The 67,130-nt window shown below is 32.2% G+C and overlaps 1 protein-coding gene across 1 annotated transcript; it reads left to right on the top strand.

Annotated features, from left to right (window-relative positions):
- The first annotated feature begins 27,236 nt into the window (after positions 1-27,236).
- Positions 27,237-58,448, top strand: LOC127706647 (gamma-aminobutyric acid type B receptor subunit 2-like). Its single transcript, XM_052211302.1, has 18 exons — positions 27,237-27,335; positions 28,270-28,452; positions 33,767-33,868; positions 37,342-37,554; positions 39,944-40,004; positions 41,681-41,758; positions 42,932-43,082; positions 43,469-43,601; positions 44,173-44,280; positions 45,040-45,162; positions 46,496-46,597; positions 47,532-47,756; positions 49,595-49,753; positions 51,101-51,248; positions 51,681-51,846; positions 56,014-56,145; positions 57,040-57,152; positions 58,225-58,448. Exons 1-18 carry the CDS (start codon positions 27,237-27,239, stop codon positions 58,245-58,247), a joined length of 2,319 nt encoding a protein of 772 aa, XP_052067262.1. The 3' UTR covers positions 58,248-58,448.
- Positions 58,449-67,130: the final 8,682 nt, after the last annotated feature.

Raw genomic sequence — 67,130 nt, forward strand, 5'->3', positions numbered from 1 at the left:
AAGATAAAAGAAGACAAACAAATTTCATCATTCTGAGAGTTGTAATTTCTTCCCTCTTTTGCTCAACGAGTGGTTAACTACTGGGACGCATGGGTTTTTATTAAGCTTATTTTGAATGATATTTCCTTAAAATAAATACACACAAATAAAAGTAAAAACGAATTGACAATGAGGGTCGGTTGAGAACGAAACTTTACGACAAAAGAGAGATCTCAGCTTCCCAATTGTGAACTTTCCATTTCTATGTAACAACATTCCAGTAGCGCCTACATATAGGGTATATTAATACGATATTCCAGGGCTTGCAATTTTCTACATAAGGAAAGGCCTGTACCAAGTCGGGAATATGACAGTTGGTTTCCATTCGTTTGATGTGTTTTAGCTTTTGATTTTGTCATTTGATAAGAGACTATCTGTTTTGAATTTTCCTTGGTGTTCGGTATTTTTGTAATTTTACTTTTTCATACCATAATTTCCTTGATAAAGGGTTGCTGCTCTCAAGAAAGCTATTAAACCAAGAGTTCCAAGAGATGAAGTTGAAATCATCCTTTCGAACATTTTACGGACGCTATCACGTGTTGGTTGGCCGTTATGAAATATCTGTTTCACAGATGACGAAGGATATGTTCCTATTGTCGTTACCACAATCCCTTCCTCTTTTCCTCGATTTTGACCTACTGAATTAGACTTATCACCGGGTTTGTACTTACATGAGCAACACAACGGGTGCTACATGTGAAGCAGGATCTGCTTACGGTTTTTGCTGGTGTTTGTGTTGCTCAGCCTTTAGTTTTCTTTGTTGTGTTTTGTAAACTGTTGCTTGTCTTTGCTATTTATCGTTTTTTCCATGGCTTTGTCAGTTTATTTTCGACTAATGAGTTTGAGTGTCCTTTTTGGTATCTTTTGACTTTCTTTTACCAGATGCAAACGAAATATAATTCTCTCCTTCAAAAAGGATATTCTAAGCTATTTCATTCTAATGGTATACTTTATCATAGCACATTTTTGTCTCGTTTTAGAAAGTGTGATTTAATTGTAAAAGACAGCTTCCTTTACATCTCTGAAACATTAATTTCAATATAGCTGCATTTCATCTTTGCTCAACAGAAAATGCTCTTTTAATATTGAAAAATCTCTTAGAAAATTGTTTTTACAGATGTTTTTCTTCAATATTAGTATGATGGATACAGTCTCATGGAATAATTATATTTTGAAATTATTGTTAAGACTATGGTTTAATAAATACGCTGGAAGAATGCATTTGATTTGTACAAATAAATATTAATCAGATATGCAGAAAACAAAAAATCTATTTTTCTATTCCAAACGAAAAGTCTTTGAATTAAACTTAAACATGATATAATATAGCACTAGCGGCTTTGAGCAGCATGTATCCCTTTGATTCCATCTATATGCATAGTATGGACTCATTATGAATACCTGTAATGTAAAAAAATGTTTTAGTACAATTTGAATTGGTTTAGTTAATAGAAAAGAAATGATATAAAAATTCCATCCATGACACGAAATCAGTACATGCACAGCAAAACACACAAAAAGCAAACGAATAGTGCTTTTATTGATGTTCTTCATCTGAAAGTTGGGCCTTCAACCCAGAGGAAAAATTCTCACCTCGCAGCAAGTATAAGACGGCCCATAGCACCGGTTTGAGCGGAATTCTTTGCAAACTGACGACACAACTTTGAATTGAAGAACAAAGCTATGGAGTAATATCAATAAAATAAATCTGGCAAAGAAATCAAACATTTACTGTCGACGTCATAATTAAGCTAGACAATCACACTGAAGTGTGCAAAAACAATCCAAACACTTAGACAACCAGGGGGCACAAAGAGATATATGTTGAATAGTTACATGTTTCCCACTGGAAATTATTTAAGGGAACGGGTACTTTCTTATAAAGTTTCAGACACAGACGTTCTACAGCAGATGCTACATTATAATTTGAGGATGGAATGGTCATTGACGATCAACAATATAAACAACATTGTTCCGTAAAATAGTTTTATTAATCTAATGATTCAAAATTTTAAAAGCTGTCATATCATTTAATACTGAGAAATTAACAAAATTTATGACTTTTACAAACAAATTTATATCCAATGGTCTGTTTGTATCAATGACGGTATTAGTTGATCGACTAGATTTTCTGATAGAATTATTCAGGTCTACTTTCAACTTGAACAATGGCTTCAAACAAAACGTTGAAGAAGAAGGCAAAGTATCATGGCCTTCAAATATTGAGGTAATATCACTAATGATATATACAAACTGAAGTCATGATGTGATACATCTATTTTTTCAGGTTTTATGGACTTCCACTTTGGAAATTACCTCGGAGTTCTTTTTTTTTTAATATCTTTTTTAAAATTGCTAGCAAATTCATATATTTATTTTTGTAATTATAATACATTTATAGGGCTAACACATTAGGGAAATTTTATGACTTAATCTTATCATTAGCTACATTTCTTAATGGTAGAATTGATTAACTATTGGCGGTTAATCATTGGCTACATGTCTTACTGGTAGAATTGATCAACTATTGGCGATTAGAGTAAAAAAGACCAAAAGACACACAGAAAGAAGCCAGTAAACGTATCTGAGAATGATGAAGTGGTTTTTCCATTGAAAATAATTATATTTACCCTTTTGTAATTTCAGATTCCAGGAGCTAATAACAGAAAATCAGTTCACGATTTGGTTGTCTTCTATAGAATTCTCAGTTCACTTATACTAGATAACTTTGGTCATATGTCTCAATTAAACCATCGATCCTGAAAATTAGCTTACAGAAAACGGACATTTATATGTTATCAATTAAGCGGAAGGTTTAGGTGAAGATCATTATTTGCTCTTATCAAGTAGAGTCTGTCAAATAGAACAACGACCACGTGATGCATACATTCATAATCATATCAAAAATTAATTTAAACTTGTACGATTGTCATCGAAAAATATAAAAGAGAAATTTCAATGTTATACACACACTTTTTAATATCTAAATCATACCATCATCCTAGCATTAAATTTACATGATGATGTATATTCGAGAAACACTAGTTATGCTATAGTCTAGCATGTATCGGTCGATGATAGTGATAATCAAAACAATATATGACGAACTTCCACACAGTTAACATTGGGTCTGAACAAAATGATTTGCTTGTGGACCGATATCCTGAATATTTTGTAAGACGAGGTGCACTGTGTCCGATCATTAAGAAACAGAAGGAGAACATGCAGAGTTATTTTCAGTGCATAAACATACAATGTTATACAAGAAAAGGATATACTAATAATACTTATAAAATTGTGGGATACAATCTTTTATTTTATATTTAAGTGGGCCAGAAACCGCCGTTTGTTCAATCAAAAACGAAATAATCAAATGCCTTCACTTTGTTGGAAAGCTAGAGAAGTAAAATGGTAGCACCGGAAAAAAAATTCTTCTTAAAAATACTAAATATTAGATATAAGATAACAAGTAAGTACCTAATCGAAATAGATTACAATAGCATCAATAACGGACAAAAAGCTAAATACAAATTGTGGAAAATCAAAAGCCAGGACAATGAGTTATTTTTCTTCAAAATATTTTACATAATTTATTGGTGAATACGAAACTCAGTGCACTTGAAGCAGCCATAAACTACACATTCGTAGTTACAAGGATCCAGTAGGTTACCTGTCGGAGAGCTTATTTTTGTTTATATATCTTGTCAAAATAGTTTGAATACTTGTATTTTGATTTTCGTGTTCTCTGTTGCCAACAATACCCAAGGAGAAGGTTCACAAAGGGCTAAAATTGGCCCAAATATTTGTTTATGTTTTTTTTTCAATCGGGCCAAAATACGACAATTTTCAAACAGGATTACTTGTGATATAAATATATATACAAAACAAGTTCTTTTATGCCCCTCACATGTGGTCGCTTTCTTTCATCTTAGGTTTTCGTTTTTTGATCTGTACATAAAATAGGTCGCTTTTTTGTGTTTTTTTTTAGTGTGTTTAAATTGATAAATAATAAAGACAGGAAAATTAAATTTATCATAATCATAAAGTTGGTTGTGTTTAACGTCCTACTGAACACCGTTTATGCTTTAGTCAGGACAGGATGTTTCATCATAAGCTTCTTTATTCCGTATCAGAAATTAACATTTAGATCATGTAGAATTCTGTAATATAGAGCACACATATTGACGTCAGGCATTTTTTTCAACCGTAACGTTATTTGAAAAAAAAAATGCATAACATAAATGCGGTTTATTGCAGTTAGATGTGCAATGGCCATTCAGCATGGATGAGTATTCCATGAAATGAAGTTGGAGGGTAACTATCCAAACTGTGTTCATAACTTTATGTACCCCCAATTAGTTGTTCGAATCCAAGCGTGCTCATCTCTCCTCATCCGATAGAAAAAAATAAGAAAGACAAAAGTAGTATACCGCTGTTCAATAGTCATAAATCGATTAAGCGAAAACAAATCCGGGTCAAAAACCAAAACTGAGGGAAACACATCAACTATAAGATGAAAACAACGGAACAACAGAAACACTGAACTGCAACAAAAACAATCGCCAATATACATAGAAACGGATTATTTGGTAACAACTGCCATATTCCTGACTTGGTACAGGACATTTTAAGAAAAAATGGTGGGTTGAACCTGGTTTTATGGCTGGCCAAACCTCCCGCTTATATGGCAGTGTTAAAAATACCGCTAAAATGACAACATTACGTAACAGGAATAGAGTACAAATAAACACAAGAACACTCAGGACAGAGAAACACATAAATAAATAATATAATAGTACATTACAAACTAGAAAACTGTCATCGAGGCAGACGTGTATGAGCCTGAATCCACCTCTCGTTCCCCGGTGGCTGTCATGACGTTTCTTCAACTACAAGCTCTGCTATAACAAAGTGTGTATTAACAGTAGATGCTGTCCATAAAAACATGTAAATTCCACCCTAGGGAGCAAATACTCCATCGTTCTTGTTTTAATGATCTCCTTCGTTGATGATTACAGTCTCAAATACAATTGTAGAATGTTTATTCAAAGTGAAATCTCTCTTTACAACTGTTGCATAGAATAAAATTGATGAGTTCTTCCCAAAAGGTGAATAGAGTAAAATGAAAAAAAATGTCAACCCTGACATTCTTAATAAAAATGTACAATTTCGCAACCAAACAAGATTTTATTCTATAATGAACTGCAATTTAATGTGTAATTTTAATGCCAATATTTCAACCATAATTATAATGATTATCTACGTGTTCATTTTATTCAATTTACAAAAAAACAATTGCATTTATATATAGCAACAACATCTCAAGTTTTAAGGAATATCTATAATGGATTGGCTTGGGGGGAAATATTTTTAATGATAGATCACCGTTCATTGCATGCAAATATTAATCTATTTCCAGTATGTTTATTTCATAATATTTCAGAAAATAACAGCGAATGGTGTATATTTTTTTCGATTCTAATCTCAGTCCTTTTCTTAAACACGCGGAAGTCGTATGGAAAATCTAACAGAATCATTTATATCATCCCTTTAATTGTAACCTACTAGTAACATTTATATAAATGTGTAACACTTTCTAGAATAAAATAAGATCTATATGGACCAAACTTTTGGAAGCCTAGTACACTAAAACATTTCATATCAAAAGCAAAAAGCGTATACAGAACGAAATCACAGAAATATAATAGAACAGTATTTATTTCCATTCCAATGAAATTTCTCTCCCATTTATTACATATGACTGTATTTGTAAGCCGTAACAAAACGATTTATAACATTAATTTTTCAGTTATGCAGATATTCACCTAAACAGGCCGACATATGAAGAATTTAAATGAATTAAGAAGTGTAAAAAGCCAATGAGAGAGCAATTACCAAACAACACAAAATAAAACAACAACAAAAAACATCAATATATATATATATGTAAGTTTGAACGTTGTTTTCAATTTAAACTTGTTTATATATGTTAGTATATATTTTCTAATATATGTATGTTAGTATATATTTTCTAATATATGTATATTAGTATATATTTTCTAATGTATACATACTATTGTCAAACAGATCAGCAAATTTGTTTTCAGTTTTGTTCTAAATGTCACTAAATTTTAAGTTCTTTTCCACAGTGCATTCAATTGAAATTTCGTTTCCTCGTGCAGTTTCTCAATTTCTATATAATTGAATTGTTTAATCAGTTAAATTGAAAATTGGTTGTTTTTGGAGAATACTGCTGCTGTGATACTGTTTTTATTTTTAAGAGCTTTGTTTAAAAAAATAGATTAAGAAGAACTACAGTAGCTTACTTTATCCTCTAGAGCTTCAATATATCTCTCCATCCTCTCAACTCGACTTTCCATAGTTTCTTCGTTGATATACGTTACATTTTAAATGTCCTTGTTAAATGCTGTATCATGTTCTAACAGCGTTTGAAGTTCCGCAAACATATATTAACCAGCCTTGTTGGTTTAAAGTTTACTATTATGTTTGCTGTGCTCTTTCTTACTGGTAACCTTTAGAAGAAAAAAAAATGAAGAATAAATGCCTTTATGACATTATACTGTTTGAATAGTCATTTGGTGTTTCTGATGCAAAAAGCTTTTTATTATTAATAAAATCCATTTTAAAGATTTGAAAATTAAGTTTGATGTTATATAATGCAAAACTTAAAAATTATGATACCGATTTCAAAGAAGATCGACATTTTCTGAGGGGAAGAAGATATTTTTTACAAAGGTACGGCTGAAAGACATTGCTTTTGTACCCAAAATACGAATAAATCAAGAAAAATGTTATTAAATATATAATGAAAGCATGTCGGGTATATACGCATAAATAACAGTGTGGGAAATACTAAATGTCCGAACTGCAAGGTTGACCATGTATTTAAACGACTAAGTTAGGTATTCTTCTTTTTCTGGAAATGTTATTTTTTTAATCCCTTAATGAATTTGAAAAAAATGAAAACATGTTATATATTTCATGCGTCTGGATTTATTTTCATCAGGAACGCTCAAAGCCGAATATTTGATAGCCAAGGAAGTATAAGAAACTAAACAGTTGAAGAGCTATACGACCAAATAGGACATAAAAATAGCCAAATCCATCTAAGGTCAACTTTGCCTGAGGGAGTTGAAACCTTAGTTTCTAATAATTTCGAAATTTATTAACGGACAAATTTTAAAAGGTTTGTTATAAATCGTGTCAGTACCGAAGTACTGACTACTGAGCTGATGATACGAAGAATTTCCAATTACAGCTCTTCTATAAAAGCATGCAAAGCAAACATTTGATCAACTTTCACTATGTTTGCTTGGATGTTTGCAAACAATAGGTAGGCGGAGTTTCAGTCTGTTTTATATATATTGGGATTTGATTGGACAATAAAAATTGACATGCAATGAAGTTAATGTTTATTGTCCAATCAAATTCCATTATATAGTAAACAGACTGAAACAGACTACCTACCTTTTGTTTACAAACATCCAAACAAACATAGCAAGCAAGTTGATCAAAGGTTTGCTTTGCATGCTTTTATAGAAGAGATGTAACGGTTGTATTTTTTGAAAATTTTATCAGGAATTAAAGAAAAGAATCAAGCTTAATTATAAGTAATATAAATGATAGAATTTTTCATTATTATTTATCATGAATAGACATCATATATGAACATTATGTAGTACTTTTCCTTGCAATAAGCTAGAAAGTGGACCACTTAGCTGCTCATTAGCAACCGCCATTTTAAACTACAAAAAGAATGTAAAGTACGCTTTGTTAAGCAAGCATATGAAATCACAAAGGTACTCGATCTAAAGTCCAAATTTATACAATTATACAGTAAACACTATTCAATACTTATTTAACACATAGTATTATGGAATGTTAAGCAAACATCAAGCAATCAATCATAGTATTAGCACATACCAATACAAGGAGATGTGGGTCACACTTCAATGACACAACAATCCAACGACACAAAAAGCCAAAAGTCATCTAGAGGTCAATATACAATGTACGATCTACGTTGTTGTTGCTGAAGCCTTTGGATGCGGAATTTTTTCGCAGCGTTGAAGACCCATTGTGGACTTGGGCCGTTTTCTTCTCTTTGGTCGGGTTGTTGTCTCTTTGACACGTTCCCCGTTTCCATTCTCAATTCTATTCAACAATAGACAGGTGCCTATACCATATTTCAAGCCTTAAATATCTCCGAATGTTAATACGTTAATTAAATAAATGTCTATCAGTCTTAAATGTAATATTATGTGATGAGAAATATACCTTATTTACAAATTATCAGTTCCCAAGTAGACAATGAACGCAATAGGATCATTACTTGATAAAGTGAACAATCCAGTCAAGTTAAATTGTCTTAAATGATATCACAGTCGGAGTTAATTATTGTTTAGCAAGTAATAATTGGTCACAGCAAATATAAAAGCTAAACTAAATTGTCTTGTCACGCAAGAAAGTAATTTAGACCTAGATTGAAACATGGAATACCCTACAATCAAGACACGCACTTTCTGTAGAACTAACATTCCTCACTGAATCTGTTCAATTACCGTTGTCCAAAAATAGTCATTGTCATTTACTTAGGAAATAACAAAATAATCAAAAATTCAAATTCACTGGCAAAAGTGAGAAATCGTATTTTGGCATTTCTTTAATTTGACATGGAATCCAATTTGTGTGATTTTAAGAAGACATATTTGATTTTGAGTGGATTTTTTTCCTTCTTTATATTTTGTGTTTCAACCATTGCACATAGAAGTACGTTCTTAATCAATATGAATTTTGCTTATTCTTTTTTTTTGTTGAATGTGTATTATGAATGAAAAGTACACACTTCCGTATACCAGCACCACAAAATAGTGTAAAATATACTTCTGAATAAAAGTATATATATAGGAAGTACAACCGATTTCGCTTGCAAAACATGATTAAGGGGCTTGGGTTAATTTACAGTCTTTATCGAAAAATTAGTTCGTTCTATTTATTGTTGCTGAAAAAATTTCTTTAAAAATCATCAAATTTAATGTGTCTTAATCAGATAAACATGGAACGGAGCTATCTTTATTTTCTACCTTAAATCTGAAAAATAAATGAAAAGTGTTTTTTCTTGAAAATTTCGTGTGATACAACTGTTATTCTGTAGAACGTGTACATTCATAATATGTGAATGATCTAGGCAGCTCTTCTTGTAATTAAGTTGATTTATTGATTGCTCAATAATTAAAAGCTAATTTGATATACTAGCAGGTTGTTTGTCTGTCTCCATAATATAATTTTACGTTTCCATAGAAATAATTTTAATTTGTTGATGTACTGAGTATGAGTATTGTGTTAAGGATTTCGTGCATGGTTCATATGACTACCGCTTTTTAAAATCTGATCATCAGATGACATTATTAAACTTGAAAGTGGCGTTCAACTTCAACAACTTATTCTTCCAGAGCACCTGCGATAACTCCTTGGTATCTTTCGCCTCTCTTTTCTAAGTAGTCTTGATCATGCTTTTACATTTTTATTTTCATCTGTTTTAATAAGACAGCTTCGTTGCGGTATACAATTATTGAATGTAAGATCTTTTTAACAGATGATCGGAATTGATACAAGGAAGATTTTTGAACCAAATATAGCACGCTTTAGCCAACCACTTTGAAGGTTACATTAATGCTATCTTTTTGTTTCCTATAGTTAGCTGTTGGTATGTCGTTTTGTGTATTTTGTTGTGGAGTTCAAATAATGGTGGTGTTTCCATATTTTCACGTATAGTTGTTATCATACATGTACATTTCATGTATTACAGGACTAATTTCGATGTACAAATTAAGTCGTATACGCATCAATAATAAATAAATAAATAATATATAAGCTTTATTTGGAGTCGGAAAGGTATACAAACAGAGACAACATAAGCTCTAATGAGCTTTTAACCGACATACAAGACATTTATAACAATACAACACGTAATATACATGCAATAAATTACACAGCACAAAATGAAGCACTAAAAAGCATGATGGTAATAAGCAGAATACAAGCATAAGCTAGGTATTAAAGCTAAAAGCATATAAGTGTAAACTAGGCATAAAAGCTGGTAAAATGCATAGCATAAAATGTTTTAAAGAAAATAAGGGGGTATGATCTAAATGGTAAATAATTTTAGCATAATATATTAACTAAAAATCTGCACAAACTGTGCACTTACAGTCATTTCCATTCCATGACTTTAAAATATTTTTGAACTGACTAAAATTAGCAATTTTTCTAAAATCATCAGGTAGATCATTCCATAAAACAGCAGCTGTGTATTTAAAAGAGTTCTAACCATAGGTTGATGTTCGGACCCTAGGAATATCTACAATATTAGAATATCTAAAATTATATTTACAATCTTTCAATACAACTAAATCATGTAAACATAGTGGTGACAATTTATATAAAATTTTAAAACATTCAATAGCCATGTTACGCATACGTCTTATTTTCAGTGAAGGAACCTTTGCTCGTAAAAGTAGTTCATCATATGAACTAGCATAGTCTTCATATATGAATCGTACAGCCCTTTCCTGAATTTTTTCTAATTTAGTGGTGTTATTTTTGTTGCAAAAATGCCATGCCAAAGGACAAAAATTAAAATTAGATAAAATAAATGTGTGGAAAAATGGTCAATTTATTTAATTTAGTAAGGTAGAAGCCAATGCGCTTTAAAACATTCAGTTGTTGAGATGCTTTACGACAAATATTTTTAATGTGGCGATTAAAATTAAGTTGATAGTCAATATCACGGATCCTCAGAATTACATAGATCAGTGTAACTGGTAGATGAAATATTGGCACATTTAATGTGCCACCAGTAGTTGCAAGCCTCGCATAATACTGCACGGTGGTTTTTCGCAACTGCTTTATAGCAGTGACCGCATAGATGTTTAGCTGGTCCTTGGTTGAGTGAAATATCACCGCTTAGGACAAGAAGTATAAGAAGTCTGTGATGTCGTTGCTTAAACTCAACTGGGATGGATGGTTGGCATCGTCTGCTGTGTTTTATGTGGTAAAAAATCATGAAGTGAAATTCAATACCTAGGTCGTTTGCTAGGGTCATGTTGTACGTGCCTGTCGAGTTTTGACAGTGTAATATGTCAGAAGTACTGTTAAAATGTGGCACTACATTAAAATTGTTACACATGTGCTGCTCTGTTTGCTGATGTAATGATACAGTTAGTATAAAAACACATACTTGGTAAAACATCATCTTGAAAAGTAAAAATGGAATAAGTTGGTCCTCAGTGTTTATGTTTATATACACCGGAAGTGTATCTCATGGCGTCAATGAAACAGCATCCCGATGATTTATAAACCAAACTACGTATAGTGGTCATCAAAGCATGTATCTAGAGGTCGACTTCAACAAAAGACAAGTGTCTATACAATGATATGTCGAGCTCTACATCAGTCCGAATTTACTAAAAGGGTGAACAAAGGATCTGTCATCAACATTAAATTCCCTTATACCACTTGACGTTAGACAAGTAAATACTTATCAATATTTTAAATGCTATGACCATAAGCAGGTAAAAAATAATCAAATTCCCTAATGCCACTGGACGTTAAAAAGATAAAAATTAATTAAATTTCATAATGCCACTGGACCTTAAGCAGGCAAAAATCAATCAAATTTCCTAATGTTACTGGACGTAAAGCAAGTAAAACTTAATCAAATTTCCTAATGCCACTGGACCTTGAGCAGTTAAAAATCAATCAAATTTACCTAATGTTATTGGACGTTAAGCAAGTAAAAATTAGTCAAAATTAAGCCATAAAGAGCAAAGCCATTAAGGTTTAGCTAAGGACCACCACGGACAAGCTTCCAGACCTTTTCCAGGCACATGAACATGTGACGGAGAATAACCATATTCAGTTTTTTTTCCCCGTTTGGGTGTATGATCTAACATGTCTGTCTATTACTCGGTTCTAGGATAGTTTTAAAGTTATTTCCCTAGTCAATTAAGTGACTGCGTTATAGTAAACTGACACTCGCAGATCAATCTATGTCGATTCGAATTCTTGTTATTTGTTGATTAATTCAATTCTTGGCTTCTAAATTACGTTTTGATACACATCCACAGAAATTAATCTCTAGCTGTAATGAAACAGATTACAGCTGACGGATTCTATTGTCAACACTACCAAAGCTCAATTTATTTCATCGCGGTAGAAATGACCGATTTGATAACACAGACGTATAGATAATTGTTTTAATTGATCAAAGTGCTGGACGATGGCAAATGACGATCAATCGATTTTGCAGATGCTATATCAAAATTTGCTCCTGTAATGTTTTACAACGAAGAAGATAGATTAATTAAAAACCACGATGTATCAATTATTTGTCTTTCTAATTAAGCAAAAAGAGATTCAATCGAATATGAAGTTAAGAATATGAAAACACGCGACACTATAATCATTGATATGTATTTTTCTATACCTTCAGTTTTCTCTAGTGAAATTTCGTTTGTTTAGAATACTACTAATATACTATACTTAATATTACTAAATTGTTGCAAAGAATTGTCGTTAAATTTGTGTTAAAACTAAAAATCACTGTAAACTACCTAGTAGAATGAAATATGTGTGTTTATCAAAATACATGCATTTTTATATGATGATAATAGTAGCTTGCTATGCAGTATGGGTTTTTGATAATTGTTGAAGGCCGTACGGTGAGATGCTAACTTCTACGTCATTTGTATCTGGTGGAAAGTTGTCTCTCTGGCATTTATACCACATTTTCTTATTTTTATATTTGTTATTACAGAGAACTCTATCAACCATATGAAAACAGTTCGGGAAAAGCAAACTAAGTTACATGCCTCAACGGCACCAATTAAATCACATTTTCCCCTTTTGAATAATCCATCGGCTATTAACTATTTAATCAATAACCACAAGTGTTTTCGTGTTGTTGGGTTGCGGTCTCATTGACACAATGCTTATCTTAGTTTATAAATAATTTCATACTTATGTAAATCTGTATTAAATTCAAAAACTATAATACGAGTACTACGTATAATTTTGATAATCAATAAAAGGAGTTGTGGTTAATGTGTCATAATGAGAGCAACCCAACAAGACAAATAATGAAAAGACATACATATAGAGGTCAAGATACCTCAACTATCTTTTCATATTTGTGATAGTGAAAAAAGCAAGAATGATATTTTGAATATTTAAATTCTTATACCTAGTATTCTAGAAGAAAAGACCTTACTGTTGTAGTTTAACAATCTACAATTTTACAAGGTCTTAAGTTGGGAGTGTATTTTCTTTTATACCAAATGACACATGATGCTGTATACCAATATACGTTTGCAGTGCCGATAGCATCCCAACAACAACAATAAAAAAACACATAATACTGAGGCAACCTTACTCGACAGATTTGATAAGTTACATACTATTGAACCAATTCACAATGTACAGCTAACAATGTATTTCCTGTTAAAAAATGATCAACACTTCACCGTCTAGCCTGGCATCCTGACCCAATCTAATACTTCGTCGATAGGGCCAGGCGTAATACAATCCACGTGACCAACTATCAGCGCTGAACAGGACTGAATTACTGCGCATGTGCGTATTTTAAAATCAAGGAATATATCGCCTGGCTCTACTGTCAAGCAGTTGGCCAGGATCCTAGGCTATTTACCGTCTACCTATATTTCATGCTAAAGCTCTATGATGGTTCAATAGTACATGAACTCAAATTATAATTTAATTAGAATTAAGAATGGAAACGAGGAATGTGTCAAAGAGACAACAATCCGACCAAAGAGCAGAAAACAGCCCAACGCAACTAATGGGTCTTCAACGCAGCGCGAAAATACCGCACCCTGAGGCGGGCTATATATTGTAATCCTACTACCACATGTATGCACCAAATGCTGATAATTAAGCCAAACAGAAAATCCCGAAAATTTTATGCTATCAGTATGCTTAATGGCGCCATCTTTTGTCTCCATCTATAGCTCTCCTTTCGTGCAGAATTTCGTTATAGACAATACAAAAATGGTCCTAAGTATTTCTTGAAAAATAAAACAAATATATTGAGGTTCTGAATAAGCTTTCAAAAATCATCCTGTTATATGCAAATAAAGATGTACGAACCTATCACCTTAAACACTATTGTGGACATTAAATTTAGTTCAAACCAGATTGAATCACTTTTAAATTGGTGTATATAAATCCTTTTTAAAACTTATTTGTAACTGTTCGCCAGTGAAAATGTCCAAAACAATCTATAAATGCACACAACAGTATGAGATTGCATGAGACATATTGAGAATTGCAATTACGAAGAAAGACGTATTATGTAAATATTTATTGCATCTAATATTATCTAATACCAAGAAATTGATAACAGATTTATTCAAACCTATTGCCACTGAAGAAACGCGATAGTTTTGTCGCCATCAAAAGTCAATTCGTCTTTTTCAAATGCGAAATACGATTAATATATTCTACCAGAATTTGCCTAAATAAGTAATCGATAATCATTAAAAATCTTCTTAACTGTGATTTCTGGTCAAAAACAAAGTGCCGGCTTCTCGGTTTGTTGTGGTCTTTTCAGTATTCTATTCGCGCGATATAATATTCTTTCCATTTGCTCATAATTTTTAGAAAGATTGTCAGGAAAAGTGATCTATCAATTTGTACATACTTCATCCTTAAATAAGGTAAAATTCAGACCTCTATTCTAAATTCTCGAAAGCTATCAATTTGTATTAACGATAATATCATGGAGTAAATAAGATATACGTATACCCCGTCGGGTTAACTCCCTCAGTGGTATATCTATATCTATACATATAAACATGCTGTGTTGCTGTAATGTACGAAAGACAGGTAGGGTATTTTCTCATTTCCCCCTCAAAATCTATCAGATAGTTAACAATGATATATTAAGGAATACTGTTTTAGATATAAAGTTCATATTTAGATTAATAATAGAAAAAATAATGTATTAATGACAATATAAACTAACGGATTTATAAATATATACTTGAAGATACCCTGGTCTTTAGGTACTAATATACAGGGATCTCCACTGAAATAGCTGTACCAGTGAAGAAATTTGTTAACAGCATGTACAATATTGTTGTTGAATAAAATAAATAAAAAAAAAAATTCTCATTTCAAACTTAACATTTTTTAGTTCCAAGTAGACTTTATCACATCCCAGGTGGGGCTTAAAAATCACAAGTTTGAAATATTTCAGTAACAATGCATTTATATACATGTAAGTATATGTATAGACGGGATATAATATTCCGTTTCGTATTTTTTCGTTTGGTCGTGATACAATTATAGTGCAATGCCTTCAGTTTCTTGATAAATACATATTTTCTAATACTGCTCATATACATGAATAAAAATTATAATGTTTTCAAAAGAATTTACATTCCCCGTTTAAATCGGAATACTATTTTGATAAGATATTCGGTATAAAAAACTTCGGCCAAATATTGATATTTTATTAAGAAAATATATAATACAAAATGTAATTTGCATCGATGGATTGTACTTTTAGAAATATTTCAGATCCTGACCGCCGGTTACTAGTTCCTTTATTGAAAATTGACAATCTGATCAGTTAGTATATTATCTAGATGACTGAGGACAGACCAGTAGCACATATTGTGTTCTGAGTATAATAATTGCCATCGTCTGTGCTCTAAGAATTAATTATCAAAATACTTTTATGTGCAGATTAATGTCAATAGTTAATAGAATCTTCTGGTGTGAGCAGACCATTGTTACGGAATTAATCTGATGTGTTGCGTCATCGGACAAATGTGCTAAAATAGTATGAAGTTTTGGATAATAAACCTTACCAGTAAGTTATCAATGTTTTTACAATGCATTCACAGAAAAATCATTTATACGATCGTACACTTGTTTTTTCTGTCAAAGCTTTATCTGTAGAGGGAATATAAGACAATGCTAATCTTCCCATTTGTAATTTTTAAGTGTATGCCAAGGCTTTCAAGTTGGTCTAATTTATTCATTTCCACGAGATCATGAGTAAACATTATATACAAAAGCAAAAATTTTTTTTTATGCTTTAGTTTTAATTTTGCAATCTAAATTTCTTACTTCTGACATTGCCTTACTCCTATTAAGTATATTTATCAATTGTATTTTGATAGTAGGTCGTTAGCATTTGCTTTATTGTACAAAACGTTTCTAATATAGATCTAAAATACATTTACAAAAATACTAGTCTTAAGCCTATAAAAATATTAGTGGGGGAAAAATGCCAGTTTAATATAAATAAGATGTAATACAACGAAACTTTATGAAAATAATACAATAATAATGATAATAAAAGATCGATTGAATAACAAAGTTTCAGAAAAAACGATCTGCATCAATAAAATAGTTTCTAACTCAATATTACTAATCAAAAGATACACATTTAACATTCAATTTGGCTGTTATTCACCGTACTTTTAAACCTGGTATTTTTTTAAATCATTTTACAACCACTGGTGCTATGTTGATGATGATGACTTTTTAAACATCCAGCGGCAAATTAAGTTATAGTTATTGACCAAGCAAGTCGTTATATGTTATTTAATCTTCAAGGCTCGGGTGACCCTACTTGACCCGAACGACGTAAGAGTGACGATCAAATAAAATCAAATAAATTTTCATATTTTATAGTTATTGCATGACCAAGCAAGTCGGTATATGTTATTTAATGTACACGGCTCGGTGACCCTACTTGACCCGAACGACGTATACGTAGGAGTGACGATCAAATAAAATCAAATAAATTTTCTTTTAAATCGGAAAGTTAAATAACAATACAACATACGCTCTGGATGAGCTTTTGAACTGACAAAAACGATTTAGAACTTGATATATTGTCTAGTGCTGAACACTAAATGTCGCCCTCTAGATGTTCTTGGGTGATTTTTGTCGTTTGATTGCCGTCTTATTTGCTAAAAACCCACATCTCTTACAGTTTTAGTTCCGTTTGATGTACTTTTAAATCGGTAAATGACAAATCATAAATGAAAAGGTTATTGAGTTTAGATTAATTGCTGTTTTCCCCTCAAGAATACGCTCAGAGGAAGATTAATCGAAGAGAGATAAACTTAAATATATAGTGCGAAGTAAACACACAAAAAAGTTTCACTTTTCAATCTTTAACTCACCGCTCCCCCATAATTTTTCAACTTTATTCACTCTGAAGACATGCATGTCCCATCTAAACAAAGTCCGATTGATCTCCAACTTACTAGTATTTTTTTTCTGTTTTGACACATACCAGAATATAAACATCATTAGATTGGATCCCAAAATAGTCACTTCAAAGGAATTAATATTTAAAAAAAGCCTTAATAAATTCCATTGAGAATAAAACTAATCCAAATCAAGTTTCAGCTATTTGGATATTTTAAGAAATTACAAAGAAGAAAATATTATCTCGTTTGACTTTGAAACGCTGATTAAAGATTTAAAGTGTACACACAATATCATTAAGTGTTCTAAGGAATGAGAAGAACTTTCTATTTCTTAATTTGAAACGACAAATTGTGTACGAAATTGTTAATTGATCAACTATGCCGTAATTGCTAGGGTCAGTGGCGGATTCAAAGGGACAGAGAGCTTACACCCCCTTTGATTGGAAAATTTATAATGTTTAATCCTAAAATCGTCAATTTTTTTTATATATAGTTACGCCCGTATGCCTTTGAAAAATCCTGGATCCGCCTCTAAAGATGAGAGTACATTTGAACTGTGCAGTATATCTGAGGTAGTTAATGCACACCTTAGCTGTGCATTATCCAGATTATAGCACAGTTAGAACAAAGAGATTTTGCATATGTCATTCGTTAAAGGTATATTCAAAACGAGAAAATACTAATGCGATATGAATACGAACCCTGCTTTTGTGCTAGACCGACACACTGAACCGAATTTTAAGCTAGTTCAGAAAGAAAATGTAGCAGTCCGCATGAAGAGCTGTCACCTAACGGGACAAATAATTCTGATTCTGGGCCAACCAGTCTTTGCTAGTACCCCTTAATGCCACGTGATACGAGAGAAACAGCAAATAACAACTTAAAAGTCGTTGGTTTGAGCTGGTCATGAATCGAACACACTACCTCTTGAACTCGATGTGAACACGCTACCACGAGACTACCGAGACGGTTACCACTTTGTCGATGCCACGGCTGGTAGACATTTCCACCCGAAGATATAACCAGCCCAGTAGTGATCTTCGTAAACACGAAACTTCATTTTTGCGGTTATTTTCTGTTCTGCACTGTTCATAAAAGGAATAAAAGGTTAAAATTATTTTAAAAAGACTAAGGAACCCGATGTTCAGTGGTTGTCGTTTGTTGATGTGGTTCATAAGTGTTTCTCGTTTCTCGTTTTTTATATAGATTAGACCGTTGGTTATCCTGTTTGAATGGTTTTACACTAGTCATTTTTGCGTCCTTTATAGCTCACTGTTCGGTGTGAGCCAAGGCTCCGTGTTGAAGGCCGTACTTTGACATATAATGGTTTACTTTTTACAAATTGTGGCTTGGATAGAGAGTTGTCTCATTGGCACTCATACCACATCTTCTTATATCTAAGTATTTTCTTCCCCCAGGCTTAGCCGGAATAAGTAAAACCTTATCTAAATTTTGGGTTTTCATTGTATTTTAACTTCGTAATTGATTATGGTTTTTCATTTCAGTGTTTTGGTGCAAGCGCCACTATTATAAGTCTTGTGAAAACATACAACACTATGAGCTGATATTTATAATGAGTTTCTAAATGTCTTGAACTTAATAACTTAATGTTATTTATTTATTACGAAGACTGGTCTAGATTAATTTGGCTAGAGATAGATGTATTACTTTGTCATGTTCAACAAAAAGAAATCTTACACTATGCAAGCAAAAAAGAATAAAAGAATTTAAAAGAATGCCTGCAATTATCAACATTTTAGTCAAAAGAGGACTACACTTTAAACATATCGAAAGTAAGGATGTCGAAGTAGTCGCGCGCTTTAAGTTACAGACGGAACCCTATTGAGGAACTTTTCGTAAGATGTTTATGTGCTTTACTATGCAACTTTTTTGTAAAGCAAACTGTTTGACATCCTTCAGTAGGCCTATTTTGGAGTGGTATTGACAATTCTTTATCAAGAAAACCAAATTTAGTTGTGTTTTTTTTTTATATTCTTGAAAATTATTATTCTAGTAAACCGAAATTCAGTTCATTTTCATGTTCTGTTAAATCTTTCAATTGAAAACAAGATTTGGGCTGTATTTAAAAACCACATTGAGTTCTTTTGTGTGGTGTATCCCGGACTTTGATTTGATGAAGTGTAAAAAAAATATTTTACATCAAAGGTCAAGGTCTATATCAATTGCAGGAAATACATATGAAGGTACATGTGTTATACACAGAAGTTTGTTCCATAATCCCTCGTCACTGTAAATAACATGATAAAAGAGAACATTCAAATTCACACAATTCAGGGGACCAGGGGAACCGACAGATGTACTTATTCTGCCATTCGGAATCACACAATTCAGGGGACCCGGGGAAACGACAGATGTACTTATCCTGCCATTCGGAATCACACAATTCAGGGGACCAGAGGAACCGACAGATGTACTTATCCTGCCATTCGGAATCACACAATTCAGGGGACCAGAGGAACCGACAGATGTACTTATCCTGCCATTCGGAATCACACAATTCAGGGGACCAGAGGAACCGACAGATGTACTTATCCTGCCATTCGGAATCACACAATTCAGGGGACCAGAGGAACCGACAGATGTACTTATCCTGCTATGCACGCATTATCCTTCACATGTAACCAGTAAGAGTGTGTCAAAAACAATATCACTACGAAACTTGTAATAATGTCAGATGACTTGCATGACCAGATGAAGAGCAATAAAAACCAAAATCAAATTCAAAATGGACGTACAAAAAGTATATGGAATAAAAAAAAAATAACAATTATAAATAAATGTAAATAGCAATTTCAAAATACTTTACTCTCGATTTCCCGTACTCGTTTTATTAAGTAAGGATATTCAATGTTGTTGTTGACATAGCTGGTAAGATTATTCATGCCGGGTTTTGACACATCAGAGTTGTAAATTATCAGAGCCAATTTGAAAGTCACCATCCGCTCTGTTAGACGTCTCAATCATCTTTTATAGCAAGTTTTTTGTCAATACCTTATAATATATTCTGATTTGTACGTGTCAGTGGTATATTGTCGAAGATTTAATCCGATCTGATAGGAAACACTGCATCATTCTATAATTGAGAATCTCTTGGAAATATGTTTCTGTCATAGCGATCTTGTATCCGATTTATTGAATAATCCATTGGGAGTTACTAGTTTTATATTGCCAACAAATGCATTCTTGAATAAAATGAAATAGGTATAATTTGAATCGATTATATCATGCTTATCAGGAAATGGTCTATATGGTATCTTTATTCGACAATGTTTCCTGTGTCTACGTGGGAATGCTTAAAACATACATTATTACTTTCAGACAGGATATAGGACCATAATTTAAGGATTTTTGTTTCTGATGTTCATTAGATGACGTCAGAGTTTTAATTCAAAGTTTTATATTTTCAGATGCTTGTATTTTAATTTTAAGTGGCGGAATGGATTGTAGATTTCCTTATTCAATATGGATTGTTATTACCTTGTATTTTGGGAGGATTTATGCTGACACCGAAAATAAGCTTACAGAAATAGTTATCGCAGGATTATTTCCAACGTCGCATGATATTGATGCAGGAAAAATTGGTCGCGGAGTTAGACCTGCCGTAAAGCTGGCACTAGACATGGTAAATAATAATACAGAAATACTTCCTGGGTATGATTTGCAGATGACTTGGAATGACACACAGGTACTTATAATAATTTACTTCAAACAGAGCTCCAGAAATCAATTTAATTCAATCAAAATTCCATATAATTTTCAGTCCAATTTTACTTGGATTTAGGTAGGCCTATATGAGTTCAAAAGAGAAGATTCGTAAACTCTACATGTATTTAGATTTCAAGAACTAAATGGCCATTGTAACAATGTTAGGTAAATTGATCTTTTTAGAAAATTAAATTTTCTAAATTTACCTACATGTAACAGGTTCTTTTAATGACATCAGAAACAGCCTACATTTCAACTTTTCCATTAAATCCATCTTCTAATGGTTTCTAGGAATGGCAACATAGAACCATTGTATCGAAAACACATTTTTAACATTGTGTTTATAACATTGCATCTATTATAACATATAAACACAGTTCATTATTCTATTGTGCTGTATTTATGTTCTGTCGTTAATTAACTTTAGGTGTTCGTTGTAATTCTGTGATTTACATGTTGAAATGGACTATTGTATTATTTATTTATGTATTTCTCTGTCCTGAATGTTCTTGCATTTATTTGTACTTTATTCCTGTCACGTAATGTTGTCATTTTAGCGGTATTTATAACATTGCTATATAAGCGGGAGGTTTGGCTAGCCATAAAACCAGGTTCAACCCACCATTTTTTCTTAAAATGTCCTGTACCAAGTCAGGAATATGGCAATTCTTATCACATAGTCCGTTTTTATGAATGTTGGCGTTTGTTTTTGTAGCAGTTCAGCGTTTTTGTTGTTCCTTTTTGTTTCCTCTTGTAGTTGATGTGTTTCCCTCAGTTTTGGTTTGTGACCCGGATTTGTTTCAGGTAAATCGATTTATGACTATTGAACAGCGGTATACTACTACTGCCTTAATATATAATCTACTGAATTGATTATTAAGTATATCGAAATTATCCTAAATGTTGTTGAAATCCAGCAGATTTTGTAGACTCAGTCTGTCACTATAGTTGGCTTATTTTAGGGCGTGGATGTCAATTATTTATTGGAAAAGCTCAGCAAAAATAGTTCATTTCCCTATCTGGCATGTTTATGCATCAGCTTGTAACAACTTTCAATCTTGAAATAACTGACTTATATGGGGGCTAATAACGGTTCGTTCTGCTCCTTTTAAAACATCAGTTTTATTCAATTTAGGTTCGATACATCTTACCAGTTCTACATGAAGGTCCTTTTCAATAATAAGGTCCTTGGAACTAACTTAAAATTATTCTATTTTCAACAATACTCTGGCCATCAGTTTTATTAAAACAGAATTTCGGACACCACACAATTAGTCAAGATGACTTTTAGCGCAAATTTGTTTGGCCATTTTTTACTATTGAATTAACTTAATAACATGTTATCAATGGAAAATAGAAAAATAAACTAAAATCGGTTTTCATTAGAGTAAAACTTATGTCCTAAGTTACTACTGCTTACTGTCAATCAAGAACAAATTGTACGAACATTACCTTATAGGCGATATGTTACATACAATGTTAAAACTTTATTGAAATATTTGGCATAACACATATTTAGTAAAATTCAAAGTACAATATCTTCATTAAAGTACAAGTTAGGCCTTCATTTCTAGAATCCCCATTTTTGAAAATCCTGAATCCGCTACTGAGATGTACAGTCATACAGAAAGACATAAAATTTACAAGTAGGCTGAAATTAAATGATTCTTCCACATTACATTTCAAATATTCCGCTCCTGTCCCGTAAACTTTCACTTAATTACCTTGGAAAATTCTATAAGTCAGTTGATTTTAGCTTGCATCATGAATATTCAGGGATTATGACATCCAAACCTTTATCAACAACCAAATATGACATCACAAACTATGATGTAGCGGTTTTAGTGTTTATTGGATCTATATTCCAAGAGTCCCCTTTACACTGTCTAGTGATATATATAAGCCGTTTAACGAAGTGTGAAGACCCTTTCACACTGTTTAGTGCTATATATATAAACCACCAAACGAAGTTGATCGCCCTTTCACACTGTCTAGTGCTATATATAAACTTCTAACGAAGTTGGAAGATTCTTTTACACTGTCTAGTGCTATACAAAAACCGCCAAACGAAGTTGGAAGACCCTTTTACACTGTCTAGTGCTATATATAGGAAGATCCTTTTACACTGTCTAGTGCTATACAAAAACCGCCAAACGAAGTTGAAAGACCCTTTTACACTGTCTAGTGCTATATCGAAGATAATATGCTGTGGCATAATCTCATATAATTTCTAAATTAGATTGGCGCAATTAAAACGACAGACAGAAATTAACAAAAGAGCCTGTCTATAAGGAAAACTTTAATATTCTATGTTCCTTTGTAATAATTTTAAAAAAAAAATCTTTTGTGTTTTATACATTACAAACCTTATAATTTGTTTGATAAATGTAATTTTTTTTCTTTTAACTATTTTAGAAAACAATGTTTCTTATATTTTTATTATTATATTTTCAAAAGAAAGAAACATAGACAAATATATTCTCATCGTTTTATAAAATGAAAGGTTACTCCCGTTGAAAGTAAAACTGACCGTTTTCACACTCTAACAGTGCACTGAATCCTAACTTAATTTACATAAACGCTGGTGACAAATTATATTTCAGTTATATTAAAGCTTTTAATGCAGTCACGCGGGTAACAGAAGCAAAGCTAATTGTGTTTGCAGTTTCTGTGTTGAAATTCGATTTGATTATTTTCACATTAGACATCAAATGTTACGACACAGAGAGTATTCAAACAGCCAATGCAATTCTCTTTCTATAAAATGATACAGTGATTTCAGTATCACGGTTAATGCAGACTCTTGCTTTGAAATTTGAACTAAGTGATTGTACTTTCTATATCGTATTAATATTCTATTCCTACTAACCACGAAGCAGCAAAGAAGTTTCTTATATAGTGTAGCGTCCCTCATTCAGGGACTAAACTTATTGATAAAAGTGTTATTCATACTGTTGTTAAGATATTGAGTCAGAAACAAAATTTAAATGATATATATATATATTTATGTTTTGAAACAGTTCTCTTTTTTCTCTCCATTGAAATTCTGTACAAGTATACTTGTGACATTCCAAAATATCTGGCCATCCTGCACCGTTTTTGACATTATAGTTCGACATTACACAGAAGTACAGCTGCCTATTTATTAGTATGAATATTGTTATTATTTTTTTTAAAGCAAGCAACACTGTATTAGCAGAGTAAGTACTTTAGCTTGCTCCAGTACTGCGAGATTTCGAAGATATGGTATCATTTATTATTGTTTTACTTACCTGTATGTACTGAAGATATGGTATCATTTATAATTGTTTTACTTACCTGTATTTTTGTTGTCTATTGTCGTCCGCGTATTATAGTTTGAAGTGCGTTTCTATGCACCTTTTGTATTACCACTGATCGAGGTTGGAACAGGGAGAGTTTTCTGTTGAAAAAAGAAGTGTTACTCACAGCATGTTCATTGTTGAAATCTGTATGGTGACCTGTGGTTGTTTACATCTTTCTCTTTTTGTCTTTGGTGGATAGTTGACTTATTGGCAATCATACCACATCTCCTGGATTTCATATGACTTGTATGGAGTGCTTTTACTATTGCAAATCACTGATTACTGGTAAAATGTAAGATCTAATTAAAGTGATTGCAAAATATTTTGTGATGGAAATTTACAACTGGAATTATAAATGTGATTTCTTATTATTGCCAACCTGATACTGTTTCAATTTTCGTATTGATAAATACATCGCAATAACAATATCTTGGTGTAAGTATTAGATACACCCATTTGGGCAAGCGACCTCATAGATGTATCTAATACTTACAGTATCTTAATACCTACCTCTAATTTCTGAATCTGTTCGAGGTCAACAACCTCGTCTGTGTCAGCTGTTGTCCTTGGTCATATCTAAGACTTAATGTTTTAATGATTTGCTAAATATCTTATCTATCATGGTAATCTCTATTAAATTAATTCACGACATTTCTAAACTCTGGGAGATTAAGACATAGATACATATATATATTGTATAACTTGTTGTTTAACACCGTTTATTTACATCTAAATGTCTGTTGGTGCTGTCTCATCACTTGTTGTTTAACACCGTTTATTTACATCTAAATGTCTGTTGGTGCTGTCTCATCACTTGTTGTTTAACACCGTTTATTCACATCTAAATGTCTGTTGGTGCTGTCTCATCATTTGTTGTTTAACACCGTTTATTCACATCTAAATGTCTGCTGGTGCTGTCTCATCACTTGTTGTTTAACACCGTTTATTCACATCTAAATGCCTGTTGGTGCTGTCTCATCATTTGTTGTTTAACACCGTTTATTTACATCTAAATGTCTGTTGGTGCTGTCTCATCATTTGTTGTTTAACACCGTTTATTCACATCTAAATGTCTGTTGGTGCTGTCTCATTGACTTTTATCAAACATCTGTTTTATTCATACTAAAAAAGCCATATGAGAAGATTGACCATGCGATTGAATAATATTCCGATATGCACGTTCCATCGTTCAATGATTCATAGAGTCGGTACAATCGTGATTGTTTCACTGTAAACCATTGGTTTATAAATTATGAAATGAACAACTAGTACTGTAAAAACTGCGTACGGAAACGGTATCGTATGTTTTTGTCAGCAAATCCCCGGACAAAATTAATCTTAAACAAGTGACTTGGTGAAGATTATTTTTAGAAACACGTTTCATAGATATAAGAAGATGTGGTATGAGTGCCAATGAGACAACTCTCCATCCAAGTCACAATTTATAAAAGTAAACCATTATAGGTCAAAGTACGGTCTTCAACACGGAGCCTTGGCTCACACCGAACAGCAAGCTATAAAGGGTCCCAAAAATGACTAGTGTAAAACCATTCAAACGAGAAAACCAACGGTCTAATCATGCACATTACTATCTTTATTATAGTAATACTCTTAAATATTTGAACAATCGGTTAACTTTGTAACTCCTAGTTCTGATATCGAAATATACATACTATTGTCGGTTATCATGGTTATGTCAATTTATTCATACGTTATATGTGTTTAATGGTGCATTATGAACTGATTTGCCAGATAGAGACAAAAAAGATAAACAAGAACGTGTTTACCCTTTTTATATCAGGTTTGGGTATTTGTCGAACTCATTTTACTGTCTGTTGTCTGTAAGTGCACATACCGTTAGTACTATTATAATTCCTCATTTATATTGTATTTCAAATAACGTAGCAGTAATTTTGTTACTCGGCAAAGTCTCTTTCTAGTTTATTGAATCAACAAGAATTGAAATTGGAATTGAAACACATTTGGCAGATGTTCATACAGTAATACATCAAAAGCGTAACAACTTATCAGAACTAAATATATAAGCTAAATGTATCTATAAAATAAGTAATATATTAACAAGATTTATAGACTACCGTCATTATTTTTGCAGTAAACATATAGTTAGAAAGTGTAAAATTAAAGCAGATTTTTGGAACCACTTACACTCACATCATTAATATTATAGGAATTGAAGATACGTAGGAAACAATCAGAAGTCATGAGTCGTGGAAGGAAAAATATACAACCACTGTGTTCCAAGTGCTAATCAATTAAATGTTCGTCTGGTAGTTCCAATCTGTGGCCACGTTAACAATCGTTCTGCATACAAAAAAAAAGGAGAAAAAAGTATAAACTGAAAAAAACATTAATCCAATATATTACATAAAAGAGTACTCTTGAAATCAAGAATATAACACACTCTACTTCACTAGTAACAACAACAAAAAAAAAACAAAAACAAACAAACCAAACAAATTAAACAACACAAACAACAACTTAAAAATTGAACAGGTCTAACAAATTCTAACAAACAACTCCCCTCTCCGTATAGATATGGCAAAATACAAATATTGGTACATAAGCTATAAATTCATTCGCACGAAAAATAAAATTGAAACTGCAAGATTCTTGGAAATCCAGTATGGAGTACTGCGGATACAACGATTACTATATCCTCGGTCAGGTGAGCAGTTGTACAAAAAGATATTTTAAGGTGCCCTGGGGAAAAAAAAACCAAAATGATTCTTTAAATTAAAACAAAATAAAACGATTAAAAAAGATAGATATTATAAAAGATGATAAATAGAATAAGTGATGCAATGTATTTTTTCAGTGTGACATGGCTAAAGCAACAAGGATATTTTTCGACATGATGCATGAAAATACAACAAAAGTGATGTTATTTGGAGACGCCTGTCCTAACGTCACTGGTCCTTTAGCCCAAATATCAAAGTGGTGGAATATGTCTCAAGTAAGTAGTCAGATTTATGTATTGACCTGTTTTTGTAACGTAAAGGCATGTATTTAACGCGCTGATATGTTTGATAACATTTGGAACTACTTAAATTAATTTGTTTAAAGGGGCACTAGCTGTCAAATTCATGTTTACCGATTTGATTTATAACAATGTAAAACATTTATCCAAATTATAAAAAGTCTAAAATAAACAACTTACAGGACATGAGCTCAATAATATTTAGCTTCGTTTCGTGTATATTTTAGTCTAGGTGCCATCTAATTAACTATCGAGTTGACCTCCGATGGCCATATAAGGGATATAAACATAAATATAGATATAAATAGATATCGAAACTCGTGCAATTGGATTTTTCTAGGTCAGTTTAATTTCATATTATAGATTAAAAATATATTTTAATCATCGTTTTTACCGGTATAAGAATGATTTTTTGTGGATCGAATCAGTCATTCCAATGATTTACCTTTGTTTCACTTTCAATGTTGACATTCTTTTCCTTTAAATAACTTAACCCGCACAAATCATGCGCTATTCATCTTTAGCTAAGGGGTTAAATTGAAGTTCACATGAATACGGTTTCAATGAGGTCGAATTATTCACTTGCATCAATGTTTCTTAGCTTATTATGACAAAATTGAACCATACCGGCTGCTAAAAGCGAATTATTATTTCACTATTTCACTTTCATTAATGATTGAACAAAAACAATCATAAATTAGATTTTTTTTATATATCTCGTAGCTAGTGCCCTTTTAATACATAAAAACAGACGAAAAACAATGCATTCTCAAAACACATAACCTATAAAATGAAGCAATATTTAGTTAAGGAGTCTCCCTTGTCAATTATATGTATTTCCCATAAAATTGCATATATATATAGAAATTAAAGAGAACAGACGTTAATATCGATATTTCATCATTTACAGTTGTCATATGCCGACACTGATCCAAAACTGTCAGACAGATCAACATATTCTAATTTCTTTCGGACAGTTCCAAGTGATAAAGATTTTAACCCGGCTAAAGTGGCATTTCTAAAGCGATATAATTGGACAAGAGTGGCAACCTTATTTCAGGATGCATCGATTGAATCTGACAGATACGGTATTGTACGTTATATTCCAATTGAGAGCTAGTTACATATGACCGTCATTATTGAATTAAAACAAACTTAGTTAATTCTTTGAACGATGGGCAGATCCATGTTAATGTAAAATGTTTACTTATATTTCAAACGCATACAAGCAGATTCTATTTTTTTTAGATAACTTCAAACTGACCATATGAATAGTTGCGCGACACAATTTACAAATAATATCGATAATCTGTAACTGTGCATTATTCAGTTTGCCATGCAATATGATTTTATCTTTTTGCGACTTTCACCATGTTATAGCTACACTGCATGTGCAGATTTTTCTATGTATTTTTTTTGTATCATGACACACGGTGTACAAATGCAAGAAAGGACAGGGGGAATTCGCAAGTAAAACTAGTGTAACACACCACGGTATGAACGATAGGTGAACTATGGGCAGTTCGTTGTTGTTCGTCTTTGTTTGAAAATCTATTATTTCAAAGAAGAAGGGTATTGATAGTCCATGATAAATAAATATCAACATTCCCTGCCTTCTTTTGGTCTTTCTCATGGTACACTTCATTTGAACCTCAAGTTTTGCAATCACATCAATGAGGTCTTTGCTAGTATTGTTTAATTATGCCACTCTTTATCAGTTTCCCTCAACGTTTCTTTAATCAAAGTACTGAAGTACTGAACATCGGATGACCGCAGGTTCTTGTGTATGGTCAAAAGCACATGTCACAGAAACAGATCACTTCTCTATACCTGAAACTGAGGTTAATTTACAGAGATCTTTTTTTCTGATACAAGTTCCTGCTTGGATGATGAATAAATGACAGGAAATTCAACCTCACCGTAATAACTATTATATTGTAGTGATACAAATCAGTATACCTTAGACTATTATACTAATATAATAATAGTTCCAGAGAATACACTGGTTTGTTGTTATATATTATATTAATATTACGGTTCCATGTATATATAATTTTCATCTATTTGTATATCATTCTATTCTACTATTATTATAGTGCAGTGCAAGTGCATGGTGGACACTCTTCTGTAAAAAAAATCAAAGCCTTAAAGGCTGTAAAAGCAATTGCTGCCATGTTAATGCTTTGTGGACTTTTATTTTTCATCCATATATATAAGAATTAAACCTGACAGGACAGGAGTGTTGACTAGTGAGAAGCAAGACGGTTTTAACTTTATATCAATAAAAGACTTTAGCAGGAAATCATTTTAAATATGTTTTATATTTCACAAGGAGACAACAAGTTTACCAGGCTAAAGTTGGGGTTAATTATACATGTGCTGAAACATATAACTAAAAAAAAAATCGATATGGATTGTCCCCTGGTAGTGTTTGTAACTGGGCAATAATTTCCTTTATTGATTTAATTTTAATAATTTTCATAATTAATTTAAATTAACCATTCAGTTAAAACATTTCAACTTTCCAGACGCAAATGTTGAAAAACGGGCAAGAAATAAAATATCTTACAAGCCATAAACATGTAAAAAATAAATATATATTTCAGCTTACTAAAAATATTTTCATAATGTTACTTTGACATCATTTCTTAAAACTAAGTCCCAAACATAATTGCTCAGTTGATATGTGTCATCCTCATGCGATACGAGATAACTATAATTCTGATGCAATCCCGAAAAGGGGGGTCATCACAAACAAACATGACATTAAATTGTCATTATACGAACTAGAACAAACAGCTCTATGTTGCTTTGATATTTATCAATTTTCAGGAAACATGTGAAATAAATTTCAGGTCCATTTCATTATAGTGCCTAACAAGATTGTGTGAGGTAGACGAAATTGACCTTAAAACGATCGTATTGTCTTTTGATGTCCAAAAATAGGCAGACCGGACATATAAGGACTTTATCTAATGACTACATAAATTTGGGATTTATTATTATTATAATATTCTAATGAAACTGAAAATTGTATTTTTTTGTTAGGATAAACAACAATTTTACCTGGTGTAGCCGTGCATAAAATGTTTTTCTGCGAAAAATGGCGTATTTAATGGAATAGAACGTTAATACAGTAAACTTTCTCTTTTTTCTCCGCAATAGGCTATCAAAAATAATTTATCTAATGTGTATGTGGAAAATTATGTGAAAAGATAAAAAGTGGCAATTGTTACCTTTCATACCTTAAGTTTCATTCATATGCCGCTATTATTGTTGTTGTTACCAATTATGTAAATCAATTGTATCTGATTTTATGCCCTTTATGGGCCCTGTAATTTGGAAAATACAAAAAAAAATCTATTCATTGATAAAACGTAATATGGACTGGTCCAGTGTCCAGTTTGCAGGTCATTTAATTTACTGTACACATTCGTGCACGCTCTGATTTAATCGATATACTCGTACGAAAAAGCATGAACAGTTTGAAGGTAATCTAATAATAACTTAATCCAATCAAATTGCATAAGATTCAATAACAATGTCCAATCCACATCATAATGAGTAATAGGGGTAAACTTGGTAGGGAGAAAATGACAGATATTTCAAGTTAATATTTATGCAATAACGAATTAAAACTTGTCAACCAAAAGTTTTGCTACAATTTCAAAAACATGTCGTTCTGTATGGGTATATTTTTCGGATCTTTCATTAGCGTATTTAAGGCTATATAAAGTTTGGGCTTCAAAAGTTCACACAATTATTGACTTTATACAGAAAATTCGTCCTTGTAAAACATTTAATAGTTCACAAATGATACGCGATTTTAAAGTAAAATTCTTTCTTAAAACACTGCAAAAAGTTTCATTCATATTGATAAAGTGGTATCGTCATAAAGTGCGTTGAAATGAACAGTGGTATAACAAACATCGAATTTCCTCACAAAATGTTATCACACACTATAGTAAGGGGAGTCAGTTAAGTTTGTTTATTTTTAGATTACAGGGAATCATTGGACATTACGTATACAACCTGTGTGACCTGTGTAGTGATTTTGATTTTACGATAAATTCATGAATGAATGAACGATAATTTTATGAATGAACATGAGCACCTGACCTCTTTCTTAAACACCAATTAAACATATAAAACCGTATTTAAAAGGAGATAATTCAGTCAAATTTTCAGTACTAAATCAACAACTGAAATGATTCCATTTTTTATGAAACATCGTACGAACGGAAAACGGAATCGCAGGTATAGAAATGCACTTTTTTCCCTTGTAATGACCGCGGATCTATAATTTTTATAGATCGGTTGAAATCCCAAAACTAATTTGCATAATGGAAATTTAGGCGATAGCAATACATCGGAATGACCTGAAGGTCATCCTCTGTAAAAAGGATGAAGTTCAGGCATTAAGAATCAAATATTGGCTAATGGCGTTTAGGAGGCTTGTTCGTGCTTTTATATTCAATTTGGTTTTATAATCCTGTTGACTTGACTGTTTATCGTCACAGCAAAAAAAAAAAAAAAAAAAAAGAAGAAGAAAACTGGAATCAAAACGAATTATTATAAATAATGTATATGTTACATTGTTTTTAATGTAAATTTTGCCGAATGATAGCAATTTATGTAAGGTATAAGCGGGATTTCTACTATACCTCAACTCTCAGTTTTTTTTGTCAATATCAGTTTAAATTTGAATAGAAAAAAAAATGGTTACATATCTTTTTTCTCAAATATATTCATAGAAAAACCTTTCCATACATTGAGTCAGAATTGTCAAGTTTTACTATGTATCAGTTTGATCCGTAATAAATTGTATTTACTTGTAGTATTTGTGCTATAATGAAATCTAGGTTTAATCAAAGGTCCATTGATTTAATTTCCCTATGCAGTTATAATGTCTCTTTGATTTGTTGACTTTTCTTTACAATATCTCGCACAACGACATGAATTCTGTTTTACTAGCTCTTTATGTCCATACATTTATAGAATTAAGGCTCTTACTGAACGATGCATAATCTTAGGTTTCTTAATCGGCAGCAACAGGAATAATACAGAGCAGTTTTAATGCAAAGCTGACATTGGAGTTTTTCTTTAGTGACTTTAGATTTAATTTGTTTAATAGTGTCCTAACCTTTTTCCCAAAACGAAATTATGATACAAAATAGGTTTTCGTATTAATTGCATCCTGTATATGCTGAAAGCAAGCTATGTCATTTGAACAACAGAACCCTGATGCATTGACACTTTTATTTGATGATATTTTGCTCAGTTGTCTCATTCACTTTAATGAATATTGAACATCGGTGATTCATACGTATTTACAAATTAAACAAAATTTGCTCTTTTGCGTCTCGAATATTCTTCCATAATGATCTGCAAGTTTTAATTTCATCTAAGTACAGTAAACATATACCACAACAACTCCTTTTATCATGATGGGACATTTTAGCGCATACAACGTGTGTTTTTGGAAGAAAAAAAAACTTCATTCGGAACGCTGCTGCATAAAAAAAAAATTGTATAAGCACCATACCTAAGAGGACATAAACAGGACAGCAATGAGTATCACTTTAAGGCTTCTTTAATCCATTAATGTTAATTTATCGAAGAGAAATACAATTGGAAACTTGTTTTTAATGAGCAAACTTATATAAGATATGTAGGTAAACCTCTAACTTACATTGATCCCGATCAATGTTGATTAGCTATGATAGCTCGAAGCCCAGAGATACTGAACATTACATTCACAAATGGAGAGATGAATAAAAAATAATTCAGTTTCCTACAAATTAAGATTACAAAAAAGTCAAATATTTAGCCATAATCAGCTCACTGACTATTTAGATAACAGGTTTTGCATTTGAAAGCTGAAGATTATCGATATATTTTTTAGTTTGAATGATCACCAATGCGTAACGTCCAATGGAAAATATTTCAACAATGTTCAAGACGATAACATGTAATTTTCATATTGATATACCCTGCTTTGTTCTAGACCAACACGCCGATATACATTTAGTAGGATTGTATTTTAATATTCCATATTACTTAATACTTACTAACAACAGGAAGACATATATTTATCACTTATATAGTAGAAAAATAAAGAATGTAATATTTAACAACCATTCAGGATAAATTTCAAAATAATATCATTTTTTTTATTAAGAATTATGACTTTATATTTATACATGATTTGTTTTCTCTCTTTGGTCGGGTTGTTGTGTCTTTGAAACATTCCACGTTTCCATTCTCAATTTTATTTTGGTTAATTATTAAGAAACAAATTGACTATTTTGCCATTGAGACAGATAGGGTACAATTGACGGAAGAAGCAAAAAGCAACAGTTACTGCTTAAGCACTTTTACTTGTAACGTGCCATTTTTTTTAATAGGCACACAACAAGTTTATACAAGTTCTTGATGATGCCAATATAGAAGTATTAAAAGTGGAGAGTTTTCTCGATGATCCGAGTTCAGCTGTAGAAAATATAAAGGTAAACACTTATGTTTTAGCGATCAAAATTATACCTGACTGACAACACTGGATAATTTTCCTCAAAGTTCATGCAAATTGTCTGCACTTCTGATTAGGTCAAAACTAATCAAACATACCAGGCTGATAATTATGTACGCTAGACGACATCAGACTCATCAGTGGCGCTCGAATCAAAACAGTAGAAATTCCAATTCAAAAACGAAATTGAAGAGCATTAAGACCGAAAATTACGAAAAGTAGTGCTCAATACGGCTAAGACAATTTATGCCCTGGGATAGAAAAACCGTAGTGTTTTGCTTAATTCAACATTTTATCAACTTTAAATTTACAGAAAATAAACTTATCACTGATATTTCCTGTCAACATAAAAGTGATGGGTAAAATCTAGAATGAATCATAAGTAGGAACAGGTCAGGTAACACTAGTATTTTTTCAATTCATATATATTTCATCATCATCTGCAAATAGTTAAATATATAAAACAAAGTGAAGAAGATACCACGTGGAATACAAAAAACACAACTTGAAAAAGACAAAAGACAACACTATGGAAAAGAATAAAAAAGAGATACGAAGAAGCAACACTCGATAAACCAAAGATTCAGTAACAAGAATACAACATAAACCCGGTGTAAATGAACTCAGGTGTTCCGAATAGTTAAGAAGTTCGTGCTTCGCTAGTGGCAAACGACATGGTGACTGAAGGTTACATGAATGGGTAGAAAGTGCAAACCGATATAATGGTTGCTTGGTGTTATTTTTTAACCAATATAACGGGTTACTTTAATAAAAACCTATCAACCGGTCTACCGATTTGCAATGAACAACAATCACACATTTCGTCGATCGTACTTTCCATACATTTTAAATGTTGAAAGTAGGATACTCATTCTACTTTTTTTTAATATCGATTTGAAATACACTTATATTTTTTTCTTATCGTGATGATCAAAGCTTTTATCTTAATTCAAGTAAAACATAAGCAGTGGCACATTACCATGTTACGGGATTATAAAGCATTCTCGTACCCAACGATATGGACAACGGTATGTCACATTTTATATTAAGAGTTCGATAATATGAAATGTCATTATAATAATGAGTAAGTTTTATAAATTTGGTGTTATATTTTAAGTTGAATTGCTTTTAAACATGCTGGGCAATCAATATCTGTTCCGCATTCCAACTAGCGATCCCAGAAATAACAATTTGAGTATTGCACCAAATTCTAAATGCTGCTCATTTTAATATAAAGATAATTATTGAAATATGTAATGCAATAAAAAGACTAAATCTAGTCAGAACATTTCAAAATCCACTTTGAATACAAATATTCCTATGTTTCTGCATAATTCCCCATATTATGGTGTAGTATGATTTATATACACTAGAGTATTTTTTTACAGAAACTTGATGCCAGAATCATTGTTGGTTTCTTCAACGAAACGATGGCAAGGAAAATATTTTGTAGTGTAAGTAAGTATTAGAATAAGAGAATACTTCAAAATCCATCTGTTATCTTTGAATGTCTTCCATGGGAAATGGATCACACCTTTGTCATAATTATAACATGTGTAATGCCTTCCATGTGAATTGGATTACAACTTTATCATACATCGCCGTTGATGAATTTATGAATTATTTAAAAATAGGTTCCAACTTCCTCAGGCAAAGTTGACCAAGGATGGACTAGCTATTATTTTAAGGTTACTTTTGGTAATAATCTCCTCGCGTATTCAAGATGTTATGCATCTTTTTCTTTCAAGTTTTTTTTATGTTGATCGTTCCTGATAAAGCTTAAGGTAAATCCCTTCTGTCACACCAAATGAGTAAAGTATTATTTTAATTAACAACGATATAATTATTATCAGAATTGCAAGTTATACAGAGATCTAAAATTTATAATAAGCTAGAGGTTTTTAAAGGCTTGTAGGCTTAATAACATTAACAGTACCAATTTTAGTGCACCCGATGTGCATTGCTCGAGGCCAAAATATTTGAAAATCCAATTATTTCGGTTCTTATAAAAAGTGTTGAAGATCTAGAGCTGATCAAACTAAAAAAGACCTTAAGTATAGCTAAATCTGGACAAGTAATCGGACCTTTGCATGGGGGAAATATACTCCTCAATTTAAAATGATTTCCAAAATTTTATAACAGCATATGTCAATCCAACCATGTCCGTATTTTCATGCCAGTACCTGAATACTACTACTGGTCTGGTGATAACCTCAGGGACTAACAGTCCACTAACTGTATCGAATATGAATTAATCTAAGGAGAAGTTGAGTAAACTTTAGTGAGACCGTTACTCAACAACACACATTTCTTTATCCAAGAAAACCTAAGTCTATCTTCTGAAATTAAACTTTGATGTTTTTTTATGATTTATATTTTAACGTCATATAATATTCATAATATTCTATCTATTAATTTATTTATCGACTTTATTCGAACTCCATGCAGTGTATCTTTTCAACAACATAACCAAAACGTACTAGGAAAAATGGAAAAAAAACTTTATGTTTGCAATCTGGAAGGCTTTTTGGAATGTATGTAATTGTAATTAGCGTCATATCTTACCAATAACTATCCTGCAACTTGAAATTTTGTTAAGTGTAACACTGTTCTTTAATCAAATTAAGCAATGTTGCATGTATACTACAGGCATTCCAGCAAAGTATGTATGGCAAAAAATATCATTATACTACAGGCATTCCAGCAAAGTATGTATGGCAAAAAATATCAATGGATTTTAGTAGGGGGTTATTCAAAGAAATGGTTTAGTACCAAAGATAAATCTGTCCCGTGTAGAAAACATGAAATTTTACAAGCTGCTGAAGGATATCTAATGATGGAATCATTAATGCTGACACACAGCAATGAACGTACAACATCAGGTTTGGTATGTTTTATCTTTTAGATGCATTTATTTTAGTGTATTACAATTAAAATTAGTTGTCTGCACTTGCTCCTCATTTTCGTTCGGTTGTTTATATGTCGCGCGTTATATTGAGTGTATTATATATTTGTTTATAAATCCCTGAATTTCATTTGAAATCATTAACAAATAAAAAAAAGAAGGGGATTAATAAAAATCACATATCGAGGGAAGGACAACAGCATAATGATGATAATCATCATCATCATCGAAATTGTTTACTCACAGAAAATATCACTGGAAAATAAGGATACAGCTAGCTTTCAGAATATACATACATTACTAGCAGTTAGCAAACTGCGACATAAACTCCAAGACACGACTAATATAAGATACCAAACTTATAATTTAGTACAAACTTCTCAAAGACAACAGGCTTATAATTTGATTAGTACGAGATTAGTACACAAGGCGCACATTTCGTCTAGTATTAAGCTTAATCGGTAACAATTTTGGCATGTACGTACTTTATTAAGGTTAATCCATAAAAGCGCTTCGGACATACCAAATTTGTAAAGTGTTATTTTCAGACACCTAAAGAATACAAGAAACAATATAATGATGTCCGTGACGGAGAGTTTAGTGTTTTCCATGGTTATGCATTTGATGGAATATGGGTGATAGCTAAAGCTTTAGATACAATCCTTAGAAACAAAAGATATCCTACCAAAGTGAAAGAACATTTTTTCAGAGGTGACGCAATGGCACTTGCGTTGAACGAAACAGATTTTATCGGAGTTACAGTAAGTAATTTGATCGAATCAGAGTTTTTTTTCGAAGAAAAAAAACATTTCAGTTTTCTATTTAAGAAAATTTTAAACTGAGGCGTAGCCAGGCAGAAGCTTGGAAGCTAAAGCTTCCATATTATTTTGACAAAAAAATTATGAATGGATAAATTAAAATATTAATAAGTGTTAATTAAATAACAGCTGATATATGAATTAAACAAAAATGTATGTTGGTATTATGGATCAAATATATATACATGTACCAATGACTTTGTCATGTTCCAGCTATGTCTTCTGTCAAAAGTTTATTTTTTGTATTTTTTTATTTACATAGATTCTTCCCGTTTTTTCGTTATTTCTGATTTTGACTTTTAACGGATTTGGTTTTGCCGGCTTTGATCCCTGGGCAATATTATGGGTGTCGTATGCGGAGCAGGATATGCTTACCCTTCCGAAATACCTGTTATCACTCTCGGTATTTATGGGAGTTCATACTGCCTAAGTTATTGTCGTTTTTGTATGTGTCCGTTGTCTTGATTTTGTGTGCTTTGAGTACGTCAGTCTTGTTTGAGTTTCGGTTCACTAGGTCTTGTACTAAATCTTTTGATTTTTGATATCTGACTATGTTTCTGTCGCTTTGGTAATCTTTGGACGTTTTTTTTCTTATCAATGAATATAACAGATCAGTTACTTCAATTCTTTTAAAATTTAATAACTATATCGATCTTAATGGTGGGATAGGTACAGATATACAGCTTCTTGTATAGTGGCCCACCTGGACCTCTCCGGTCCAATACAAATGAAGTATGACCCATTCTTATCACAGTGATAAGACGAGATATTTTTATATATGTATAAAATACTCAAACTTCTTTGAGTGAATATATAAAACATTTAGTCTTGTACATGTCTTGCTTAGCTGTTGAGGGTGGGTGGGGGCGTTCGTTTGGTTTTTCAGAAATTATAAATACACAGACTAGTCAAAATAAAATTTCTAAGTCTACTGATCATACATTCACTTCCCAATTGCAGTCACATATTCCGCCCTTCAGCGCGATCGAACCCTTATAGTAGTAGTAGTACAGAAATGCAGCTACTTGTATTGGCTTACCTGGACTACTTCAGTCCGGCAGTGAGACCCTTGCTGACTGTTTGGCTGTCGGGGTTGTACAAATACGGAGTCGCGTCCGGTCAGATTGCCATGGTTTTTTCACATGCAAGAACCTTTTCAACAACTCTTCATGCGGGGTCCGTAGGTGGCCTGTTGCAAGGCACAATTTTCGTCCCTACCCATTTTACCTTTTTTTCTAGCGGCAGTCGAAATTGCCCGCCATCAATCCCTATCATTATACTTATTACCAGATTTGATTCAATTTCAACTTGTTGTTGAATATGCATGAAATATTTTGCACTGGATGTTAAACTTTCAACAATCAATCAATCATTGTGATCGATCCAGTTTTTAAACATATCAAATTATAGTCATTGTTAGCTTGTTCTCGTCCTATATATATTCATTTAGTATTTGCCACTGTTTATGACTTAAAAATACTTGTCCCATCCAAATCTATAATACTAAAACTCGGTCTAATAATATTGAAACCTAAATGTATTATAGGTAAAATGAAAGTAAGGCCATTAAATACTTTTAATCGGGGTATTTCCGAAATAACATTTTAAAAGCTGAAATATTTTTGTAGTGAATATTTTCAATAAGCAAATATGTATAAAAAAGAAAAAGTTGTATGATTGCCAATGAGACAACTCTCCACAAGAGACCAAATGACACAGAAATTAACAGCTTTAGGTCACCGTACGGCCTTCAACAATGAGCAAAGCCCATTCCACAAGTCGGCTATAAAAGGCCCCGAAATGACAAATGTAAAACAATTCAAACGAGAAAACTAACGGCATAATTTATGTACAAAATAATGAACGATAAACAAATATGATATACAGCAACAAACGACAACCACTGAATTACAGGCTCCTGACTTGGGACAGTCACATACAGAATGTGGCGGGGTTAAACTAGTTTGAAGGCGCCAACCCTCCCCTAACCTGGGACAGTGGTGTAATAGTACAACATAAGAACAAACTATAAAAATCAGTTGAAAAAGGCTTGACTCATCAGATGGATACAAATAGAAATACATCTAACAAAAACACAGAGTGGACGTGGACGGGTACTTGTACAACCAAACAACAAAAAGACATTAAGTACAGATATGAGAGTACTCGCAGTTACTGACAGCTAGTACAAAGCCAATAACAACTAATAAAAAAAATCATGCAAAAATCATGCATCTAAGACTAAATTATCAATCAGTACACATCCAACATCCAATGGATTGAGCAATGTACTTGTATTGGATAAAACCTACATATAATCATTCTTTATTAGGGACGTGTACACTTTGACGGACCCGATAGGATTGGTTTGGTATCAATTAAACAACTACAAGGTATGTTAACATTTCTAGATCAATAAAACCAAGTGTCCGGTAGATATTTAAATTAAAAAAAAAACAGCATAAACAGACAGTGTTGTCCGTCTCAAATGGTTATACTGGAATTTCTTTAAAAAAATTGCCTGTATTGCACATGTCTGTTTCTGACAGAATCAATCTTTGAACACATATTATCACCAGTCATGCATATATCTATTTAACTGTCAACATAATTCTGCCTGAAAAAAAATGTGCTACAATCGAAAAACATAATGTATGGTAGTAATGTCCCACCAACACAATGCAGAGCAACTTTAGTGAAACAATTGTATTGGTACTGCAGATTGCTTTTATCATTTATTTAATTTCAACGATTAACAGTAATGACTGTGTCAAAGTAAAACAAAACAGGCATTTTCTACATAGTAATACCTATCATAATTATCTTGATAGAGCGTGGTCAACTCCATATCGCAAAGAATTGCTGAGTACGATGGTATTTTTATTTACATTTAACTATCAAAAAGAGTAAAATTATTGCTGTTGACCTATAGCTAGAGTATACAAAAGGTTATGGGATGTACTTGGATAACACACGTTAAATAATTGTAGTGTTTGCTGGTAAATTATTCATCGCGTTTCCCTTGTTTAATTCTAAATTGTAAATGCATGCTTGCATAACCATTTGTACCCTCTTTTGAAGATAGCTTAATTGTGGACTCGTCACCAGTAATAGAGGGAGATCGTAGGTTAGATCAACGATCGAATCAAACCGACGACTTCAGAACTGAGACTTGCTCATGCGACATGCTTAATATCCATATCACATTAACATGCAGGCATCCTGAATATATATGTCAGTTATATATAGCAAAAGACCAAATTCAAGATTCTAAACTTCTAATCTTGTGCTTTTATCTCAGTTCAAATTCCTATCAATTTTCTACACGCCTGTAGCAAACAGCAAAAAGAAATTCAAATACAATATATACTATGCCAAAAACGTTCTGCAACTTCGGTCAAACGGTATGTTTTCCATAAATAAAAACAATTTGTTAACTTAAGTTAGTTATTCAGGAAGAAAAGTTTTTGTATCTTTATTTTTATACAGAAAATGACTAAAACCGCTAGGTTAATATATACTAACTTAAGGTTATCAACAGTAAATCAGACGTGCAAGGACATTACATCAAATTGTTCAATAATGCTAAATGCATTAAGCAGTAACTTAATGACTCGTAGGAATTCTCTAATCATCGGAATGGATATTGTATGCGCTTTGACACGATGGTAAATTGAGCGATTATAGATCCTATAGAGCAGTTTTATAACCTGTCACATACACTTTAGTTTGCATTTGTATTTAATGCCAGAAAAATAAGCAGAGGCATTTCATCTAGAAAATAGGAACGGTATTAACAAGAAATTTCAATTCTATGGAACAAGAGAAATTACAACGCATTATCAAACATTGAGGGCATCTTTGTACGTAGTATCCTTTGATATATATAAGATATGCCAGCATGGGCATAATCTTATATATGATATGTGCTGCTGTTGATAAAAATTTTAATTTGCGCTGTTGCCGTTTTTTGATGCAGCCGGCTTTTTTTTTCTATTCATTTTAAAAACACACGCTTCTATTACTTCTTTTATACAACTCGTATAATTCTATACACATGCATTTCTAGATAAGAAATTAAAAGAAATTGGTTCATATGACAGATCAACGGATGAACTTGTAATAACGGATAAAATACAGTGGACAGGTACTAAATTTTACAGGTTCTTTGTATATACAAGTGACATCTGCAATTGTCACTGAAAAAGGTATGTTATCGGAATATCAGAATCCGCGCTTGTACTGAACGTGTAATGAACGTCATGCGGAAATATTCCAGAACGTTATTAGTAATCATCGATGATTTTAAATAAAATACGTTATGAGATACAATACGAAGTTTATCTTTTATTTTATAATAAAAGTTATTTGCATAATTAAAAAAAAAGGAAGCTGCGTTATTTTGGAAGGCAGAAAGTTTTTCTAAGCATTTGCAAAACTTCTTTATGAGGGTGCTTGGACTTTATTTACTTTACCCAAAATGCACTTGCTCTTTAGAGAAATAATTCATTCATTCATTTCATCTATTTTTTTAATTAGTTCCTATTTCATATATGCATGAACTATTAGATATTTGATGTTAAACTGTGAAGATTCAATGAATCAATCATTCATAAGAATTTATTCAAATAAGGAAGTTTTAAAGATATAAGGAATTGTCAATATATTATAGATAATTGCAAACATCACCACTTATCAATACACTAATTCTCCACGAAAGAAAATATAAAGTATTTTATCGCCCTTTTTATCGTACTAAAAGATAAAACATTCACAATAAACCTACAAACAAGATGACATTACATTAAACAAACATAAAATGAATTAGACAGTAGAATTTTTCTAATATAACCTGTGATATGTTTTCAAGATTTCTAGAATAACCTGCATTAGGTGCGCTCGAAACCAAAATTTCGGAATCTGAAATTTGTTAAACATTTGTCAACATAAAACCAAAAATGGCTTAATGAACAGCAAAAATCGTCTAAGCTCAACTTTGCCACGGGCAGTTTAAATTTCAACCTTCATTATATAATAATTGTATAAACATGGAACGGGGAAAATAGGTACTCATCATTTTAGAAAGGATAACGTCTTAGTATTTAAGAATGAATATGTTATGCAAGGGAAGTTTACTTCACATCCCGATTTATGTGTTAATTCTTTGTCATATCCACTACTAATAACAAATGTAAATTGTAGTTCTATCGCCTACTAATTTCAAATGTAAATTGTAGTTCTGTCAGCTAACACATTCTGTGGAACTAGTAAATTTACGTTAGGAAATATTATCGAATTATTTCAAGACATTTATTTTTAGGAAACGGGCCTCCAATGGACAGAAATTTAGTACGAACAGAGATGTTAAGAGTGTCAGCAGTAATATATTCTGGAATAAGTGTCTTGGCTAGCATTGGAATTATTATTGCAGTAGTATTCCTCGTTATCAACATTCTATTCCGACACCACAGGTACTTAAAGATGTGTAATCATTTTGTATAAGTGATTTTGAAAAAAATATTTAGACCTAAAATCGAACATAATAAGTATATCAAAACAACTATTATATTATATTGATGTTCCTTATGAGACATAACTACAAGTTTATCGTTTCTGAAGGAGCGGCGTATCTCCCAGAAGTGTCTGTTCAACACAAAACACAGTCAATGATTGTCAAACAATGTGAGAAAACTTATGCAATTAACAAGTACATGCTGCAAAGTCATTGAATCTTCAAAATACTATATTGGTCATGGCATGCAAGATTATGTCAAAGAAATTTAAATTGAAAGAATCATTACAAGTGAGATGGCGATTTTATTTGAACTTATGATAAAACCTTTTTTTTATTTAACAGGTACATAAAGATGTCGAGTCCAAATATGAACAATATAATAATAATTGGATGCATGGTGTCTTATGCCAGTGTTTATCTTCTTGGATCAGAAGGAGGTGCAATGAAAAGGGTTCACTCGTCCTCATTATGTGTAGTAAGCAGAGACCAACCGATTGAAAATAAATTGACAAAAAAAGAATCAAATATAAAAAAAAATATTAAAAAATGGATAAAACTCTGTTTAGCTTAAATCTTTTATGGAACATCGATATTTGTCAAGACACACATTGAAAAAACAGTCTTGAACGAAAATACTATTTTAAATAAAACTTAAAACGTTTTACAATTAATGAATACATAAACCAGCTGTCTATAATAAATACAAATGTTATGGTATTTATTACTACACATGTATATACACTAGGAGCATAAGCATTCATTGTATAGTGTTAAGTGTCGGCACGACATGCATTTGATATATGCAAGGGCTTATGGTAATTTTTTTACTCAACCAACAATAACAGTAAAAGTTCAAGTTCAAAATGGGTCGTACCTTTAACTCGGAGCTAATATTCCTGAGAGTCCTCGCCTACATCGAACTTGTTTTTTTAACATCACTTGCAGATTGCATTTGCAAACTGTATAAGATAAACATGATATTTATCCAAGGTATTAACACGATTAACATCGCCTTGACATCACTACATATATTTTCTTCATTGTAGATTCGTTCATGGTTCTTGGCCGTTGGCTTTTCGTTATCATTTGGGGCCATGTTCACCAAAACATGGCGTGTTCACGCAATTTTTACCAACATAAAATTAAACAAAAAGGTGAGAGTTTTTTTTCTATTTAGTTTTCTTGTAATAACATTGTTATATATATCCGCCACTATCATATTTTGCTAATTTTTATCTTAAATGTAGATTTGCTATGAATTGGGCCGTCAGTTTTCTCGTTTGAATTGTTTGACATTTTTCGTGTCGGAGCTTTTTATAGCTGAATATACGATATCTGGGTTTTTTTCATTGTTGAAGGCCAAACGGTACCTTTCTCTTCATCATTTTAATTCTGCTGGATAGTTGTTTCATTGACAATCATACCACACACCCTTATTTCTATATTGAAGAAAAATGATATGTATGGAAACAATCCTATATTACCGCGTCCAATCGGTGAAACATTTGAGAAATATCAGTAAAATGGCCAAATAATTAAGACTTAACATGATTCAGAAACCATGATATTCAATGGCATACGTCACCATATTTGGTTGATGTTGGTTTGTTTCTTCTTATTCATGTTAGATTTCTTCTGCCAGACAAAGTAAAATGCGTCGTCATTTTCTGTTTAGTTCTTTGTCTTGAACTTACACCTTTTTATCCGAATTTCAAAACCTTAAACTATTTGTGTAAGCATGACACGAAAGGAAGAGAACTTGAAGTAGAAAAATATAACCAGTAAAATATTTCTTGAAACGCTTTGGATATGAATCTACCTCGTAACTAATTATTTAAATTTTCGGAAATAAATCAGTTTAACAATACTAAATCGGCTACAACGACATTTGTAACTTTGATTTTGTCTTTCAGATAATTCATGATTACAAACTATTTTGTATGGTATTCACTCTGGTTTTGCTAGATGCCATTATATTGACCACGTGGCAAATCATGGACCCGCTGTATAAAGATACTAGGAATCTCAGTTCCTATGTAAGACTATATAAAAGAGCATAACCACATAATACTATCACAGTACATTATAACGTTAAAATGTCAATATGATATTTTTCGTTTAAAATAGCTTACACCAGTCAGTTAATTTTATAAGGGAGTTGTGGCATTTTCCGGGCTCGTGGTAACTTAGTAACAAAAAAAAAACATGATTTACCGTGTACACAGTACGTGATTCTGAAGTAAACTCGAGACCAAAATTTTTAACGCCAATTATATAAATTATTTTAGAGCATAAAAACTAAAGGGTAAAACAAGAAAATCCGAAATCGTCTAAGGTCGACTTTGCCGGAGGGGTTACAGCATTATTTTCAACACAGTTCCATAACTTCATTAACAGTATCAAAACTCTTGTTATGGGGTGGGGTGTAATAGATGAATGGCACCTGTCAGTGTGATATCGAGTTGATTTTCAGATATTATTTTTAAATCTAAGCCAAACTATAGTTGATATCATTGTTTGATTCTACCATTCGCTAAATAGTTGGTACCAGTGCTCTATTTTCATATATTTAGACATACACTTTTTACTTAAGATAAAGTTTCAACTCGGTCAGACAGAATAACCCTTTTAAAACTTTTAAAGTTTTATCTTTTCAAGCATGTGTCTTCTACCTTTTGACCTTTTCATTATGTGGACGCTAAGATAATATTTTAGGCTTTTTTTTATAATATCGCATATATCTTTATTCCGGAGATAATATACAATTATAGCCTTTGTATGAGGTCGATACAAGGATATATTGACCTGAAAGAAGTATATTGACTGAGGACGAAGTCCGAGGTCGATATACTTCTTTGGGTCGATATATCCTGTATTGACCTCATAAATAGGCTATAATTGTTATATTATTAATTTTCCGACCATATTTGTATCAAAATAGTCATTTGATTTAGTTGGAATTTTATAGATATCATATTGTCTCCTAGAAAATACAACATATTAGTTGTTATTTCATTTACTGTTTTTTTTTTACATCTTATGTATTTGAAGATTTTTTTCTTCAAATAATCGATCATAGATATTTTTTTATAAAACTTTTAACAATATCATGAAATTCATTTCATGACGTCACCAAGTATATCGGTTTTTAGATATTCTAAAAATAACCGTGCAATATGCTTTTTGCTGTGCAATATGCTTTTTGCTATCCGCCGTTTTCTATCTACCTTCGAAAATATAGTTTAACATGTGACTATCCCTAAACGAATCAAATTAGTTAAAATATACGAATTAATAATATTATACAATATTATGTTCTATAAAAACTTGACCTCTCTCACACTTGAGTGATATTGTTTTACCAATTAGATCATGGGTGATTACGAGGTAATACCTATAATGGAATACTGCACTAGCAGCTATATTCCGATATGGATGGGAATCATATATGCCTACAAAGGACTTTTGTTAGTGAGTATTAAAGACTACTATATTTTATATGTAAGATTGATGATTAGTTGTAAAGTTTTAATTATATGAGGTTGTTGACTTTAGTGTATCAATGAATATGTCAGAAATATGATGGAAGGATTTTGGTGAAGATTTTGCTACGTAAATACTTGGTTAGTCTGCATTCCTTCACTAAATTTTTGATTGGATATTTTTACTTTAAAGATTCTTTTCTCTGTCCTATAAAAAGGTACATAGTAAAAATTCAAACTTTGAATAAAACATTTTGAATAGCGAGAAATGTATTACATTAAGCTACGAAAACGTGATTTTTCCTACGTAAGAGCAAGTACTCAGTAGGAAACTCTGACACTGCATACACAGAATAATATATACAGATTGATGTTTCATTTGAACTTATAACTATACTTACCAATTCTGATGCCTAAACCAGACATTCTGACATAAACCGTCCTTTCATAGATGTTGGAGACCAAAATATTTAAGAATTTGAAAGTTCACTAAATCATTGATTGTCGAAATGCACAGCTGGTGCAGTAAAATCGGTTCAGTTAATGTTATTACTTCAAATGTTGAAGAGCTCATAAAACCAACAACAACAGACTGATTCAGTTTTACCCTCTACTGTAACAATAATATTTCAATTGCAAAGCTCATAATGATAAATATTAACAAAGATGTAAGTACTGCCTCAGTCTATGAAATAGTAATATATAAGCTATCTCTAAAACGAACATCGATAGGTCACAATACGGCCTTCAAAATGAGCATTCAATATACAACAATACATTTTCGGAGTCTTTTGTTGTGAAAGAATTCAACTCAAACAACCAGATATCTGAAAAGGAAACCGGATTTATGTCATCAATAGAAAGATGATGTGTATCCTTCAGTTTTATGTTTGGTAAAATTCTCCATTTGTTTTTATTTCCAGGTATTTGGTTGTTTTCTCGCATGGGATACAAGACATGTAACGATTTCAGCACTAAATGATTCAAAATACATTGGAATGAGTGTCTACAATGTTGTCATGATGTGTTTGTCCGGAGCAGCTATTTCGTTTGTAATAAATGACAAACCTAATCCCGAATTTATCATCATAAGTCTGCTGATAATTTTCTGTACAACCATAACTTTGTGCCTTGTCTTTGTACCAAAGGTATTGTTATTCCTAATGAGGTTTTATCTAAATGTTGTAAAAATAAGAATTATTAGTATATAAAGAGACAGGAGGATTTTTTTCTCATTTTGTCAGCTAAGCATGTTGACAAATTATTTGTATTGTCACATAATTTTTGTATTGTATCTAAAACTCACAGTTTTACATCTTTACTGTGCTCTAACAATTTAAAATAATATGCATCATTCAGAATGATTTTAAATCGTGTTTTTCGAACATTAAAAAAATGTAATTTCATTAAAATTGTCTTGGACAGCAATATTTATGACTGCATGGTCTTTTGATTTTTACAAAAATGTTAAAAAGTCTTTTTATGTGTATTACTTAAAACTTTTGAATTTCCTCTTGTTTTAATCAACAATCAGTTCCCGACTTTGTGAATAAAGCAAATACATTTCTTAAATATTTGCAGACTCGCGATTTTTCGTTTCCAAATGTTTCATCCTGTCTTGAAATCATCAATTTTACATTCTTAGTTACTAAAATTAAAGCCGAAATTTTAATAATTGTTATTTTGTTCGAAAATTTGATTGTTTCATAGAAAGTTTATAGTAAAAAAACTGTAATTTATCTAAAATCACATGCCATTGTTCGGTTTCTCTTACATGCTAATTTCCTGTGTTAAAGAAAACGAAATGAGTAAGAATAATTTTTTCGATTGAATAGTTTGTAAGAAGACATTAGATCTCGTATCTTAGTGGGTTTATCGTTCATACATATCAGTTTCTGTTTTCCTTCCTTTCATATTGATCAATAGTAGTCCCCCCCCCTCCCCCCGCCTTTGGTACCTTTCCACCAATGTAAGTATGCTTCCGCTGTTGCTGGGTCTAAAAAATCATGTTTGTATCTATATTTCAAAATATTTTATCGTTATACGATGATAATACAAAAAATCTAAGGAAAACTAATCAGACTTAATTTCGAGTTTGACCTACGACGGTCTTTAGCTGTCTTACAAGGTTCTTTTTCCATTTCAGAGCTGCAGAAATTATTTATGAATAAAAACATTGCATAAAGGGAAATTAGATATAAAACCGACGACTCAAGTGAAAACAAATTAGATGTTAATATGAATACGGTCTTCGTTGATAGATAATTGCCCGCAACATATTTGTTGTATCGAATGTACACGCGTTAAACTTGAGAGCTGAACTTCATTTTTTGATATTGAAGTTTTAAATATAAACGTTTCTGCAAATTTCATTACGCTAACAGAATAAGATGTTTTTCAGAAATGAAATCTATTGTATATTTTCCTTTGTTATTCCGTATTTCACTGATGGAAATTTAAAAAGGGGGAGGGTTGAGTGTAATACAGAGTAGTCTTACCTGCTTCCCGTTTATTGGTCAGTTCTAAGTCAGGAACATAGTCAGTGGTTGTATTTATCGGGAATATGATATCTAATTATTCAAATTTTTGGAGATTTTGGCAATTTAGAGCTTGAAATATTACACAGGTTTGAATAGAAGGAGCTTGACGATGTGGGTTATTAGACTATGTCAAAAAAAAAAGAAAATTAACAATAGGGAACGAAAAATCGTCTCTTTCGTCGTAAAATGCAGTGTAGATTTTCCTTTGTGAAATAGATACATGCAAATTGATAAAATGACAATTGTTGCTGTTCATATTAGCATTAAGAAGAGTTAGTTTCCTGGTGACTAATTTCTGTTCAGTTAGAGAATTCTTTAAATATGTACCTGTTTTAACTTTGCACATTTTAGATTATGTTAACTTTATGATTGGTGGAGAACTGGACATGACAATTGAACTTCATATCATTTGGCGCTTATAAACATGAACCGTTTATATTTTGTAGATAGTTGAATTAAAAATTGATCCAAGAGGCGACGATAGAAGAATACGAGCTACGCTTAAAAGGAAGGGAAAGAAAAAAGAAGAAAATGGTCCATTGTTTAAAAAAGATATTAAAGATGTCGAAGAACTTAACAAACAGTACAAAGAAATAATTAAACAGGTAATATAAAAATAAGGAGAAGGAGATGTGGTATGATTGACAACAATACGACAACTCTACACCAAAGACCAACAGAAAAGCATACAACAACAGGTCACCGTGTGGTCTTCAACACGGACGGAAACCCATAAAGTAGGCTTTAAAAGGCCCCGGGGTAACGAAATCCATGACATAATTTTCCAGCTATACATAAATAATGTTCATTGTAATCTAAAACGTCACTACTGACATCTGCGAACGAGAATAGGCCAAATGAATATCACCGTCGATAAAAGGAAAATTCAAAATATTGAACAAAGCATTGTCTCTTTTGTCATAAATACTCGAAAGTTTCCCATTCGAAACTGAACTATTAAAATAATGAAAAGGACAAATATGTTCATATTAGATTCATTTAATGTCAGTAAGATAATTCTTGATTATTTAAAGAAAATTACCATCTAAGCAACTGTAAGAGTAATTACAATTTTCTGTTAAACGAAATTAAGACGGGTATTTTTTTTCTGATTTTGACTTTAAACTGTGGTTTGAAAATCAGTAACAGGTGTCTACTATTAAAGGGTCGACACAATTGCTTCCCATGGGAAAACTGACGAACTGTCGATAAATAAATTATTCTAAAGATTAACTTAAAATTTGTTGATAAAATCAATTTTCCTTTTAATTTAAACACACAAAGTATGAAAAACCTAAAGGTACACAGAAACGAAACATACAATGTAAAAAATGCAGACATCATAAATATTAATACAAATTTTCAGTACACCTGTGTTCTTTTTTTAATCGAAAACTGTTTTTAAATCAATCTAATACATGTGTTTGTATTCGCGGCTGGGTGACTGTTGGTATCATAAGCCCAGTAGTTGATACTTAAGAAAATCTCGCTCAGGGAAAGTTGACTTTGGACCGTTTTTGGCTCTTTGCTTTGAGTTCCTTTTGATCATATAAATCCACAAGTATTTATAAATCCTTGGCTTTCACATTTTCTATCCTTTTTTTCCGGATGAAGGTAATTCTATAAAAGCGCTTCGGAGGCACTAGATTTATAAAATGAAAATATCACTTTTTAAATTTCGTGTATTCGTAGTGTTTTCTGGATTTCTTTGGACTATGAGGTGTACTTTTTATTTACTAGCACCGCTGCTTATAGACTGGCCATTCTTTTATGGTCTCGTCCTGAATAATCATGCAATTTTGGCAGAGGACGTTAAGCAAGTAACACTCAATCAATCAATAATTTTTTAAGGTCGATTTTGGTCATATGGCTACTAGTATAAATTTTATATTAATCCAGAAAAGCGCATAAAACAACCAACTTTATAAAGTTTTATTTCAAATTGTCGATAGAAACGTGCAGAAATCAGAAATCTACTGGAACAACTTGGAGAAGACCCCGACTCCTTCCTTTACAAAGGAAAATACACACTGGGCGATACACCACGAAAAACAGTTGTTGGATTGAAAGTTTCTGATTCACCAACTAAAGTTTCTAGAGGTAAAAATTAATATTTTTGCTAATCTTTTTAAACATTAGAGTATCATTTAGAAATTCAAGAATAATATTGACTCTAAAAATAAGAAGATGTGGTATGATTGCTAATGAGACAACTCTCCACCAGAGACCAAATGGCACAGAAGTTAACAACTATAGGTCACCGTACGGCCTTCAACAATGGGCAAAACCCAAACCGCATAGTTTGCTATAAAAGGCCCCGAAATGACAAATTTAAAATAATTAAAACGAGAAAACTAATGACCTGATTGATGTACAAAACAATGAACGAAAAGATATGATAAACAGCAACAAACGACAACCACAGAATTTCTAGATTTTTTCTCGGCATTCTTGCTAAGACGTTGAATACCATTTTAATTTTTATTAAAGCAGTGTCAATCAAGCTCTGTAAAGAAACGTTTTATTTTTTAGTATCTTCAACACTTGAGGGAGAAGACTTGTCAATGTGTTCAGAATACACAAACACGTGGTCAGTTGATACATCTCAAGTACGGAAACGACTGTTGTTAATGTCAACAAAGTCTGTTACAAGTTCCGAAACAACAAATACTGACAGCATAGAACTTACAGATTTAAGGTATATCAAAATTACATATACATGTATATGTAAAAAATGAAAACAACACTTTTTAAGCATTTTTCGTCCGAAGCGCTGTTCTGGATTTACCTCCATCAGGAATTGTAATTGAAGAAGTAGAATTAAATTGTGTGCAAACTTGATATAAAATAAGTCTAGTACCGTTCTCCTAAATAATCATCAGTATAAAATAACGAAATATGTTATGATTGCCAAATTGGACAGCTTTTCACGTAGGTCTTAGCAACTATAGGTCTCCGTATAGCCTTCAACAATGAACAAAACCCCCACTGCATAGAAAGCTATGTATAAAAGGTCACGAAAGTCTGTTTAATGGTTTCTGGTTTCACTGTGTTTAACCTTATGTTATGTCGGGTTCACCTTATCTTACCTTCAGGTGTTTTCTTTTCATGTTAACGGGACATTAGCTACGAGATATAAATAGAAAAATTAATATTTGATATATTTTTGTTCAATGATAAACGAAAGTGAAATAGTGAAATAATAATTCGCTTTTAGCAGCCAGTTTGGATAAATTTTTCAAAATAAGTTAAGAAACATCGCTGAAGAATATTTCACTTGCAAGTGAATAATTCGACCTCATTGAATCAATATTCATATGACCTTCAGTTAACCCATTAGCTGCAGATGGGTTACGCATGTATTCAGCTATTATATGGAAAAGAATGTCAACATTGAAAGTGAAATAAGGATGAACCATTTTTGGTTGACTGATTCGATCTACAAAAAAAAATCACTCTCATACAGGTAAAAACGATGATACACATACTTTTTAACCTGCAGTATGAAATCAAATAGGCCTAGAAAAATCCAATTACACGTGGTCACTATCTATTTATATTTATATTTATGTTTATATCGGGTTATATGACCGTCGGCAGTTTACGGAGGTCATCTCGATAGTTAATTTGATGACGTCTAGACAAAAGTACACACGACATGCTGATACATATTATCGAGTCCATGTATTGTTGATTGTTTATTTTAGACTTTTTGTAATTTGGATATACGTAGTAGTATGTTGTAATTAAATATGAGAATTTGAGTCAAATCGGTGAACATGAATTTGACAGCTAATGCCACTTTAAGTTAAAGCACATTAATTTCGTTTTAACATCTCAGCTCTCATACCGTTAAACATGGTTAGCAATTGGACGTGGTTCGTGTGAGATGCATGTCATACTCGTAGATTTATACGATAACGACGGATGTATTCTAATTGTCGTAACCATAATCCCGTCCTCTTTTCATTGAGTATGACCTACCGATTTAGAATTACCACCAGGTTTGTGCTTACATGAGTAATACGACGGGCGCCACATATGGAGCAGGATTTGATTTCCTTTAGGGAGCACCAGAGATCATTCCTATTTTAGAGGGTTTCTTGTTGCATTAGTTTTCTATATTGTGTTTTGTAGACTGTTGTTTGTCTTTTTGTCATTTTTTGTTTTTAGCCATGTCATTGTCATGTCGTTTTTGAATTATGAGTATCTTTCGCCTCTCTTTTTTAATAATAAAACATGTTATGACTTTAATGCAATTTGTTTACAAACAAGTGTTTAGTATTTTCGTGTCTCTTTGTGTTGTTTTCCTCATGCTCTTTTTATTTACACATGTTCTACTATTTATATCCTTGAACGTTGTTGTTCATTCGGCATTACATTGTACTTAAATTTTTGTTCCCAATATATCCATATAAGATTGTATTTGTCTTTAAGAAATATCGGAGATGATATGATATAAATCATGATATGCATGTAGAAAACTTATTGAAAACGGTATTTCACATCCTAAATTTTACGGTAATTAAAGAAAGAGACCGATTTCATTCAGCCGCAACTCCTCTGAAACCACACAAAGTCGGGAAATATTTGTGATATGACGTATAAATGTAGTGTTTTGTACTTTCTAATCCTGTCTTTGAAACAATCTTTTTTCCAGAAAACAACCAATTTTTGAGAAAATATCCAAATTCGGAAACCGTTATCGATCCGTGTCTTATACGCTTTCGCGCATGCTCAGTCGAGTTTTTTTTCCATTGTGTCACTCATTTTGATTCCTTTCGGTAATGTCAACGGATTTTACGTAGCTCATACGGTTATTGAGGTAAAAGGGTAAAAACTACTGAAAATCAAACTTTGCCACACTTTAATTTCTTATTAAGTATTTAATATTTTTATTTTTCAACCGAGATGAATCTTTTGCATTATGTTCCTCATTTTCATCTCCTTAAATAAATAGAATTAAATGCATTAACCAAAACCTTACTGTGTCCACCTTATTACTGTGTCCCACTCTGTTTCAACACTTGCCCAATTGTACCGCGATTTCGCGGGCATCTTCTAGTTGTACTAAAAGCGCGGAAATCACTATGTGATCCGTGTAAACTCATCGAACCTTCAAACAAACTTATTAGTAAAGGTTATCTTACCAATGTTGTAATTCGATCTTTGAATATAGTTTACATTGGCACATATATCGATTTTGTCATTAGCAAATTAAAACATAACTAAATTTGTATTCTTTTCAAACGGTTTTTTGGGATGTATAAATACACATCCACGTTCATTTTCTATATAGAGATTAGTATTCATATGATGAAGACATAATCTTTCAATCAGTTTAATTGAGGTCTGGAGCTGGCATGTCAGTAACTGCTAGTAGTCTGTTGTTATTTATGTATTATTGTCATTTTGTTTATTTTTTTTTGTTTTCTATTCTGACATCGGACTCGGACTTCTCTTAAACTGAGTTTTACTGTGCGTACTGTTGTACTTTTGTTTTTTCTACATTGGCTAGAGGTATAGGGGGAGGGTTGAGATGTCAAAAAACATGTTTAACCCCGCCGCATTTTTGCGCCTGTCCCAAGTAAGGAGCCTCTGGCCTTTGTTAGTCTTGTATCATTTTTAATTTTAGTTTCTTGTGTATAATTTGGAGCTTAGTATGACGTCCATTACTAGTATCACTGAACTAGTATACATATTTGTTTAGGGGCCAGCTGAAGGACGCCTCCGGGTGCGGGAGTTTCTCGCTGCATTGAAGACCCATTGGTGGCCTTCGGCTGTTGTCTGCTCTATGGTCGGGTTGTTGTCTCTTTGACACATTCCCCATTTCCATTCTCAATTTTATTACTTTCTCTATATATTACATTATACATATTTATTAACAGGTTAACTCCTAACTATCCTACTGCCTGTCGATAATTTTATTTTAGCATTGCACAAATTAAAACACTTAATCCCTGGGATGTGTTTTAGTTGATTTTAGTCTCTGATGCATGAGTTTTTATTATTAATTGTTTTTTTGGCTTTTAACTAGCTTTCAGTAACTGCGAGTACTCTCAAATCGTACTTTCGTGTTAATTTGTAATGTATTTTTGTTATTTAATGTTTACTTATTCAGTGTTATTTCTAGTCTGACCATTTTTTAATATATACCACCTTTGATGAGTGGTTAGTATGACGATAAATTTTCACTTTTGTTCTCGTACTAGGAATAACAAAATTATTTCCATACTCCATGTATACCTTACAACAAAATTATTTTTATTTACCTGTGTACGTTGTTTTATTTGGCGGCATTTTGTCCAAGGTTATGGTTGTCTTTCTGATACTGTTTTACATCTAACCCCCTTGTTTTATTAATTTTGTATTTACATTGTGTCATAGATCAAATTTATTCGTTCAGTGTATGTTCACTTGTTTTTGTTAATATATCTTTTGATTGAGTTAAACCATTTCAATTGATATTTTATAGTGTGTCTTTCTATGTTGTGATGTTACACTATTGATTTAGGTAGGGTGAAGGTTGGCGCCTATTAAAACGTTTCAACCCGCTACATTTGTTTACACCTGTCCTAAGTCAGGAACCTGATGTTCAGTGTTTGTCGTTTGATAATGTGGTTCATAAGTGTTTCTCGTTTCTCGTTCTTTATATAGATTAGACCGTTGATCTTCCTGTTTGAATGGTTTTACACTAGTCATTTTTGGGGCCCTTTATAGCTTGCTGTTCGGTGTGAGCCAAGGCTCCGTGTTGAAGGCCGTACTTTGACCTATAATGGTTTACTTTTACAAATTGTGACTTGGATGGAGAGTTGTCTCATTGGCACTCATAACACATCTTCTTATATCTATGTATATTCTACAGAAAAGGTCAGAATATCCGAATGGCTAATATGAGACAATCATCGTACGACGAGCAAGAGGAATTCGGAGGAGTTTACCTTGGTCCACCAGAGTGCAGTAAAACACATAAATGTATTGGAAATGCTAATGACAGGTATGGCATGAGATATATGCTAATGACAGGTATGATGTGAGATATATGCTAATGACAAGTATGACATGAGATATATGCTAATGACTGGTATGATGTGAGATATTATATGCTAATGACAGGTATGACATGAGATATATGCTAATGACAGGTATGATGTGAGATATTAAAAAACTCACAAAAAACAAGGAAAGTTCCCACATAGTTGATAAATATATATATAAAACCAATTTAGAATTAAATATTTGGACTGTGATTAACGATTATGGTTTAGTTGATGATGTTGACAGATAGATGTTTAACGTCAGGTGGTAAATGCATATTCAGGACGAGCTAGCTTGTGTGATGTGATTATGACAGTTGCTTAGTACTGGACCGGATTTTTAACGTTTTGGTCATAAGGTTATAGTCCGCAGGAAGATATGCCATCCTATCAGGACACATTATTCTAACTCCGAGCCGACTATTCTTTGCTCTGGTTCCAAAATCCCGCGTGGTTAGAGGAGAGGCAGAAAACACAAATATTCAAGTCTGTCTTCGTTTGGCACAGACTATATCGAATCCGAACTTGAAGCGAGCACGCTACCACGAGAATACCGAGGCGGTTAATTTTGGCATTGACGTGTAAATTGCTTATTTTTCAAAAACGCATTCACTTGCATCGCATACTTTCCTTTAATTCCTAAATTGTGTACATTGAAGATATAAATACAATGCGCTTCTTTTTATATATGTATGTGTTAAAAAAATAAAAGGTAAAGTTGCAAATGAATAAATAAATAAACAGGACATATTCGATAAGAAAGAATTAAGCCCTGCAATACCATCAAATAAAACAACAAATTTATATAGTATGTATTTAATCAAAAATATTTCCATCGTGTTATCTTTTTACAGAAACCATGTGATTCCAAACAATAAGATTAACGAGGAAGTTCGATTAACTGATCTAAATTTGACAGTAAAATATAATGCTATCTCAGATGTTGATAGTTTGTCAAGTTTTCCAGGTATTGCATTAATCAGTCTTCAATAATATATATAATAAGTACGTGTTTCGAGTGTTGGTGATCATATTTTCAAAAAACAAGATTTATTCCTCTTTATTTTGTACATATACATATCATATTCTCAGTATATGAATGTAAACATTTTCTTTTTCTTTATTATTCCATTTTAATCACGCTGTTTTTCACTTTTGGAATTTACTATTGGATCACTTTCAGTGCGCAAGTCACTTATTTAATTAACTGAAGTATATAAATTCGAATACTCCAGAACTTCAGTTTAAATACTTCACACACTTCAGCTTAAATACCCCAGCGCTCCAACTTAAATATGAATTGTTGAGGTATTACATGTATAATTAAAGAGCGCAATTTCCGTACGGAAAACCGCCGTCTAATAACCTACAGTCAAATTTAAACTGGAGTGCTGGAGTATTTAAGCTGAAGTGCTGGAGTATTTGAATTGAAGTGATGGAGTATTTAAATTGAAGTGATGGAGTATTCGAATTGCAGTCCTGAAGTATTTTTCAGGTATGCTTGAAAACAAAAAACTCTGCAATTAGAAAGCAAAATACATAAAAGTTTAAAAGTATCAAAATCAAAAAGGACTTAAGCAGATCAGTCAAAACCACTTACGGTTAACTTGACCTAATAGAGGTCAACTGTAATCTAAATCTTTTATACAGCTATATATTTATAAACTGTACGTTTATATACAACATGCATCATTTTGAACATGTCAGTCTAGACATAACAGTTACATGGCGGATAATAAACGCTGACTCCATTGAAACATTTGAAAATACATAAATTCAACTCTGAAAGCAGTAATATAATTCAACACTTACACATGTATGATACCAATGTCAATGCATACACTCTGGATTTTTTTTCGAAAAAAAAATCATCAGGTACGCTCGAGACTTTATCAATAATATATATATGCCTGGAAAGCCAGATACTTGAATACACAAACTATAAAAAGCGACACTAAGAAACAAACATAGAAGATGTCCAGGTTGCATCATTAAGGAAAATAATGTTTAATTTCATAGTTGTACTTTGTTTTTTTCAGACGAAGAGTTGACATATCTGTAGACAGATTTTGTTTTTACTATATGACGTGTACTTATGTGTCTTTCTAGAGCATTTTGTACATTTTCAACTACTGGGGGAAATCATGTGATACTATTGAAGAATTGTAAATAAACAAAAATGAATGTTTGGATTGAAATTTCTCAATTATGCATGTTGGAATATTGCCATGATTTCAATTTTAAGGATGATAAATCTTACAATGCTGTTAAACAATTTTAAGGATGATTTATTTTACACTGTAGTTGAACAGTTTTCTGACTTTTAGATATAAATTTATGGTACCATTTTAAGTGGACATGACACGTGATAATTTCTAAAACTTACGCATCATTATTTGCAAAATTATAACGTACTAACATCTACCGTAGTTGCTGAACATACAACTTATGCTTTCATGCTCAAGTCAAAGAAATTGTTTAATGAAACAGCGTATATTATGACTTACGATGACCACACATTCAGCTGAAAGACCGACAAGTTATGTTGGTTATATTTGTCGTTGAGTATCTGTTTCATTGACATATACACCACATCTCCTTTTATCAAGGAGCAAACGAAATAAAGCAAACTATAAATATTAACTCAAACTACTGCATCACAAGCATGACAACACTGAGGTTGTGAGTCGGATTCCCGCACGTGGCAGGTGCGCTCGACTCTAATCTTAATGGACTCGGATTGTTAGTTTTCCTACCGAAGATCGGATGTTCTCTCCTGGCAATCCGGCTTCCTCAACCAATAAAAACCGACCGCCACGAAATAGCACAATAGTGTTGAAAGTGGTGTTAAATACCAATCAATTTAAATCAATCAATCAATCAATTAGATAAATATTAACAGTGAAGGAAGTCATATTATAGCAGATAGATGGTGCATCCTTGTGTATCGGAATGACAAGTAGAATTCACTGAATATGTTGCCAACACTCGTATGTAAAAAAAACCCTCATAAATATCAAGTACAAAAAGGGTAGAAGATAGCAAGGGGTAAAAATAAATCATTAGTCGAAAAATAATGGCCAACACCATAGCTAAAAGAAACAAGACGAACGGACAAACAACTTTTAACAAAACACTTCACAAAATGAATAAATTACAATTCTGGAATGGCATATATCCACATAGATAAAACTGATAATAGGAAACTATCAATGAGCCACCTAAACACACTCGTCTATAGATAAAGAGTTTATATTAATCTTAAAAGTCTTTTTATATGTCTTGTTAAGTTGCTATTTCATTAACGTATATTACACGTTTCCTTGTTTTCTATGTATATTTATTCTTTGAGAGAAGATGTGTTCAAAAAAGATGTTAAGCATTCGAGCGGAGCAAAATAATTTAAGAAATTGCACAATAAAATGAATAAAAAATAAGAAGGTCATGTTAAGATGAAAGACCGGGATGGAGACGCAAAATGTAGACTTACAGCGGAAATGCTGAATAGATGCAAAAATGTATAGATCTCTCAAAGAATTTTGCAAGGACTCCAGAACGTGCAGAGAATGAATATGACTGCGTATTTACATATCCTGCACAGGCAAACGGACGACCCCTCAGCATGCTTTTCACTGCCAGGCAATATTAGGCAAGGTAATTCTATACTATCGTAACCTTTTTTTTTTATAATTTGTCGGTTATGACCACGCGACGTCTACCGAAAATCAAGGGTTATACATATACGTTGCATGTATGAAAACAAACTGACAATTGTAGAATGAATCCTATACTAAGTCTTAATCAATACGTGTTTCCCTTGTACAACGATTAGAATGATTGGTTAAAGACAACAACAAACTTGTCTTCCGCATCTTACCGTTAATTACTTTAGAACCAATTGCACAGTGTAGTTTGTATTTTCCTCATCGTGGTTCCCGAAATGTATTTGTTAATTAGAAGTCTTACATCGGAAACTAAAATACTTAATCCAGTATTTTAGTGGTATAATGACAAAATCCTCTCTAAAACTCATAATTTACAATTCGTCAGACATAAAATGTAGTGATATATATTTTATCCTTATATTTAAGATAATAATTTAAATAATTAGATAATTAAATAATTAGATAATTAAGGGGATTTTCGTATTGAAGGTGCATGTAAGTACATGTATATATTTTTTTTGGAAAGTACAGTGAATAAACTTTTTCACTTGCGTACGGATATATATAAGTACTATATGTAGTATGGGTTGTTTCATTATGAAACGTTCTTCGTGATAATTTTTCAATTTTTGTTTTTTCAAGCAATTTTCATTCAGAATTTATGAGGGCGATACAGTAATCAGTGCTACAGCAGATAATGATTAATGAAATAAATAGATAAATAATTTAATTTAATATTAATGAACATTACAACAAAACACCAGACACAAGGGTAAATATATTGAAGGCATTTGCTATATTCAAAAATAAAATGAGATAGTTTGAAGTACGAGAATGAAAGAGTGAAATATAAAATTTAATCAAGATAATTTGTTTTTAAAATGAGCTATTAGATTATTGTATTTCTGTCTTTTGTATTTTAGAGAAAATTTGTAAACTATGATTAATTGGTTGAGAACCATTGATATGTTGAATAAAGAGGAAAACACGTCGTATTCCTGTAATGGTGTACTTGTTTTGGTCATTGGGACAGTTGGAAATACGCTCGTAATTATTGTTTATTTCGGATCTCTATGGGCACTGAAAGGAGCACATTGGATATTCATCCGAGCTATTGCTGTAACAGATGCTTTAGTGTGTATACTAATAATTCCATATGAGTTTTACCAAAGGACAAATCAATTGACATTTTATTCCGAATGGACATGTAAATGTGTCCGAACAACCAGCGTTCACATAACAATAATTTCGTGCCTTTTACTCGTTATAATGTCCGTAAATCGTCTATATAAAGTTTGTAGGCCAACGAACGCTCAGTTAAGTTCCCGCCAAGCTTGAGTTAGTATTTTTATTCTTGAAATGATTGCTGCACTTCTGTCCTGGCCTCAGGTAGTAAACAGTGGAATAAATCTTGTACACCTGCAAAATAATATCACTGGTTATGATTGTAGTTTTGCCACAAGATCAAATGACATGAAACACGCCACTATATACAGCGCAGTTTTATTTCTAGGGTTCATATTATTATGTGCATTGATAACCATTTACGTCATTATTGGACAAATACTTCGAAAGAAGGATCAATTCAAATCTAAATGCATCTCAGTCTATCGGGTGACAAGATCTGTAGTTTCTGTAACAACACCAGAATCAGCTGAATTAGGGGATGTAACAAGTGACAGCATAAAATATGGGAGAAGTAAATGAAGTTATGAAAACGAATATAAGCAATTCAACTACTCAATATACAACAACCTCGTGTAAGAAACAAGGATCTCGAAAGTTAACTAAGATGGCATTTTCAATAAGTCTTTGTTTTGTTCTTAGTTACTTTCCGTCACTTGTGGTGACTATAACTTCTGCAATATCAAAGGATCAAAATGTAACAAACAACTGGACTCCAGCAGTAATACCAATTTTATCACGTTTGTTCCTCATCAATAATATAATAAATGCCTGGTCATATTATTGGCTAGATAAAACTTTTCGATCAAAAGTTAAAAAAATATCATCGAAATTATTAATCTAAGAGGAGAAAAGTAGAATTATAAAAGATCTGCTTCTGCGAAATTGCCTTATATTAGTTAAAACAATTCAAACAAATATGCCTTTATTGGTTTTTTCCATATCATCTATAGTGCATTACAATATATAAGAAATAATGAGACATTAGAAATAAAATGACAAAACATTCAGAGTTGCCTTTCTTTTTACATAATAAACATCGTTAGGTTTGACTCCGCCGATCATTTTTGTACATTGTAGGCGTATATTCTATTTATTATTTAAGAACATTTTCATAATGATCGGACGCCTTCGTAATAAGAATCGCCGACTATTATTCGAATGATGCATGTATATAAATATTGTCCTATGATCAAAGGAAATTTGAGGATAGTAATTTGACATGAGAATCTATATAAAAAAATCAGAAACCTACATTTATCTCATTATGGATTCTGTTGAAGAATATGTCACAACATTTCAAAACAAAATTAAAAGATCAAACTATAAACTTTATCCGAACGTGGTAAGTTCCTAAAAATATAAGTCTATCCCGTTTTTTGCAAACTAAAACACTGTATAAACGCTATACATCAATCAGTCATCAATAACAAAGATGCATGCTTATCATTACTTTATGATAAATTCTTGCTTGTCTCTGCAGACAAGGCATCCAACAATATTAAATGGCATGCACAGTGTATAACTATCAAGATGAGGTGGAAGACACTGAGAGGATATTCAAAACTCATTTGTTGAGAGAAACTGACAATGCCGTGACAAAAAAAAAACAAAAAAAACGAAAGATGACGAATAGACAAACGAGTTCACAAAACACCACATAGAAAACTTAAGACTGAGCAACACGAACCAATTCAAACGGGCACGTCAGGAGGGTAAACAGTTCCTACTTCACTAGTTCAGGAGAGTAAGCAGTTCCTACTTCACTAGTTCAGGAGAGTTAGCAGTTCCTACTTAACTAGTTCAGGAGAGTAAGCAGTTCCTACTTCACCAGGTCAGGAGGGTAAGCAGTTCCTACTTCACTAGTTAAGGAGAGTAAGCAGTTCCTACTTCACTAGTGGCACCCGTCGTGTTGCCCATGGTATGTACAAATTCGGATATTGGTCTTACATGAAAATGTCTAGTCTAAGAAATGTAAATTGGCCTGCGAGGAAGCTACCAACTCTGACAAACTGACAAAGGTTATATGTTAGCTACATTGTAATCATAAGGTACTGATGAATTCTTTAAATGTACACATGTGCAAACATAACTTTGACCTCTCTTGCCTGTTTTAGATTGATACAAAACTACACAATGTTTCATTTACACTGTCAGTAGCATTCGTGCTTCATCTACTTGTTCTACTAAAGGCCAGTAAGATGTCCAGAATATTGATTCTAAAAAACTCTGAAGAGCTTTACTATAGTGTGTGATATAACTATAATGTTTGCTTTATTTAGCGATTTTTTGAAGTTCTCGTCTTGTTAAAAACAGAAAATGGTATTACAATGTGAAACTATATCGTATCATGACTTAATTTAGAAAAAAAATCATAAAACGTTGTCAGATACAATACTTGTTTTATCATTACTGTACATTACATTATCTTACACAATGATGTTTGTTGGTATGTGGTTTTAAGGAAATCGGTTGTGTCCTATATTTTATAAGAATGTGTGGTATTTTTACTCTGATTCTCTATTTGTTTTCCCTTACGTACATGTATCACAAATAATGTTGCGTGTTCCGAAACTTTAACATTCTAGCAAACGAAAGATCGACTCATTCTCTTTGTGAAAAATTAGATCTTTAAACAAAGTTGCATGTAAATATTAGTTTAACCAATATGTTTTGCATTACCATTACCGAAAATTGAATTCATTACATCATATCCTTCCCACGTGAAGAAATTATTCCATGCTTAAAAATTGTTTGTATTAAAATGTCAAATAACTTGACAAAAAAATCAAATATATATTTAATACGGGAAATTTAAGAACTTGGAAAACTGCTATTTCTTCTTTGAAATGTTTTTTTTTTTGGATGAATGTTGATTCTTATGCATATAAAAACAGGTCGACCAGTAGGGATGCATCATGAGTACCAACTGGAATATCTACTGTTTGTTGAAATATCGTTTTGGAATCAAAATAGTTATTCTTTTTCGTAACCTAAAACAGGAAATGTATATCTCTGATTCAATTTTTTTTTAGACAAAGTACTGTTTAAATGGAAGATGTAGTCTCTATTTCAATTGAGCTTAAGGAATATATGTACATTGTAGTGGTGCAGTTTGGGTATGCAATTTAAAGAAAGAAGATTTTCTTAGTCTTTTTTATGTTTGTTTTTGTTGCACTTCAGTGTTCTTGTTGTTCCTTTGTTTTCCTCTTATAGTTGATGTGTTTCCCTCGGTTTTAGTTTACAACCCGGATTTGTTTTCTCTCAATCGATTTATGACTTTTGAACACCGGTATACTACTGTTGCCTTTATTTATGCTAACTCCTAAAGGAGATACGGAAGGATTTGTGATTTTTTTCTACATCTCTTTCGTGAATTAAATGATGTAGGTGTATAATTGATATTTTCAGATTTTCTGTGAATTCATAGTTCTGTCGTTAGCCAATCCAAATAATGATTGTTTTCAGTACATGTTAAGGAAAATTGTGGTTGAGACTTTCTCTGCTAAAACAAAATAGATATAAGAAGATGTGGTATGAGTGCCAATGAGACAACTCTCCATCCAAGTCAAAATTTATAAAAGTAAACCATTATAGGTCAAAGTACGGTCTTCAACACGGAGCCTTGGCCCACACCGAACAGCAAGCTATAAAGGGCTCCAAAAATTACTAGTGTAAAACCATTCAAACGGGAAAACCAACGGTCTAATCTATATAAAAAACGAGAAACGAGAAACGCTTATGAACCACATCAACAAACGACAACTACTGAACATCAGATTCCTTGCAAACAATTGCAGCGGGTTTAAACGTTTTAATGGAACCAAACCTTCACCCTTATCTGAAAAAATAGTGTAACATCACAACATAGAAAGACACACTATAAAATATCAATTGAAATGGCTTAACTCAATCAAAAGACATATTAACACCAGAGAACATACACTGAACAAATAAATTTGATCTATGACACAATGTAAATACAAAATAAATAAACTAAGGGAAGAATAATTAAACTAACATGTTATACCGCTGTGAAATGTTAAACAATTTAAGAAAAACTATATGATTGAACAAAAATATCAATCATTTGCAATAACTTTAAACACAGGTAAATGAAAATATATATAAATTTGTTGTTAGGTATACGTGTACAGTTCAAATAGAGAAAGGAAATAGTTTTACAAAATAAATAATTAGGGCCCCGCCGAATGGCGGACGCCCTATAGTGATCAGTCTGTCCGTCCGTCCGTAACAAATTGTGTCCGCTCTATATCTAGAGAATAATTATGATTTCAAAGTTAATACTTGGCATGTATATTAACCAACACCAGAGGGTGTGTCATAATGTATGTACAACTTCCTAGGTCAAAGGTCAAGGTCAAAAACTTTGGTTTTAGATGACAACACCATGTCCTATGGTAAAGATCGTGTCCGCTCTATATCTTGAGATCCGTTATGATTTCAAAGTTTATACTTGACATGTATATAAACCAACACCAGAGGATGTGTCATAATGTATGTACAACTTCCTAGGTCAAAGGTCAAGGTCAAAAACTGGTTTTAGTTGACAACCCCATGTCCTATGGTAAAGATCGTGTCCGCTCTATATCTTGAGAACCGTTATGATTTCAAAGTTTATACTTGACATGTATATAAAGCAACACCAGAGGGTGTGTCATAATTTATGTACAACTTCCTAGGTCAAAGGTCAAGGTCATAAACTTCGGTTTTAGTTGACAACACCATGCCTAATGATAAAGATACAAATCTTTTACCACACATTATTCACAGCGGGGCCCACAGAGATGGCTCCCATCTCAATGATATCTAGTTTTGATGTTCATAGTACGAAGAAGTGAAAATTTATAGTAATACCAAACACTTATCAAAGCTGGTATATAGACCAGATATAACCCTGAATAACATTAAATAACAAAAAAACATTACAATTAGTATCAACAGGTCAAATAAACAAGAAAGTACGATTTGAGAGTACTCGCAGTTACTGACAGCTAGTTAAAAGCCAAAAACAATTAATAATAAAAAATCATGCATCAGAGACTAAAATCAACTAAAACACATCCCAGGATTTAGTATTTTAACGTCATGGACAGTCAAAGAAGACATGACTTGTGCAATGCCAAAAATAAATGTATCGACAGGCAGTAGGATAGTTAGATGTTAACCTCTTTATGGATCAAAATGAACGTGGATGTGTCTTTATACATCCCGTTTTAATTTGCTGATGACAAAATCGATATTATTGCCAATGTAAACTATATTCAAAGATCTAATTACAACATTGGTAAGATAACCATTACTAATAAGTTTGTTTAAAGGTTCGATGAGTTTACACGGATCACATAGTGATTTCCGCGCTTTAAGTACAATAAAGCACATTTAAGTACAATAAAGCACATTTATCGTTTAGACCGGATATTTATTACATTCACATCTTCAGGTTTCTTCAAAGTAACCTTCGATAGAGATACAAACTTGCATAATATACTAATCCTTATACAAACACGGCGGGTGCAACATGTGGAAAAGGATCTGCTCATGTGTCTATATATACTATATAGAATTTAATCAAACTTATCAAAGTAGACATGTTGCGGCTAAACAAACTGTCTATAGATAATGAGTTTATATTGATCTTAAAAAGACTTTTTTTGTGTATTGTTAAGTTGCTGTTTCATTAACGTCTGTCGTACGTTTCCTTGTTTTCTATATATATTTTTTTATTGAGATAACGTGTGTTCAAAGAAGATGTTAAGCATTCGATTGCAACAAATTTACGAAACTACACAATAGAGTGAATGAAAAATCAGTAGGTAAGTGGAAACACCAGGATGGAGAGTGAAAAATTTTGACTTACATTGGAAATAGGAAATGCTCATGAATAGATGCAAAAATGTAAGAACTTCTCAGAGGTTTTGCAAGGACTCCATGCAGAGAGTGTGGCATTTTTCAACACCGGGAATCGGATTTAACTTCCCAATTCCATTTCGACATGACTGCGTATTTACATATCCTGTACAGGCAAACGGACGACCCCTACGCATGCTTTTTACTGCCAGGTAATATTAGAC

This window comes from Mytilus californianus, unplaced genomic scaffold (genome assembly GCF_021869535.1).
Source record: "Mytilus californianus isolate M0D057914Y unplaced genomic scaffold, xbMytCali1.0.p SCAF_6, whole genome shotgun sequence".
NCBI lineage: Eukaryota > Metazoa > Mollusca > Bivalvia > Mytilida > Mytilidae > Mytilus > Mytilus californianus.

Excerpts from the sequence above, each read along its gene's own strand:
- LOC127706647 (XM_052211302.1), top strand. The coding sequence starts at position 27,237 with ATGCATGAAAATACAACAAAAGTGATGTTATTTGGAGACGCCTGTCCT. Across the intron at positions 41,759-42,931 it reads GGATAAAATACAGTGGACAG|GAAACGGGCCTCCAATGGAC; the intron begins GTACTAAATTTT and ends ATTTATTTTTAG. Across the intron at positions 43,083-43,468 it reads ATTCTATTCCGACACCACAG|GTACATAAAGATGTCGAGTC; the intron begins GTACTTAAAGAT and ends TTTATTTAACAG.